This window comes from Pistacia vera, unplaced genomic scaffold (assembly GCF_008641045.1).
Source record: "Pistacia vera cultivar Batoury unplaced genomic scaffold, PisVer_v2 Contig1132, whole genome shotgun sequence".
NCBI classification, from domain to species: domain Eukaryota; kingdom Viridiplantae; phylum Streptophyta; class Magnoliopsida; order Sapindales; family Anacardiaceae; genus Pistacia; species Pistacia vera.
Window position 1 is genome coordinate 75,081 of NW_022195174.1, and position 70,801 is coordinate 145,881.

The 70,801-nt window shown below is 35.7% G+C and overlaps 8 protein-coding genes across 10 annotated transcripts; 5 read left to right on the forward strand and 3 right to left on the reverse strand.

Moving 5' to 3' along the window:
* Positions 1–5,740: 5,740 nt before the first annotated feature.
* LOC116142994 (xyloglucan glycosyltransferase 4) lies at positions 5,741–8,475 on the forward strand. Its single transcript, XM_031428417.1, has 4 exons — positions 5,741–6,647; positions 6,734–7,042; positions 7,126–7,530; positions 7,616–8,475. Exons 1-4 carry the CDS (start codon positions 6,006–6,008, stop codon positions 8,255–8,257), a joined length of 1,998 nt encoding a protein of 665 aa, XP_031284277.1. The 5' UTR covers positions 5,741–6,005; the 3' UTR covers positions 8,258–8,475.
* An 887-nt stretch (positions 8,476–9,362) lies between these two features.
* LOC116143297 lies at positions 9,363–11,782 on the forward strand. 2 transcript variants are annotated; one of them, XM_031428762.1, is made up of 4 exons: positions 9,363–9,546; positions 9,647–9,713; positions 10,624–11,094; positions 11,176–11,782. In XM_031428762.1, the coding sequence occupies exons 1-4, from the start codon at positions 9,478–9,480 to the stop codon at positions 11,472–11,474; spliced, it is 906 nt and encodes a 301-aa protein (XP_031284622.1). In that variant the 5' UTR covers positions 9,363–9,477; the 3' UTR covers positions 11,475–11,782. The 2 variants fall into 2 exon arrangements, with proteins under 2 accessions (XP_031284622.1, XP_031284617.1); XM_031428757.1 differs by having other exon boundaries at positions 10,624–11,781.
* Positions 11,783–13,735: 1,953 nt separating this feature from the next.
* On the forward strand, positions 13,736–15,133 carry LOC116142878 (probable galacturonosyltransferase-like 10). Its single transcript, XM_031428295.1, has one exon. The coding sequence runs from the start codon at positions 13,859–13,861 to the stop codon at positions 14,960–14,962; it is 1,104 nt and encodes a 367-aa protein (XP_031284155.1). The 5' UTR covers positions 13,736–13,858; the 3' UTR covers positions 14,963–15,133.
* A 348-nt stretch (positions 15,134–15,481) lies between these two features.
* LOC116142890 lies at positions 15,482–20,948 on the reverse strand. 2 transcript variants are annotated; one of them, XM_031428312.1, is made up of 6 exons: positions 20,363–20,948; positions 19,764–20,019; positions 16,992–17,090; positions 16,625–16,839; positions 16,231–16,314; positions 15,482–15,890 (listed from the first exon to the last, which is right to left on the reverse strand). In XM_031428312.1, exons 1-5 carry the CDS (start codon positions 20,794–20,796, stop codon positions 16,239–16,241), a joined length of 1,080 nt encoding a protein of 359 aa, XP_031284172.1. In that variant the 5' UTR covers positions 20,797–20,948; the 3' UTR covers positions 15,482–15,890; positions 16,231–16,238. The 2 variants fall into 2 exon arrangements, with proteins under 2 accessions (XP_031284172.1, XP_031284164.1); XM_031428304.1 differs by lacking the exon at positions 15,482–15,890 and having other exon boundaries at positions 16,057–16,314; positions 20,363–20,947.
* A 1,463-nt stretch (positions 20,949–22,411) lies between these two features.
* LOC116142958 (alpha-mannosidase 2) lies at positions 22,412–27,959 on the forward strand. Its single transcript, XM_031428375.1, has 4 exons — positions 22,412–23,168; positions 23,535–23,684; positions 23,809–23,841; positions 24,774–27,959. Exons 1-4 carry the CDS (start codon positions 22,608–22,610, stop codon positions 27,507–27,509), a joined length of 3,480 nt encoding a protein of 1,159 aa, XP_031284235.1. The 5' UTR covers positions 22,412–22,607; the 3' UTR covers positions 27,510–27,959.
* Positions 27,960–28,376: 417 nt separating this feature from the next.
* LOC116143339 (mannose-1-phosphate guanyltransferase alpha-like) lies at positions 28,377–33,710 on the reverse strand. The gene is made up of 15 exons (XM_031428792.1): positions 33,572–33,710; positions 33,363–33,460; positions 33,162–33,262; positions 32,985–33,063; positions 32,672–32,732; positions 32,457–32,503; positions 32,236–32,328; positions 32,003–32,093; positions 30,721–30,769; positions 30,381–30,497; positions 30,151–30,298; positions 29,621–29,713; positions 29,473–29,541; positions 28,801–28,843; positions 28,377–28,680 (listed from the first exon to the last, which is right to left on the reverse strand). Exons 1-15 carry the CDS (start codon positions 33,615–33,617, stop codon positions 28,580–28,582), a joined length of 1,236 nt encoding a protein of 411 aa, XP_031284652.1. The 5' UTR covers positions 33,618–33,710; the 3' UTR covers positions 28,377–28,579.
* Positions 33,711–35,073: 1,363 nt separating this feature from the next.
* Positions 35,074–37,794, reverse strand: LOC116143331 (probable zinc transporter protein DDB_G0291141). Its single transcript, XM_031428786.1, has one exon. The coding sequence runs from the start codon at positions 37,710–37,712 to the stop codon at positions 35,112–35,114; it is 2,601 nt and encodes an 866-aa protein (XP_031284646.1). The 5' UTR covers positions 37,713–37,794; the 3' UTR covers positions 35,074–35,111.
* A 25,398-nt stretch (positions 37,795–63,192) lies between these two features.
* Positions 63,193–64,658, forward strand: LOC116143377 (protein FAR1-RELATED SEQUENCE 5-like). The gene is made up of 2 exons (XM_031428830.1): positions 63,193–63,897; positions 64,017–64,658. Exons 1-2 carry the CDS (start codon positions 63,193–63,195, stop codon positions 64,656–64,658), a joined length of 1,347 nt encoding a protein of 448 aa, XP_031284690.1.
* Positions 64,659–70,801: the final 6,143 nt, after the last annotated feature.

Sequence of the window (70,801 nt, forward strand, 5' to 3'; positions counted from 1 at the left end):
ATCTCCATCCCCTATCCTTCTTTTTCACCAACAAAACTGGGCTTGAGAATGGACTGATGCTGGGCTTCATAATTCCCGAAGCTAGCATTTCTTTGACAATACGCTCTATTTCATTTTTCTGGTAGTAAGGGTACCTATAAGGTCAGAGATTTGGTGGTTGAGTCCCTGACACTAACTAAATGGCATGGTCTCTGGTCCTGGCAGGTGGTAATCCAGGGAGTGGATCAAAAACTCTACTAAATTTCTACAACACCTTCAGCAACCGATCATCAACATCCCCACTATTATCACACTGTTTTTGAATCTACCCAAACTCTATCAAACACCCTTGTCCCTCATTCTGCAACACCTTGATCATAGCCTTGAGTGAAACCATGGTTTTATTGAGAGATGGGTCCCTACGCAAACACACAATCTGGTCTCCCAGTTTAAACCTCATGGTTTGCTTCCTCCAGTCAGTGGTCGTCTCACCTAAAGTTTCCAGCCATGTAATTCCCAGAACTATGTCAGCACTACTCATATCAAATGGAAAGAAAATTTGAATAATCGTTACCCCCTGTAGCTCCATGCAAACATCTCTGTATTCTCCCTCACATCTCACACTATACCCATCACCCACTCTAACCCCAAAGGACTGAGTTCTTATCACGGAAATACCCAAACACTCCACCACCTTTGAACTAATAAAATTGTGGGAAGCCCCACTATCAATCAACACAATCAGCTCCTTACCTCGGATTCTGCCCTTGAGCTTCATGGTCTTTGGACCATGAATCCCCACCACTGATCTAAGAGAAAGCTCAACCTGTTCCTGCGGTGGCTCCATTCCAGATTCGACGGACTCTCCACCACCAATCGGGTCTGGATCATCTTCCTCTTCATCGATTAAAATAATCTGAAACTGTTTTTCCCCACATTTGTGACCAAACGAAAACTTACCATCACATTTGAAGCAAAGACCCTTCTCCCTTTTTTTCTGGATTTCTGCATCTGTCATTCGACGAAATGGGAACTCGCGTCATTAGAAGTCTGGTCGTTCATAGGGCCGAAAAGATGACAGTGGTTGGTCGCGACTGGAGGAGTTGGTCGACGAGCCGTGAATTGAAGATTCTGGTGATCATCGATTGAAATGGGAAGTAGAATGTGATTTTAGGGATTCTATTGAATTTGGGAATTTTGGGTTTGTGTTATTATCGAATCGGGTCAAGGGATTATCAAACCGGGTCGAGTCTCTAGATCCATATGAAAACCCAGGCCCATTAACACGTGAAGGTATAATTGCCCCCACTTGGGCTTTTTTAATCACGTGATTTCTCTCCTCAATGCGTTGGGCCAGATCAATTACTTGAGTTAAATATGTGGGTTGGGCTAAATGGACTTCAGCTCTCACTTCAACCTTCAGCCCATTGATAAATGCTGCTTGTAAAATCTCCTTCTTCTCCCCTACCAGAAGTGCAGCGACGACTTCAAATTGATGTCGAAACTCCATTATTGACCCAGTCTGCTTCATGGCCATTAACGACTCATAGGGGTTGAGCTCTTGGGATCCACTAAACCTTTGAAGGAGTGCCAGCTTAAACATGGCCCACGAACTCGCCAGAGCTCTGGATTTCGTCCACTGGAACCAATTTATGGCTTCACCTTCCATACGACAGTTGCCGCTGTCAATTTCCCTTCCTCAGTTATTCCATTGAGGTGAAAGTAGCGCTCCACTCTAAAGATCTACCCATAAGGGTCTTCGTCGAAAAATATCGGCATCTCCAATTTTCTTCCACTCATTTCACTGCGACTCTGGCTACTGTTGCCAGATCCACTTGCCCCATCGGGATTTTCTTCCTGGTGAGATCGGACATTCTCAGATGAACGCATCTCGGTTCTACCAGCTTCTTCTTCGTCCTTTCTTCGCACCCAGGACTGTAATTCAACCAGACACTCTCGAATAGTACCCATCTCAACTCCCAACTTCGTAACTTCTCTTTCCACGTTATTCAGTCTAGAGTCCATTCTCGTCAATACCATAACCCAGAACTCAATGCTCTAATACCGCTTGATGAGAACCTAACCTGCAATTTACTCAATACACCAACAATCTATCCACAGTTCACAATCAAACCCACAATCAAAACAAAATTAAATCTCTATATTAATATCAGTAGAACAGTACATCCAGAATAATACATCCAGACCATGTTCAATCAACAATTCAACAAACAAGAGTCACAGCAATTATAACTAAGTACAGACAAAGAAACAGATTGATAAGACTGAACTTCGAGGGTCAGTCACCTCCCTTCTCAAATCCTTAATCAACTTTTCTGAATATCCTCTCCTTCGTTCCTGCCCTTTTTATTCCCTCCTGACATCTTTTTATTTCTAACAGAATTTCTCTTCTCTCCAATCCTATCAAGCCACCTGTCCCCTCATAACAAATTCTAGCAAATATTCTCCTGCTTTCTTACCACTGTGCTTCCTACGGTAGACATCTCCCCTTAGTTGCTCATCATAAACATTTGGACCTTTATAGATGTTGATGCTGATGAGATTGTTTAGAGCTATATCTGTGAATCCAATTGGGTAGCCAAGGAAATTCCAATGTAAGCCTAAAAGTCAAGATGCGTAAATAGATGACTTTGTTAGAAAAAAAGGGAAACTTGGATCATATACCAAGATTCAAATGTTTTAAAATGCTCAACTATTCATTCTGGTCCAGTGGTATTGTCTCTCTCAAGAATATAATCTGATTAGAGTCTCCCATGTTATTAATTGATATGCCAAATAGCCTACAATTCTATACAATCTTCATCTCACGTTACAGGTCACAACTTAATAAATGGGCAGATAAAATGAGCAACAAAATATAAGTATTGGCAGGTTTTGCAATTGATTTCATAGCAGACTATTCATGAACATATCACCAATCATTCAAGCATGAAGTTATGGCCATATAAACTATCTTCTTCTGCAATCACTGCACATATGGATCACAATGGCTACTTGTGAAAATTGACATCTGACCGAACAGACAAGTGTTAGAAAATAGACAAACATTTCAGACACTCTCACATTCTCCTTATCTTCCTGATGGTAACCATTACTATGCCTGTAATATTCTCTAGCTGGTAAAAGCGATGAGGAGCGTCAACTGTATCTTAGGTGAGGAAGTACTAGAATTAATGTTAACTGTTTAGTTGATTGCAAGCATGCTTTTAATTTGTGTCGGCAATTCACAACACATATTTGGCCACTTTGTTCTTAAATTTCGACTGTCATTTCCTTTGTCCACTCTACCGATCAGATTGGTCCACTATTTTAAGTGAGAAACCCACGTATATTATTACAAGCTTGATCTTATTATTAAATGACTATCAATTGTTCAATCAACTTTCATTATCATAATCTAAATTTAATTTTGGACAAGCATTGATGGTTGGCTGGGTACATTTATATGGATGGTGAGGCCCATTAATGGTACCTTCTCTTTGTATATTTATACGAGGTTTTTGTATATTGTTATTGTGTTACTCATATAAACATAATACTATAATACAACATTTTTTATACAATAAGATGTGATAAATAATGATTGATTAATTTTAAATTAAAAACAAATTTTCATCAAACCGTTTTTTATTACATTATGTTGTATGTATAGTACTACTCCATATTAAAATTGCGAAACTTGAGAGTTTGTTATATATTCTGTTTGAAGAAGACGAACTAGAGAATTAACATGCACAAAATGCTGAATATTTCGGAAAGTGTAATGGAAAAAAAACCAACTATAGAAGCAGTATTTATGGCAAACCAAGCATTGAGAATTATTTTTTTAACCCAAAATTTTGGTTAATTCATTAATAACCCTAAAAGAATCGTGTAGAGATTAACATTTAATTTTGGACAGATTAGATAGTTACATCTCTCTAGATGGTGAACTGAGGCCCCCATTATTTCATTACACCGCTCAGTTAGACAACAGACAAGATATTATAAAACCAAACACGTGTTATGCAAAATGTCGGCGTCATATAATTTTATTTTCATTGAAACTAAACATTTGACATTCATATTTAGTTAAATTTTTAGTAATATAATTGTAATAAAAATGAAAAACAAACTATTTGAGTGCAAAGAAACAGAACACATGATAATACTCACAACAGGATATTCTGAGTATCAAACTCTTAGATTAAAAATACCCAAATAAATAGTAATAATAATAAGAGACTGATTAATTAAATGATTATATTCAGAAGATCCATAATTTGTGATACACAGTAACCACAATCAGTGGGTCAAATTACACAAGCCTGATATGATATTTTTTTTTTTTTAAATGCATGTCCAGAGTAGCTTATCACATGGGAGTTGAAGCAGAAACAGTGTCCTCACATGTGATGTGATCCTGCCAATAACCCAAAGAGAAAATCGTTTTGAGATGCAAATTTATCAGCTGACATGTTCAACTTGCCATGTTTAGTTGCTAGGATACATCTATAGCCTCACACACAAAACTCCAGTTTTCTGAAAATGACAAAATTTATCCATCTTCTTCTTCTCTCTTTGACTGCTTTTTAATCCTTTTCTAACTTTTATAAATATCATCCAAACACACATTTGTTCGATTTACTATTATACAGTTATTTTTCAGCAGAGAATTGTACTGAAAATCTGAGTTATTAATTGCGTTTCAGATATATCAAAAAATTTACGAGAGAATATAGTCACAGTCTTGAACTATTAAAAAAACTGGATGCTTCACATACAGTTGTCCCAGGTTGGCTTCCGCTACCTCACATGGGCTAACCAAAATTTCTAAAAATCCAGTCCCCACTTCACTAAATACTGCCTTTTTGTTTTCAGTCTATTTTCATTTCCATTTTATTTATTTTGGTAAACAAATCAAATAAAAGGAGGAGATTTGGTCACATGCAGAGAAGACGACTTATTGTATAATTTGGTCCACATAAATTTTAAAAAAAAAAATACAAAGTTAATATAAGATTTTAAGTAAAATTCTGGAATTTGGATGAAAACAGAGAGCAAGAATGAGAATGATGAGCTTTGTTTGACTTTGCCCTGGAATTGGGGAATTCAGCATTTAATAACTTAACAGCTGATCAGAAACCTTCAGGTTTTTATAATAAAATGATGATCACGAGCTAGTTAATTAATTGTCTTAATTTACACACTCTAATGAAATACTTATTTAGAAAGAGCAATTTTTATTAAGAGTGACTATTACACATTCACACTCTGTTTTTTTTAATTCTTCTCTAAAGACTAGAATAGTGAGGCAGAGACTGTACCAACATGGCTAATGTACAGCCAATCCCTCAATTAATTATAATTATTTTTTGGGTTGATCTTAATTGCACCATGTAGCATCATTAAGATTTAACAAAGTCAATTAATTAGTCTAATTATAATCCCCCCCGAAAAAAGGAAGAAACTTCTTTGAAGTTTGTTAATTCATATGTAGTTTGAATTAAAGCACAGATTTTCATCATTTTCTACAGTAATTCAGCTGCCCAGTTCACATACAGGATGAAATTAATCATATTTAATTTGGCTGTACTTTAGCTGTCACTCTTCTAATTTCCACCATATTTTATCTTTCAACCTCTAATTTCCACAGGAGTATTGAATAATTAAATATTTATGAATCAATGAATATTTTAGCTGGAGTTGTCATTTCCCATTTGGAGAAACAGAAATTAGACACTTCTTTCCCTTTATTAATACTTCACTGAAATCAATTGTATGAAAACAAGTTCATGTTTTTCCTCTTCCTCTCTCATGTCTACATTATATTTTGACTACCCAATCTCATTTGTCAACCTCCAAGCTTAACTGTTTCCATTCTGATTTCAAAGATCCGGATGTCAGTGGATAACAGATGAACCCTTGACTGTCATTCGTTTTGGTTTTAGTGGTATACAAATCTCATCAGTGAGTTTTAAGTTCAATTCATTGCTTCTCTTCTTAAAAACTCGATCTGGGTATCAATGGCTCCAAACTCAGTTGTGGTGACTATGGAGAAGCCTAGCAACTTCTCTTTAGTGGAACTCAATGGCTCAGATTCATCGTTGTTTCCCGAGAAACAAAAGGGTGTGAGTCCTAAGCAATTCACATGGTTTCTTTTTCTCAAAGCTCATAGAGTCTTTAGTTCTCTTTCATGGCTTGCCATGGCTGTTCAAACCATGTTTGTTTCAGCTAAGAAACGTATTTCATTGTCTGAGGTCAGTGAAGAAGAGCCTAAATACAGAGGAAGATTGTATAGGTTTATCAAAGCGTTTTTGGTTTTATCAATAGTGGCTTTGGTCATTGAAGTTGTGGCTCATTTCAAGAAATGGAACTTGAATCTGATGCAGCCATGGGAGGTTCAGGGTCTTGTGCAGTGGTCCTATATGGCTTGGTTGTCATTTAGAGTTGATTATATCGCTCCCTTGGTCATAACACTTTCTAAATTCTGCACTGTACTCTTCTTGATTCAATCTCTTGATCGCCTAGTTCTATGTCTCGGTTGTTTCTGGCTTAGGTACAAGAATTTGAAGCCCAAGATTGAAGCTGAAGCTGATGACATTGAAGATTCTTCTTCATTTTTCCCAATGGTTCTTGTCCAGATTCCAATGTGCAATGAGAGAGAGGTAACTCATAATAATTCTTTTTTAAGTCTTTCTTCCATTGCTACTCTCTTTTTGGGTCTGACTTTGAAGTGATGTTCGTTATTTAGGTGTATGCACAATCCATTTCTGCAGCCTGTCAGCTTGATTGGCCAAAGGACCGGATTCTAATTCAAGTTCTAGATGATTCTGATGATACAAGTTTGCAGCTATTGATTCAAGATGAGGTCTCATCTTGGCGTGAGAAAGGAGTTAACATAGTCTACCGACATCGATTAATCAGAACCGGTTACAAAGCCGGCAATCTTAAATCAGCCATGGGCTGTGACTATGTCAAGGACTCTGAATTTGTTGCCATATTTGATGCAGACTTCCAGCCAAATTCTGACTTCCTCAAACAAACTATTCCTCACTTCAAGGTATCATTTAAAGACTAATTGGAATTTTGTTGTTGTTTCATATCAATTGTTTTGTGGTAAAGCAAATTTGTGATCTTTTGCAGGACAACCCTGAACTTGGTCTTGTTCAGGCTCGTTGGTCTTTTGTGAACAAGGATGAGAATTTGCTCACAAGGCTCCAAAACATCAATTTGTGCTTCCATTTCGAGGTGGAACAACAAGTCAACGGCCTTTTTCTCAATTTCTTCGGATTTAACGGGACTGCAGGAGTTTGGAGAATCAAAGCCCTAGAAGAATCAGGAGGCTGGCTTGAAAGAACAACAGTTGAAGACATGGATATTGCAGTCCGAGCGCACTTGAACGGCTGGAAATTCATCTTCCTTAACGATGTCAAAGTCCTCTGTGAGTTGCCGGAATCCTATGAAGCTTACAAGAAACAACAACACCGCTGGCATTCGGGTCCAATGCAGCTCTTCCGTTTATGCCTTCCTGCAATTATTACTTCCAAGGTATACTTACACTTAAAACTCCATTTTTGATATCTTCATAGCTTCCTAAACAATCTCTGACCAATTGTTTTTATGTTGTATGCAGATATCAGTATGGAAGAAGGCGAACTTGATATTTCTTTTCTTTCTTCTAAGGAAACTCATCCTTCCCTTTTACTCATTCACACTGTTTTGTATCATACTGCCGTTAACCATGTTCATACCAGAGGCAGAGCTCCCCATTTGGGTGATTTGTTACGTCCCCATTTTCATGTCTCTTCTAAACATTCTCCCAGCTCCAAAATCCTTCCCTTTCTTGGTCCCATATCTCCTCTTCGAGAACACAATGTCCGTCACAAAATTCAACGCCATGGTCTCCGGGCTGTTCCAGCTCGGAAGCGCATACGAATGGGTGGTGACAAAGAAGACAGGAAGATCGTCAGAATCCGATTTAATAGCCTTCGCGGAAAGGGAATCAAAATCTTCAACCGAAGAAAAAATCCTCAGAAGACACTCAGAATCCGGCTTGGAACTCTTAAGTAAACTCAAGGAAGAAGAAAAAGTCCCCCCATTAAAGAAGATGAAAAACAGACTCTACAGAAAGGAACTGGCACTTGCATTTCTCCTTCTCACAGCAGCAGGAAGAAGTTTGTTATCCGCACATGGAGTCCATTTTTACTTCTTGCTTTTCCAGGGGCTGTCGTTTCTTGTTGTGGGATTGGATTTGATCGGTGAGCAGATGAGCTGAAAATTAAAAAAAAAAACATATAGAAATCCAAGTTTATACAGATGAAGAACAAAGTTTCAGTGCAGTTGAAAATTGAACTGGGGCTGGAATTGAAGTTGATTATAGGAAGAAATTAAAAATTAATTAAAATTTGGTGTATGAATTAGTAAGGCATATATAAGAGATTAAAGTTAAGCTTGTTGTACACCCAAATATGTTTTTACTGTATCAATAATGAGAATGCAATATAAAAAATTCCTTTTTTTTTTTTTTTTTAATTTGTGATTTATATTCATAAATTTCATTTGTTAAATTAAGGGATATTGAAATTTCAATTTTCACATATGTTTTTACTGTTTCCATAATGAGAATGCAATATTTTGTCTCTTTTTAAGTTATTTTAAAACTTATGTATCTTTTCTTATAATTTAATAAAACTTTGTGATAATATCTTTTAAATTAAATTCATAAAAAATTTAGATAATACAAGCTTCCCAACAACAATTACTCAATTAGTATCAAAAGGTATAGCCCAAATGGAACAAAGGGTCGGTGGTAATTAGCTTAAACTTGAAGGGAAAGAAAGCAATATGATATTTTCTTCTTCTTTACTAATCCAAATTAGTTGCTAAATTTAATGTTAGATATTCATATTATTGAAAAAAAAAAAAAAACAATTCTCAAAATGTCTATTAATATTCTTTAAAAAGGAATAAAATACTATTATACTTTTGAAAAATAAAAAATAATAAAATATCTGTTTTTATATATTATATAAATCGGTTAGTCAAATGAGTATAAAGCACTATACTAATTTATATATTTTATAATATCATTTATTCTTTTTAGAAAATTTAAAATTTAATTTTAAAAAATCAAAAGAGATTCTTACTCATTTTTAAATTTATACTATTTAAGTCAACAATTTAAAATTTTTTGTAGTTACGAAAATGTCCTCCCTTTTCCTTTTTTAATTACGAGTACACCAAACATTTCCTTGTCATTACAATACTAATATAAATAAATCAGATCTCAGGGCTATAATAGTAACTAGACACCTATAGAAAACAAACAAGATTTCGTAAACCTTAAAATTTGTGGCGGTCGAATCCAAGGAGCAAAAAGCGCAGGAAAAAAAGAGGCTATTTAAATTTCTTTTGCTATCCCCACCCGGTTCTGTTTTATCCTATTCCGGTTTTTCTCTATCCTGGAATTACAACAGTTCTGCACAATCAGCGAGAATGGGTTCTGATTCAATGCTGAACGCTCCCGTTCGTTCCCTCTCCAAAGATTTGGGCAAGAAAAAGAGGGTAAGAGGATAATTAAATTAGTTTAAGCTTATTTGTTTTGTTTTGTTGATAGTATAATTTTTGAGATTATTGTTCTTTTGATTATGATATTGTAATGTAGGCGAATAGATTGGCGAAATTGAAGCAATGCAAGCTCGATGTTCGACGCGAACAGTGGCTTTCACTAGGTAAGCTTTTGATTTTTCTTTTAAAATAATCTCTCGCGTTCTTTTGTTTAAATTCAAGTTATGTTTGTGAAGTTTCTTCTTTGGCGGTACATGTTTGTTTTTGTCATTCCTTATATTGATTATCATAAAATACGAAGACGAACAAATTGTTATAAACTTTTTTATTTTGAAAATTATAAAAGGTTATTGAGCATGGAATTGAGGGATTGAACATAATAAATAAATATACAAACCGCTTGTTATCAATCAAACGATAAATGATTGCTATGAAACATTTTCCTTATTTTGTGAGAACCTGTGGGAAAAAGAGAACAGACTAATTGATAACGAGGATGTACCAAAGAAAGTGAAATCTGATGAAAGGATTGGTTTCAGATTTTGTTGGCTGATGAATTATTTCTACTGTTTTTATTTTCTATATGTTATTGGAGAAAATAAATATTTGTAGTTGTCGATGACGTAAAGTGTCTAATAAGGTCCAAAGTCTCTTTTCAAGTTCCTAAGCGAGTGTTTGATTATTGTCATCTCAACAATTGTTGGAGACGCTAAATGTATAAAGGAGAATTCTGCTACAATTTCTGCAAAAAGAGTTACAATTTGATTTTCGGCTGCTTTTTGCTATAGGAAATCAGGTTAGAGTCTATAAACAACTTGCTCTGCAGTTTTAATTGTTGGAGAGAAGACTGCCAAAGTCCTGCACTTAATATCTATGCATTATACTTGTTCTTGGTAACAACCTGAAATTCTAGATTTAAAAGGAATAGTGATTTGTTTATATAGTTAGTTTGCTTAGAAAGAAAAGGAAAAGTCATTGTAGAATGGCTTTTTTGAGTAGGCTTGGAAATATTTATAAGCTTACTGCATTTTCATAATTTCATTTGTTCATAATGGAGTTGGGGTGGTAATGCAGTTGAGAACAAAGGATGCAAGGATGATTCTAACTTGAGGGTTGGGTCTCCTCCATTATCTATGCAAATAGCCAGTGAAGAAAACAAATCATTGGACAGCTTTGAATCAAGGTCAAGAGGGATAGAGAGTGAGGGCCTGAGCATTGATAAGAGAAATTTAGAGCCCTTGGTGAAAAGCCCAACTAGCACTTTGGATAATAATGATTTGAGGAAAGGTCTAAGTATGAGCAATAGTATTACCAGCAGTGATAGTTGTTCTGGAAGTGTCAACAAGGAAGAAGAAGATGGGTGCTTGGATGACTGGGAGGCTGTTGCTGATGCTTTAAATGCAGATGACAATCAGGATAGCCCAGTCTTAAACTCCACTTCCAAATTGGACACCAATGTTGTATCAGCTGATCGTGAACAGGGTAATAAGAATTCAGGATTGAACTTACCAAAGCTAGAGAGCGGGGGAGTAGTTATTGGGTCATGTATGAATCCTCAAGCATGGATGCCTAATGATGCTTTTCGTCCTCAGAATCTTCCCAGTCTCTCACATCAGTTTTTTTCAGCAAGGTCTGATTGGCATTGTGGACACAGAGCCATCACTTGGGCATGGAAAAATATTATGTCTCAGCCTTCTTCTTGCCCTATCTGCTGTGAGGATTTGGATATCACAGATTCAAGCTTTCTCCCTTGTTCATGTGGGTTTCGGCTTTGCCTTTTTTGTCACAAAAGGATTCTTGAGGCAGATGGCCGATGTCCAGGGTGCAGGAAGCAATATGATCTAAAAAATAGGGACATGGGCTTTAATGGAGGGACCTCACCTTTCAAAGTAGCTTATTCTTGTAGCATGAGTACTAGATTTTAGGAAGAGAGTTACTTTTTCCTCTAAATATAATGTATATGGGTCTCTGTCTTTTGCTCCGCCTTTGCTTCATGTGTCAACTCTGTTCTCTCAATTCTAGAACTCTGGTATCCATTGACAAAGATCTGAATATGGATAGATATAGAGCTTGGAAGCGTTTATAATCTGAACTGGACCTTTGATGAGTTCACCTATTTACTTGTATGTTGCTTTGCATATGTTGGTGTCAAAATTTGATATCTTGTTAATTATGGTCTCCTCATGTTTGTTCTATTGTGACGTTGATGTTTTTGGAATTGGAAATAAAATTACTTGATTAGTTTTTTTCTTTCATCCAGTACAAGTGAAGAAGTTCATCTGGATCCTCTAATTAGTTGTTTAAGACCTAATTGACAACAGTGTTAGGACATGGAAATCATCCTGGGTGCATATACTCTTCCTCAGTCAAGTGGCAGTTGCATTTCTCAGTTCCCTTCTTGAGGTACAATTTTCACGACCACCATATGTGATATCATGTAGTGTCTGGTAATTATAATGTTAAATCAGGGTGCAATCTCATGGCAGGTAAATTATGAAGCATGAGCAGATCGAAGGTCAAGTCAGCAACAATATCAACATCATGTCCCAGCTGTATTTGTAATCTGGTATGGAACTTGATGCTTCCTACTAAAAATGGTTGTTTCTATATATTCCATGCATGGTCTTTCAAGTTTCAACCTGGATCTAGTTGGTATAATAAAGTATAACTTGTCAATAACAATCCCTCTCTTTCTGAATCCAAGAACAGTAATTCACTAATTTCCGATTATGGTTTTTCACATGGTATTCTTGGTTTTACAAAGTTAGAAATTACTTGCAAATTAACTCCTGAAAATGATTAACAATTTCTGGTCCATCTGACTGCATAGAGAATCATATGGGAGCCAGAAAAAAAAGGCCAAGAATTTCTTATCAATTGCATGGCATTTAAAAATGCTGTTGGATGGAGGGACCTCTCATTTATTGTCATGAGACATCAGGTGTCCTTTAGTGTGTGTGTATATATATATATATATATATTCATTTTGCCATACTCAGCACCTTTTTTTGCTTGAGAGAAGTGAGCTGGAGTGGAGTTTGTCTTCTTTAACACAAGGGAAACAGGACGGTGCCATGGCTTTCGAGGGCCAAAGCTGTCGCCGTTTCAAACACTGCAATCCTCATTAACTGGTACAGCCCTTTGTTTGTCAAGTAGTCTTCTTTTGGGTCTAGACTTGAATATGGACTTTTTGTAAATTAGACACTCCTTATGTAAAATAAAAACACTTAATCAAACTGTAAAATGTCGTGTGTAACAAGATGGACAGAAAATTGTGTTACTGTTACATCAGATTGTGATGCTTCAGATATTCTCTGAAACCACCTCACCTCACGTAACTCTCTTTTTCATAGCTTGCCGCGTTTTCTTAAGGGTCACGCATGCTAATAATGCCCACAAAATTTTAATATAAAACATATTTCAATATAATACGTAATTCCTTTGTAAGTGTTGGAATGGCTTTTAATTCTGTTGGAAGTTGGGATTTATTTAACTATTGACGTAGGAAATATTGGGATTTGACCATGACTTGGAAATATACCACTTTAATCAAAGGGATTTGTTCCTGCAAGCGCAAGGACGATGAGATATCTCATCTTTCTTCTACAAGATTTAGAATATACAAATTCATCTTATAAATGTTACATAAAAAACCTCCTTTATAAACTAATGAGAAGGTTTTCTTTCAGCTGTTTTATTTTATTTTATTTTTTATACCAAAGTCACTACCCACCGCCATGCATGCCTCTGGCTCTGGAAGATTTGAATATTATTGCCTTGAACAGAGAGATTACGTATTATCTTAAAACCGGAAAAAAATTAAAAACTGCATTAAATATGTAGAATCCAATATAATGACATAATCCAACCATAGCACAATAATTACACTCAGCCCATGATTAAAATGCCAAAAACAAATAAAATTATGGTCAGAGAAAGTGGTCTGCTACATAATAATTGAAGAAAGACAGCAGATGGTCACATGTTCTGAAATTAACTGAATTGATGTAGATTCTAGGAAGCCAGCAATAATATATTTTAAATAGATTGAAAATTAATTTAAAAAAGAATATATGGAAAGAAAGTTCCAAAGGCACCAACATTCAAACCTCGAAAGTTTGACAATCACATTCATTCATAATTAAACGCGTTATTTCCTTTCATATAATTATTTGACGTGTTTGTGTTTCTCTTGACCATTTCTATTCCACTTCCTATTCTTCCTTCCTTCCATAAACTCATTTTTTCTCTCTTCTCTTTCTTATTTCGATCTCAACAGCTTCTCTTCTACCACACGATTTAGTTTTCAATGAGAACAAACTTTGCAGCAATCTTCTTAGTCTCCTTCTTTGTCTTTCCAGCTGTTATTTTTGCTGTCAGATCCTTTCCAGACAAAGCTGATTGTAATGGAGATAAAACCCGGATTGAATTTGATACGTCTATGCAGTTTTCGGAGGCACCCGTGTATCAAAATGGTCTTGAATGTCCAGTTTTGGCCTCAAATTCTTTGTTATTGGTGTGTGATCCTTTGGTTGTTCATGTTGCAATGACACTTGATCCAGAATATTTAAGAGGCACTCTAGCTGCAATTCATTCAGTTCTCAAGCACGCTTCTTGCCCGGAAAATATTTTCTTTCACTTCATTGCTTCCGATTCGAGCTCTCTTCATTCTGAAGAACTTTCTCATATTGTTCGGGTCGCTTTTCCTTCTTTGACGTTCAAGGTTTATGAGTTTAAAGAATCTGTTGTTGTTGATCTTATCTCTTCCTCCATCCGTCAAGCTCTTGAGAATCCACTGAATTATGCGAGAAGTTACTTGGCCGACATGCTTGAAAATTGTGTTGAGCGGGTGATTTATCTGGATTCTGATACAATAGTTGTTGATGATATTCAGAAACTTTGGAGGGTTTCTTTATCTGGGTCAAGAACAATTGGAGCTCCAGAGTATTGTCATGCAAATTTCACCAAGTATTTCACGTATGAGTTCTGGTTTAACAGTGATTTCTCCAGGGTTTTTGAAGGGAAAAATCCTTGTTACTTTAACACAGGAGTGATGATAATGGATTTAAAGAGATGGAGGGAGAATAATTATACAGGAAAGATTGAGAAGTGGATGAAAATTCAGAAGGAGAAGAGGATTTATGAGCTGGGTTCTCTTCCACCATTTTTATTAGTATTTGGTGGAGATGTGGAAGCCATTGATCATAGATGGAATCAACATGGACTTGGAGGAGATAATGTGGTGAATAGTTGCAGAAGATTGCACCCAGGGCCGGTGAGTTTGCTCCATTGGAGTGGGAAAGGGAAGCCCTGGGCGAGGCTTGACGCGAAGAAGCCTTGTCCAGTTGATTATTTGTGGGCACCTTATGATCTCTATAAGTTTGGTAAACATTCTGGGAACCAAGAACAGTGACAGCAAAAATATTGATTCATTCTTTTGGTTTTTGATGAGTCTAAATTTTTTTTTTGTATAGACAGAGACACAGAGTTCATGTAGAAATACATTTTTTCATTATTAATTTTTTTCTGTATTGTTATATTATTGTAAATGATTTTGGTGGGAAGAAAGTAGAAGATTTTGTTATTTTTGTCTGTGTGATTTGTGATCAATCAGCATCATAGTATGGCAAAGTTATAAGAAAAATCGCGATCTGGTGCTTATAACCATACTCTGCTTTGCACCAACTCAAACCGAACCAAAATTGCAAGGCCATGATGATCAAAACAATGGAAAAACCTATATATGTAACAGATCCAAGCTTCTCTTACAAGACTCAAAACTGCCAATATCTTTTAATTCATTGATTTTATTATTCTTTTTCTAGATACTTTAACCAAATTCTTAGTCAATTGATTGATTTCTCATCACTGAACTATGAAGCTTAACTGCTTTAAAAACATTATACTGCACTAAAAGCCATGCATTAAACCCAATATCTATGAAGCTCTTGTAAACACAAAGGAAACCAAATGATCTCCTGACTCAACAGTTCCCAGAAGCCGTGGAACATTTCTTCAGTCTCCATCCCAATTGTGAACAGAAGCATCAAAAGTCTGTTATGCAAATTATTGGAAAGTTTCACAATGGACTTTTGGATAGCCAGAGACTTGGAAAGTGGTTGGGGTCAAACATCAGCACCAACCCAATATCATCACAACACATTGCAATGTAATTTACTTGAAGCTTCGGTTGAGTAGTGCGGTGGGCGACGATGAATCGTCCAAGCCTTGGATATATAAATTTCAAGGGCAAACATAAATCTTGTATTTGGAATTGGACCAAGTCAGGTCTTGAGCAGCTTATTTACATTAGATTATTTATTGCAAAACATGACGATAACCTGGCAAAGCCATTGATTAAAAAAAATTCAAGAAAATATGGGCATTTCCATAATAACAATAATAAATCTGACCATCTAATGCATTGAACCAAAAGAACAAGCACAAAGAATTGGACAAATACTAATGTATATCACGAGCAGACATCGCAACGACTAAACCCAATGATAGGCATGGAAATAGTAATTTTGTTTTATGGAAGATTGAATGTTTCTCGGGAAAATGCTCAAAGCAACAATGCGTGGTAACTATGAACTGTTTTGCTTTTAACTTGAAAATTGTAAGTTAAACATATGAACCAAAGAAAAAGAAAACCAGAAAGAATATACATGCCCCTCTTACCCTTCACTTTACAACAATCCAACAACACAGGTTAGATGTAGTCTATTCTCCAACCCTCTCAAATGATGACCCAGTAGCATACACCTGCCAACAAAAAATACTCTTTAATATGTGATCCATGGATTTATTCGTAAGGCAAACACAAATTTTATGATAATTCAAGAGAAATTATAACAGTAAGTAATTATCTAATGTAACCAAAGCAAGGGGAGGTACTTTGTAATTATAACTCCTATGGCATTATTACGAATTTGAGTGTTGTTAAGTTCATAAACTTCTTTCTTGTGTGCATGTGCACAGTAGAAGAATAAGGTAAATGCAGTAATGAACAATTCAAATGATAAACTTTTATAAGAGCAGGTTGATGAAAATTTAAGAAGAAAGGTCACATTACCAGAAAAGCAACTTTGCAAGATAGTCTCGGGATGTGCCTACTGTGTGACAATTTTCATCAACGGCATCTTGTTCATTTTCCATGTTTGCAACGACAGAATCTACCATAAATTTTGATGTGGCATCATCTTTAAAAAATCTTTGCAAAATGTTTTGAACAAGTTGGTGAATAATTTCTTCCACCTCTACTGATGACGGTTGGGATAATTCATTCACCTGTTGGAAAGAATTAGTACAATAAGACATTCCAAACCAAATAAAGGCTTACACTACAGAACTTACCCTTATTTTTTCAGGTTATGAAAATTTTGAATTCTAACATCAATGAGAAGTAACCATATATCAAACAAAAGGTGTTAGAACTTTACCATATCAGGATCCAAGGATCGCAAATACTCTAATAAATCGTTCCTATTTCCCCTGTCATATTCCATCTTCCTATTTTTCTGCTTGAAAGTATCCAATTCCTGAACAAAAGAAACTGATCAGTTCCAAAGGGAAATACCAATCTACATGTCTTCTGAATATGAATGGAAGCACCACAAAGCATTCAAATAATTGTGGATATGCATACACATATAACCCTAAACGAGAAAATAAAATGACACTGCAAGAATTTTTTTTCCATCCAAACAGGCCATGCATACGTCTTCACTTTGTGCTTTTAAGAGATTGTTTGGGTAGTTATATATCTCTATATAATACATACATTTCAAGAACCACAAAGGCATTAAAAGAAAAAGACGAAGATGTCTATTTGTTTTTGTAATGAGTATTGTCATTTGAACAATATGTTTGAGTGTTCCAATCACTTTGTATTGGATCTCTGCTACTGTTATTGGTTTGTGGTCATTGAAAAACATGTATGACACACATCAAAGCTACTATTTAATATATCATGCCATTATGTATTGTATGTGATAAATATTACAAGCTTAGGACATCCAAATCTGTTTCTTTTTTAAGAATAGAGAAGAAATTTGTTTGAATTTGTGCCATGAGGGAATAGTATGAAAATATTTCCTTTTAATCTAATTTACAAAAATTTTGGTTCTTATTAAAGGCAAATCAGTCAATGAAACACGGTCCTAGAGTTATATAAACTATGACACATGCACTTGGAGCTGTGGTTTACCATTTGACTGATACACAATAGGTTTAGGTCGTCATTTGGTCTCTTGGGAGCACATGAAGCAAAACATGACAATACAATGAAAGTGATAAGACTTTGAAAATCATGTCATTTACCGAAACTAAGCAGATAGAGACTGCTAAAACAAATGGTTACACTTGTTCTAATCTTGCTCATACAAGACATGCTTTCAAACACAACAAGGTCAAGTGTGCTCCAAGGAAGGATTTAATGGGGCACCAAAACTTTAAAAAGTTAGTTTCAAGCACAAGAGAAGCAAAAGGGGAGGTCATAAGAAAGAAAAAAACCAATATGAGTTGCTATAACTGTGAAAAGTAGTTAGGGTAAGTGCATTGAGGCAAAACAAGTACTCCCTAATTTTTACTTCTCTCACTGATTGTTTTGTATACATAGTCCAGGTTTAGTAGTTCATTCTCATCATTTATAAGTTACAGACTTTATAGCAACCAACCATACATCAAAGTTCCAAAAAGAAGCAAAAAAAGTGTGTATGGCAATGACACCCACTTTTCAGCTCATTATGTGATTGATTGCTCCAAAGCCTGTATCTTAGGATGTAGAGAATGAGCGTCTAAAGGTTCACTAGATACAAGAAAGTCAATGCAAGAAATAGAATCATTAAGTAACTTCTTTGGCTCGATACACACATGAGCAAAGTGTCCTAATCAGTAACACTTATAACAAATCATTTTGTCTTTATGCTTCTTACCACCTTTTAGTCTCTCCTGCACTCAAAGCTAACTCCCTTGGACTATGGTGCAAAATCACCAAATCCCTTGGATGAACTTTTGCCTTATGTTCACAACAATCTTGAGCTATGTTGCCCACTTCAAGTGCATCCATGATGTTATCAAGTGTTTCCAAGACCTTTTTTTTTTGTTTTTTTTTTGTTTTTTTTTTTTTTCCCATTTAGGAAAAAGTGGATCTTTTGCCGCATAAGTATCATAACTGCCACCATCCAATCTCTAGCACTTGTTTAGATCATAAATAATTTTCTTAGCAACAACTTTCAATTCCATAAGGTATACATGGAATGTTAACAAAAATAGGTCAACATGTATAAAACAATTTCTCACCACAAATTAGAAAATAATGGGTATCTTTTACAATCACTTACCAAAACCAAATGAAGTTCCAATCAAACAATAAATCATCTAATCACAAGAAAAAAGGTCAATATCACACTTAGAGCAAAACCGGGAGATCTCATGATTTTATATGTGTAGTTCTTGAAATGTAAGTGACGTTCTATAGAGATGCAATTATAACTATCAAAATCATCTGTTATCTCTAAAAACTAGGGCCACGGGATAATGAAAACCTCATATTAACAATTAAACATACATATTGGACTTAGTACAAAACCCAAATGGGCACACCAATGAGTTCTTACTTGGGTCCAAGGGAAAATAAACTAACACATCAGGTTTTTGTTGATACTGCACATTTAATTCTTAGACACAGCAATTATAGTTAATGTAAAAGGCCCTAAAACCCCCACCTTCCAAGTCTTAGAAGAAAAAGATATACATGGTAAAATATTCTGAAAACTTCCTTACAAAATAAAATAAAATAAAATATAAACATTTCCTATTAAATTTATATTAAAAGTCATCCTATTAGACCATGAAGCAAATTTCAATAATTTAACAGATTTGCTCTGGGCAGATAAAAAATACAAAAATGTTTTCAACCATTAACAATTTGACAAAGAAATCAAAATTCAAATAGATAGAAATCCAGATACAAATCTGTCTTCACATGCTAGACAATGAATTCTGTTACTGTTTCTATGACTAACATATCCCTAAAACATTATCATAACCATAACTGCATCATTCATCTTGATGACCTGATATCTTCCATTAATTTCCAAATACTCATTGATTATCCAATTGTTTTTTCCCCATAAAGTCACGTAACAAGATGAATGTTTAAATTGAAAACTAAAAAGCATCAAGCGAAATATAAAATATTCACTACTCACCTCCTTTACATCAGATAACTCGGATTGCAGCCGCTGTACATAATTCAAAGCCTCTTGAGACAAACCCCCAAAAACTTGTGGACTTATTTCCTCCAACTTTTCAACGCCGATCTGACCACTCTTACTCGCTGTCTTTTCACATTTCTTGTCAGAAACCTCACTTTCTCTTGAAACACTCAACCTCTTTAAACCATCCACCGATATATCAAAATTCCTCATCAGCGAAATCCTATACTCGGCATTCCATAACGTATACCTACCAAAAGAACAAATATCAATTCAGAATTCTACTCAACTTTCAACGTTTACAAACTCAAAAACTTAAATAATAATAAAGATAAATTCAATCACCTAAACAAGTATGCCATGCCTCCCGCACCAAAAACCAATCCATTAAGTATTAATCCATTATAAAATCAACTTAATTTCAATACTCAAGAACTCGAAAACTGAAATTCCATAGAAGTTAAAACCTAGAGAACTCGGAAATAAAAGTATGCAATTAAAGATTAGAAAGTAAAATATTGAGCTCCAAAACTATAAAATCAGAGAAGAATTAACTAATTATAAAATAATATATAAATTTAAGAAATAATTACCCTGTGATGATGGAAGACACAAGAAGCCAATCGAGAGGTTGCTTAGAAACCCTAACGTTGATAGAGAACTGATCGGAAGGGAGAAGGCCAAGCATAGTAGAGATGGTCTGCTTCATGGAGTCCTTGGCAGCATGAGAAACTCCCTTGGAGATAACGGAAGTATCTAGAGGCTCAATTCTCTTGAGCAAATTCGCAATCACGAGAAAGCCGCGGTCAAAATTCGACATCCGAGTAGAAACAAAGTCGTCGTTGAAGACACCGCCGCCGCTGATGCAGCTGACCGTGGCGGAAAAGGAGGCGGAGAAGCGGCGGTGGACGGGGAAGCAGCGGAGTAGGTGGTGATGGTGGCGGCAAAACGAGTGGCGAGAGTGGAGACGGTCAGGTGACAGGGCGGTGACGCGAGAAAGAGTGAAAGGTCGAGCTGCGGTTGCCATGTAAAGAGGTGAGGTGAGCTTCGACGAGCTCTTCTCCGCCTCGTGTTGATGTGGAAGAATCTTTTCGCTTTTACCCTTTTATATTTTCGTGTCTGTTGTCTTGCACTTATCTTAGCCCACCAACGCCAAGTATTTTCTTCTTAGGGTCCGGTTAGCAATTTCATGATATCCGAGGATAAACGATTATAACGGTTATGAGCTTAGGAAGGGGTTTTAGTAGCAATTTTTAAAATATATTCGAGAGTTTATTTCTTAACAGTTTTAACATAATTTTAAAATGTTAAATTTACATATATATTTATAAAAGTATCTAATTTTAATTAGTATTTGAAAGTTTTATTTTTTTAATTATAAAGTAAAAGTTTTTTATTTATTTTTACTTATTAGTATTTTATAACTTCAAATGATAAAGTTTTCTTATTATTTTTCGTCATTCTTTGCAACATTTATAATAATTGAAAAATTGTAATTCCATTTCTCCAAGAAAGTATATAGAAATGAGATTTTAATAATTTTTTTATAATTACTTAAAATTATTTTATATTTAATATGGTTGAAGACGTGCATTATATGGGTAAATTTTTTTTGGATATAATTAGGATAGTTTTATAGTGGATAGGGTATTTGTGGAATAAAATTTTATAATTAAAACACCCTGGTTTAGGGTATTTTATAAACCGCTCAAAAATACACTATACTAGTTCCAAAGGATTTTTGAGCCAGTCAAACCCGTATAAAAAATCTAATAAGTAATGATTTTAAAACACCTCAAAACCAGTTTAATTAAAAGTCCTTAAAAAAAAAAAAAAAAAAAAACTGTTAGACAGAACCTTAGGGTTCTGAGCGAGAGAATGCCACTAGAATTTTCGTTTATTACCATTTTGCCATAAAACCTCTGTTAATTCATTTTGGGAGGTTTTTACATGGTACCCCCTATAGTTTAGTAAAAGTAAAAAGGATTCACACATTTCAGACTGAAACGCTTACAACCCATGTAGAATCTGTAGATTCGTAATGGACACTTACCTTAGTAATTGATTGAATTTTATGAAAAGTAACTATCTAATATTTTGATCATGCGACAAATATGAGATATTAACTTTCTTTTATTATAGAAAAAAAAAATCAAAATAAGGGTATTTTAAGCATTATACCAAGATTTTGGGCACAAAAAATTTATCAATTAACAGTGTTAAGTATTCCATCCGAAATCAGTGGGTTTCTTTGTTGTTTCATTAAACCTCAGGACTGTCCATGGACAAACCTCTTCATTTGGGTCTTGCTTATATTAACGAAAGCCGGCCGCTGTCCCTCTTGCGCCTTCCAAACTAAGCTTCACGCAATTATTTTGCCATTTGTTTTTTGCTTCTCAAAAGCCGTTCGGAACAAATTATGGTTAGATAGAGAATTTTCTTCTTGGGTAAAAACTCTAAAATACTATCAATTTGATATAATAATAAAATTAAAAAAAAAATAGCCTTCTGTACCCCATTGTCATAATGGGAATTCATAAATAAGCCATAGATGTAAAAGCCAAAAAAAAAAAAATCCAAAAAGAATTCCTCAAATAAAAATCAAACAGCATTAATATCTCTCGACTGCCTCTCACATCAATTGGAAAACATTTCATGATCAAACTTGAAATGTCCCAAAAATCAAAATTTTGATAATTGACTCAAGACTTGGAAAAAAAAAAAAACCACTAACCAAACCAAATTATACTTACAAGTTTTGAGAGCTTTACATACATAGATCCGATCACTCCATCTTCTTCTCCAACCATCCAAACAAACTCACACAGCAACTCAACCATGCCCATCTCTTCATACATTTCCAACACTCGCCGTGGAACCTCCACGTGGGCTCGCTCCCTTCTCCCTTCAACCACCACCCCCAAATCTAAAATCTCCTCCAGGAAGTCACGTAAACGGACGGCCTTGATCAACTTCCTCTTAACCCATTTCTTCACCATCGCTCTTTCACTCTCTGTTCTTTTCCTCCTCTTAACCATCTTCTTCTTTGGCGTCCCCAAACCCATTTCTTCCCACTTCAAATCCAAACCTCCTTCTCGTCTTTCCCGGCCCAGAAAACCCTTTTCTCGGAATCTCCACAACGGCTCCGTTTCCGAGCCCAGAGCTGATATAACCACCAAGGGTTTGTATGACAAGATTCAGTTTTTGGACGAAGATGGCGGGCCCTGGAAGCAAGGTTGGGTTGTTAAATACAGAGGTGATGAGTGGGATAGTGAGAAATTGAAAATCTTTGTGGTGCCTCACTCGCATAACGATCCTGGTTGGAAGCTCACTGTTGAAGAGTACTATGAACGCCAATCTAGGCATATACTTGACACCATTGTGCAGACTTTATCAAAGGTGATCCATTTTTTGGCGGGCATTTCTTCAATTCTTTTGTTTACGGTGATTTTGAGGTGTTTGGATTAATCTGGTTGCTGTTGCATTAAAAAAAAAAAAAAAAAAACCTGATTTGTACTCCTAAAAAGTTGTTCATCAAAAGGCAAAAATTTTGCGAAACTCTTTCATGCGAAGTTGATTGGAAATTGCAAAATTTTTTCTTTTAACCTTTCTGAGTTAAGGTCTGGATGTCTTATAAGAGAGAAAAACTTTTGGTTTATAATTATTAACTTTGGGAGAACTAATGCAGTTGGGTTTTGTGTTTATGTTTAGTAGTATTTAATAGCTATGAGAATGATAAGGATTGTTTGGATATGGGATTTGCAGGATGTTCGACGAAAGTTTATATGGGAAGAGATGTCTTATCTGGAGAGATGGTGGCGGGATTCTACAGAGAGCCAAAGAGAATCTTTTACCAATTTAGTGAAGAATGGACAGTTGGAAATTGTTGGAGGTGGTTGGGTCATGAATGATGAGGTAAAATATTCCTGTTGTTTGAATAAAAAAAATCACTTACTACTCTGAGAAAATGGAATTATTTTAGAATAATTTTTCTGTATTGAGGTTTGAATTGACAAATTGTTGGTTCCTCTTGTTGTAGGCCAATTCACATTATTTTGCTATCATCGAGCAGGTATGAACTTAAAGTGTTCCTTAAATAGTTTTTAGAGATTAATATGTTCCTTGGTTATATGATGAGCATGCAGCTTCAATTGATTGGTTGGATGTTTCTATATCATCAATTTTTTGATGTGAGTGGCTATGTAGTGCATTTAGTTCATAACTTATTGAGTTGTTCGTGCTAATATTATTTAATATTGGATGGCTTTTAATTTCCTTATAGCATTTGAGACACTTCTCTTGTGATTTTAATTTTTTGTGAAAGGTCAAAATACAATGATGTTAGAGTTCCAAAGAGAAGAAAGTTGAATGATTTGCATTTGAATTGAAATATCTAAGAAAAGTATTCATGAATTAGATCTAAGTTGAATTTTTTATTTTCTTTCTGGTGCAGTACATTTTTGAAACATTCTTTAGAATGGTTTCAAGCCTCCATTGGTTTAGAAATTTTTTTTTTCAAAATAAGATAACATTCAATCTTGTATTTTTTCTGTATTCCTACCGGCCGTTATTTTGTTTTCTAATCCTCTGTGGTGGCTTATGTAACACAATGATATGTTGATGAGTAGATGATACATACTGGGGTAAATAATGTTCATTCTATCTTGCTCTACTTTTTATTATAATCATGCAGATGTTTTGAAAGGTTCAGGTCTCATTTGATATTTTAGCTCCTTTGCAATATGTTATTGTGAATTGAGATATTTTATAGCCAATCCAGAGATAGATTTATGTTTTTGGCTTATCAATGTAAAAAGGTGCTATTGGACACAATAACATACACATCCACATATACTCACACAGCCATACCGACACCCATAATCACATGTGACAGCTGTCCTTGTGTTTGTATCCATGTTGATGATCAGCTAGTTTTCTAACTTGCGATAACCGTGTCCTCAAATAGATCTAGAATTTTAATGTTTATTTTGATCCATTTATCAGATTGCCGAGGGGAACATGTGGTTGAATGACACCATTGGGTTTATTCCTAAGAATTCTTGGGCAATTGATCCATTTGGTTACTCGGCTACAATGGCATATCTCCTCCGTCGTATGGGTTTTGAGAACATGCTTATTCAAAGGACCCACTATGAACTGAAGAAAGAACTGGCTTTGCACAAAAATTTGGAATATGTATGGCGTCAAACTTGGGATGTTGATGAAACTACTGACATTTTAGTGCACATGATGCCTTTCTATTCATATGATGTTCCACATACTTGTGGACCAGAGCCTGCTATCTGTTGTCAGTTTGATTTTGCTCGAATGTTTGGCTTTTCTTATGAACTGTGTCCATGGGGACAACATCCAGTTGAGATCAAGAAGGAGAATGTGCAGGAGAGGGCACTGAAACTTTTGGATCAATATAGGAAGAAATCAACATTATACCGGACAAATACACTTCTCATCCCTCTTGGAGATGATTTCCGTTACGTCACCATTGACGAAGCTGAAGCACAGTTTAGGAATTACCAATTGTTATTTGATTATATCAACTCAAACCCCAGTTTAAATGCAGAGGCAAAATTTGGTACTTTGGATGACTACTTCCAAACACTTCGTGAGGAGGCTGACAGAATAAATTATTCTGGTCCTGGTGAGGGTGGCTCTAGTCAGATTGTAGGTTTTCCTTCTCTGTCGGGTGACTTCTTTACTTATGCTGATAGACAACAGGACTACTGGAGTGGCTATTATGTTTCAAGACCTTTCTTCAAGGCTGTTGATCGGGTGCTAGAGCAAACTCTTCGTGCAACAGAAATGATGATTGCGTTGTTGCTTGGTTATTGTCAAAGGCCACAATGTGAGAAGTTCCCCACAAGTTTTGCTTACAAGCTGACAGCAGCAAGGAGGAATTTAGCTCTTTTCCAACATCATGATGGGGTAACCGGTACTGCAAAAGATCATGTTGTTCAGGACTATGGAACCCGGATGCATACTTCTTTACAGGATTTGCAGATTTTCATGTCTAAAGCTATTGAAGTCCTGATTGGAATGCGTGAAAAATTTGATCAGACTGTATCCCAGTTTGAGCCAATACAATTGAGATCTAAATATGATGTTCAGCCAATGTACAAAGCAATCAGTGCTCATGAAGGTACATCACAATCCGTGGTCTTTTTTAATCCTTCGGAGCAAACAAGGGAAGAGGTTGTAATGATTATTGTTAATAGGCCAGATGTTACTGTTTTGGACTCAAATTGGACCTGTGTACAAAGCCAGATTTCTCCTGAAGTGCAGCATGATAGGAGCAAAATCTTTACTGGGAAGCACCGTCTTCACTGGAAAGCTTCTATTCCCGCCATGGGGTTGCAAATATATTACATTGCTAATGGTTTTGCTGGGTGTGAAATAGCAAAACCGTCAAAACTAAAATACTTATCAAAGTCCAATTCTTTCTCTTGCCCTACTCCTTATGCTTGCTCAAAAGTAGAAGGTGATGTGGCTGAAATCCGGAATAGACATCACATTCTCACCTTTGATGTCCAGCGTGGGCTATTGCAGAAAGTAAGCCATATAAATGGCTCCCTAAATGTTGTGCATGAAGAAATAGGTATGTATTCTACTCGGGAAAGTGGGGCCTACCTATTCAAACCCATCGGTGATGCTCAGCCTATTATCGAAACTGGTGGCTTGATGATTATTTCTGAAGGACCTTTGATGCGGGAAGTATACTCTTACCCAAGGACTGAATGGGAGAAAAGCCCCATATCCCATAGTACTCGCATTTATAATGGAGATAATACGATACAGGAATTTGTCATTGAGAAAGAATATCATGTTGAGCTTCTTGGCTATGATTTCAATGACAAGGAGCTGATAGTTAGGTACAAAACTGATATTGATAATAGCAGGATATTCTATTCCGACTTAAATGGCTTTCAGATGAGCAGGAGAGAAACCTATGACAAGATCCCGTTGCAGGGAAATTACTACCCTATGCCTTCACTTGCATTCATGCAAGGTTCCAATGGTCAGCGATTTTCTGTTCATTCTCGGCAGTCACTGGGTGTGGCAAGCCCCAAGGATGGATGGTTAGAGATTATGCTTGACCGACGTTTGGTAAGAGATGATGGCCGTGGTCTTGGGCAAGGAGTGTTGGATAACCGTGCAATGAATGTAATCTTTCACATCCTTGTGGAATCCAACATTTCTTCTACTTCAAATCATGTTTCCAACCCACTTCCCTTAAGCCCCTCTCTTCTATCACATCTTGTTGGTGCTCACTTGAACTATCCATTACATGGATTTGTTGCCAAGAAGCCACAGCAGTTATCTGTGCGGCCCCCACCTAGATCCTTCTGTCCTCTAGCCGCTTCCTTGCCATGTGACTTGCATATTGTGAATTTTAAGGTTCCCCGGCCATCAAAGTATTCTCAGCAGGCACCTGGAGATTCTAGGTTTGTTTTAATCTTTCAGAGGCGACATTGGGATTCTTCGTACTGTCGGAAGGGCAGATCACAGTGCATTAGTGTTGCTGATGAGCCTGTAAATTTGTTTTTCATGTTCAAGGAACTTACAGTATCAAATGTAAGGGCAACTTCTTTAAATCTCATGCATGAAGACACAGGAATGCTTGGGTACCCTGAGCAGTTAGGTGATAATACTCACGAGGGACATGTAATGATTTCGCCCATGGAAATACAAGCATACAAGCTGGAGTTGCGACCAAACGAGTGAATGACAATTAGGGATTTAGTGACCTTGTTCTCATTGATGCTGATGAAGTGTGGTTAGCAAAAAGCAAAGAAGAGCAACATTCATATCCCACATGGACATTTCAGGATTTACACATCTATCTGTTTCTATTTCTTGAAATCTCTGATCAAGTATTACATGGCAAATACTATCGGAAAAGTGGTAAAAGGGGAGTCAGTCAATGAAACAGTCCGGTGGTACCTAGCTGAGGAAGTAATCTGAAATATGTGGCCCGGATTTTCCATTTAGTCAGCAATTGATATTATTAATTAGATAATAGAAGGAAAATTCATCTGCTACACTTTTGTCTGAGTTTGCCTGGGAAACAACCTTTTGATTTTGTGTCTTCCAGACTAAGAGTCAAAATCAGGTTGAGGTTCAATTTTTACTCTCTTATAGATTTTGCTGTGAACAGAATGTTTCTGTAGTCGACTTATACTTGTGTACTAAGATAGTTTTTTTGTGATGTATTTGTTGCTTTTAAGATACATATCAAGAAAAATTTTGGATAAAAAGTTTCAGATTGTGATCAATTTGCTCCTGTATCCCATCCTTCATTGACTGTTAACTGTTTACAGATCTCAATGTATGTTTTAGAGAACTCTTTAAACCTCTAGAGAAGTTTTTTCGTTGAAATTTTGGAAGATTCTTTGCGGCTGGAGGTTATTTTTTTGAACTGGTGTAAAGTAGGATTTTAGGAAATAAAAAAATAATATTTTTTTTTAATTTTATACAGATTCATAATATGTTTCATATTCATAAAGCAATATTGTTCTCACAGTGACAATACAGTATTGTGCCACATATCTATTCCAGAACTTCGTAAAGCATCAAAAAGGCTCAGCCAAATGAACAAAATCATTAAATCAGAAACCTTTTCATTCTCACTTGAACAATTTTAGAATACAGATGAAAGTCAAAATGGGAGATTACATCAAAAGCCTGTGATTGGAAAAATTTTCCTGCAATTGAATTCCAACTCAACCTTACAATTTTGCTTTCTGGGATTAAGTTAAAACGCTGACCAGGAGGCTTAATAATATCTCTTTTTGTTACAAAATGATCTCCTCCTGTACACTGACGTTAAGAGTCTTGTTTGGAAGAACAATGCTGTTGATCACCACAACCTCATCTTCTACAGTACCTGCTTCTCCTGCACAATTATAAACCAGGACTCAACCATTTGTTCAAGCGCAATGAAGTTCTACTTTTAAGCATAGCATAAATGATACTGGATCATTGAATGGAGAAACGAAAAAGGAATGATAGATACCGAGGATGGTGATTCCAAGCTTCTCATTGTAGTCCCCACTTCCCTGAACCAGTCAATTGGAATATCAATCAGTCACAATAACCAGCAATAGCATGCGTTTTAATTTACATTCACAAGGGTAACAATGAGATCCTAAATTTAAGGTAAATCTAGAAGCTGGTTTTACAAGCATCCTCAGAAAATATTGTCAAGTAAATCATTTTCTACATATAAACTTGAAAAAAAATTTGACTAGAATGTGATGGTAATTGATTAAAGAAAATACATAATTGCAAAGAAAGTCTTCTGAATAACAAATTTTTTGATTTTAAAGTTACATGTTTCAGTAGAATTACTGAAATTATTTTCACAAATAAGCAACTAATACTAGAATTGATGCATTCCAATCACTAACTTGTTAATGTACCAAAAAGCACTGTCATAAGTTTGGATGTACAACATATAATGATCATATGAATTTCGAACACTCACTTTTAACCACTTATAAGCATATCATATGTTAAACTTTCAACCCCATCAAAAACTGAAAGTGATCTGCTACTGATTCTTAAACTATTTTCTTCATCCTATGATCTGTAAGCTTTCATTTTAATAAAATTAACTACATCAGGAAAATCCTTAAAGAATCTGTAAAGTTGATTGGCAAATGTTGATCTGCAATAGTGCACTTGCCTGAACACGGGACCATTTCCCAAGTGAAGATTTCCATCCAACGATAGAATTTATTACAACAGCATTTTCCTGTCAGGAGAAAAATTGCGTTACAATTTTTACCCTTTTCTAGGAATATAGATACAATTCTAGTGTATGCATTACATACCTTAATGTCTACATCATCCAAGATGATGCAACTTATAAGCCTCACACCTGCTCCTACACGAACATTCGCTGAAATTGAGACATTTGGCCCAATCTGTTCAGAAAGAAACTAAGAAGTTAGCAAAAATATGGCAGAAGAAGACTACAAAAAATTAAAAATTAAAAACTGCATCAGAATATATGCAGATGAATCCCAAAAGGGCAGGGGAATGGAAATGAGGGAAAAAGAAAACTCGGCACTACATTTTAACATTGTACCATTGTCTCTCAAGGGCAGGTTTCACGGTTCTAAGGGGAAAATAATAGATAGGAGCTATAGTTACCAAAAATGTGTGAGGACAGGTCTGGCATTTAAGAGTACATTCTTACAAGGAAGAATAATTTTGTTTGGTGAAATGTCCTAATTGAAACAAGAGAAAAGCAACAATGGTTCAACCCTTTAAATACTATTTTAAAATTGTAGAAGTACAAAACACTAAAAACAGTTACTAGAAAGCATACATATGTTGGCAGGAGATGAGATGGAACTACCTTTGCAGTTGGATGTACTTTAGCAGATGGGTGGATGAACACATCACCAGTTACTGAAGCATTCATTATTCCATCTCCCCTGGCCAAAAGATGGGGAGAGTTCATTTTAAATTGTGCTAGATACAAAGCTGAACATTTCAGAGACATCCTGTAATGTTAAGCAGATTTAGTAAAGGCAGATTATTGTATAGGAGTAGCAAAAGGAAAAAGTTACAGCAGGATAACTTTACCCTGGAGTCTTGATCTGTTCCCAGAAATCCGTGGTCTCATATGTATAAAGTTGCTTCTTCCCAGCAAGAGGAGATAAAATATCCTGATCCAACCTTACAAAATCTACAGGAAGGGCCCTGATGAAGAAAAGAGTATATAATAAACATTGGAGAACAAATTTTAGCTTATAGATTACTATTTGAGCATATATATGAACAACATCAATACTATCGTAAAAGTAAAATCATGATATTCTCAGCTTGTTAAAATGCAACAGTTAACATTTTTTTCTCATATGTTTCCTAAAATTTCAGAAGCAAGAGTAGTAAGAAGATACAAGAACTGAAAAATATGATGCACCTTGTAGCAGCCTGGAGGGCTTCAAAGCTGGACACCCGGCGTATATTAGCTGCAATTGACAAATCCCATGGTAGGTACCAAAGAGAATAGAAAACATTTCTCCAGATATAGAAAATCAAATGAAACAACCAACACTTTGTTAGATGTGACATGATAATGAATACAGAGTTACAGATAAGCATTACATAGCTTATTCAGTAATGATTGTTTGATTGTAGCATAGAGAATGTTTTTGAACATAAAAACTTTTGTCACATGGAAGAAAAACATAATCATTGTTGAGGACGATTTTGTCATTATAAGAAGCCATAAAACACTCAATAAGTGAAAACTTATATTTTTTATATTGAAGATGATTCTTTCAACACTTTTTGGCCCATAATGACACAGGCCAAGAAAAGAGAAGGCCAAAAAAGGGAGGCAGGTTTGCACATTCAAATATGAAATCATTTTTTCCTCTGAAAACAAAAATGAATATATATTAGGATTTGCAATGGAAACAGGGCATTTGCCCACTGGCTGCTGCAACCCTTTATTTTCACCTAGAACACGAATGTATAAAGAACAAATACAGTTATAAATGGTCACAATTGCCAATTTTAAGTAAGCAAGAAAGATGTGTTCCAGTATCAAATCGAAGAGCATAGGTATCAAACTCTAGCCCTCTCCTTTGTGACTTCCCAATCATGTTCAATCAGTCAGCCAAAACAAAACAGAGCGAAACGAAATTGATAGGGACTCTCAACCCATAGATGCCACTGTGAGCATGTTTAAGTTTGTATTACATCCTCTTCGCTTAATAAGGTCTGATGTTGGCTTCTTAGTATCAAGCCCAGGTTTGATTGAAACTTTGAGCATAATCTACTTACAAATGAACATTTAACACAATAATTAGCAGTCACATGATTTCAATTACTCTTCTCATGTGTGACGCTGATACAAACTAAAGGCAAAGCATCTTAGTAGATCAAACAATATACATAAATAGAGGTGCTAAATCTATAATAAGTATGCAGGACACCAAGAAACAATGAAGTACATCCTACAAAGATGAGAAATGATAGTTAAGGAAGCCACGAAAACTTCGACTGACTTGTGGAATAGCATATTTTTGCTAAAATCCATACATTTTTTCTCATGCAAATACACACAAGAAAATTATAAATGTTTGTTGCAAGGTGATCCATGTTCAAATGTATGAAATAATAAAAATATCTTCTAGCTATTTGCTAACCAGGAAGAACAAGAATCTTCAACTAATCAGCAATGGATAAAGGCCAACCTCTATCCTCCCGATGAGTAAAGACATCATGAATGGCAGTAAAGATATCTGGGGTAAAGACGTAAACACCACAGTTGATTAAATCACTTACCTGCATTTGATGAATAATGCAAATGTTTAAGGAAACAGAAAAAAAAAATCAAGTAAAAAAAAAAATCAAGTAAATCATCAGGACTACTAAGCATAGAACTACTTTGCAGTTCGCTGATTGAAAAACTGAATCACGTTCTTACAAAAGTCTCAGGTTTCTCTGTGTAATGCAACAGTTCTTTGGTGATTGGATCAGCGACCAACTCACCAAACTGGTGGGCAGACTCAGCAGAAACCTGCAGATGGAGGGGAAAATCATATTATGATGACAATCAGAGTGCTTGCAACAAAGAATGACGCTGTAATGTAAATCTGAAAATTTTAAATAAATATTCAAACAAAAATAATTAGTAAATGTTCCAACCTTGATTACTAGCATTGTTCCCATCCCACCACTTCTTTTATGGGCCTCTGCCAAAAAAAAAAAAAAAAAAAAGCAATTATATTTTCTAATTACTCATTTATGATTTAACAAGTCACTAAGTCAATACCTCCAACAGAAATACAAGAAAGTTAGGTATAGGTTTTGTATAAGCAAGCACAGATAAGACATTTAACCAATACAAGCAGGAAACTTACCAAGCATGTCAGTGAGCGGAAAATTGCAGCAAACATCACAATTCAGCAGAAATATATGTGACTGCTCAATAAAAGTAAATGCAATGTATCTGTGAGGAGATATATACAAATGGATACAAACAGAATATATATGATAGTATAAACAATTTTTGGAATAAAAGCAATTGCAGCCACTTACTTTATCAGAGAAACAGACATTTAATGAAAATGATTAACAATTAAAAACAAAAAGGATCTTTTTTTCTAAACATTGAGACAAAGAGACAAAGCAAATTAAAAAAGAATTAAAATTGAACAAGTTCAAAGTTCGAACCGGGCTGTCTTCCATGATCATGTCTCTGAAGTAATAAAGGCCACCAGCTGAACCATGTGGTTTATCCTCTTTTAAGTATCTAAAGCAACAGAATTAACACGAACAAAATTAAACTCCATCCATGTTACTTAAAAGCTTATAATCATGATCAAACCTGACAATCATTTCAGTAATCACCTCACTGGCAGTTTCAACTCATTAGAGATGGAAGAAACATATAATGCAAATTCCCTTTCCTCATAGAACCCAATTAGAAATATTTGAGCCAAGTTTGGAATCTACAAAAAAGATCAAAACCTCTCCAAATCATTCCATAAAAACATCACAATTTTTTTCTACTTACATAAAGGGAAAGAAAAAAAAAAAAAAACCACAAACCCTTTTGCAAGCTGAAATTGGATGATGAACCATTGGCTGACCAGCTAATGGAAATAATGGTTTTGGTGTATTGAAAGATAAGGGTCGAAATCGAGTCCCTTCAAACCAAAAAATAAAATAAATAAATAAAAATAAAAATTATCAACTTCCAATTCTAAGAACAAGATTTCCACAAAGTACAAACTTTTATGAGAAATTAAAATCAAAACCTTTGGTGGGTCCGCCAACCATGATCACAGCAACCACTTTCTCCATATTTAGAAACCCTAGATCCCTACTTCACAAACTGAAACTTTTTCAAGCCCTTGTTCTCGTTAAGATGAAGCAGAAATAGCAGTTTCAGTGAAGTAAAAAGAAAGAGCAACTTGTTTCAAGTGACGTTAAGACAACAGAGAAACGTTTTGGAACAAGCTTGAGCAGCACACTTTCTCTGTGACTGCTGGGAGTTGTTTCCGGGAGCAAGAGTTTGTTATGAAAACGAACTGTCAAAACGATTGTTGTCTGGTCGAATATTCCTCTTCTTAACTGCGTTGTACCGTTGGCTGAAGCGTTGCTGATCCCATGTGGTCGATCTATCGTAATAACCACGGACGAATAAACAACGATGTGGACGCCGTTGGCTGTATGATCGTTGACCTCTATTATTAGAGTTTAAAAAATTGATTACAAGGGTTTTTTTCAAAGAGCATCCCAAGTTTTAAGAACTAACCAACTACTCCCATTTCTTTACATTTTCCTTTGTCAAGTATTCCATTTATTTCTCTTGAAAGTTGAAACAGTTTTCTTTGGTTCTTAGTTACATTGATCATGCAAATTTGTGTCAACTAATAAGATTAATGCATTATGGGAAAATCCTTCATTGATTAAAGAGAAAATGTGAATGAAAAAAATGAATGCTTCTAGACGTTTAAGTTGTCAAAACTTGTGAAAATCAAGTACTACATAACCGTAGAAACTTCAAATTTCTTTGGCTTAAGTTTGAATAACTAATACCAAGCTGATGGTAACCCGTCTGCATTTTGCCGTACCAATACATAAACTATGTTAAACGAGCTTAAAATGCTGTTCTATTCAATTATATTTTGTTCTTCCTTTCCCATATCAAATATATTGCCTTCTCTCTGTGTCTTCAGCATCTCGGATTAGAACCCTGCTCTGACTTTTGTATCCTGCACCAAATGAAACTTTAACGAAGCAGTTCTTTTTCTGCTTAATTGGAAAGCATAAACAAAATCACAATATCGAGCGTACTATACTAAATTTATTGTTTAATACCAGGAAATTTAAACATGTAAAATTGTCTTCAAACTGACATATCAAGCCACAGTCCAGATATCAAAAGAACCACAGACATAAATCATACCAGTATACCTAATGAAATTAGTAAGTTTCATACCCCAAGTAATTTAGTATCCTTTGCATGCTTCTTTACATGTCTACTGTCTGCACAAGTACCTTGTGCCTACAGCCAAATAATCTGTCATCGTATGATCCAAACGGCGAACAACTGTCCTCCCTGACTGGTTACTGCATGCTGAACTTCCATGCGAAGATAATCAACAGAATCCCACTAGTGCTTGCAAAAGCCATTTCAAGTTATCTGAAACTGTGTAATTTAGTGAACTTATGAGACTGCTGAGAAGGGAGCATCTATAATCTGCAGTCAAATTCAGTCCTCAAGCTCAATGAACTAGGCTCTCTTCAAGTACTCTCTAAAGGCGGACACTACTTCAGAAGTTACTACATAAATTACTTGACATATTCCACCTGCAAAGTCAAGTCCTTGATTCCAGCATCATGTAATATGTGAGACACTTGGGCCTTCGTAAAAGCCTTGTCAGTTTCCTTTGAGATATGAAGATGAAGTGTCCCAACCACATCCGTGTTTGTTAAGCTCCATACATGCAGGTTCTGAATGCCGCATACCCCCTTTACCTTCACAACATCATTGAGAGCTTCTTTCAAATCCAGCTCATGAGCCCTAGGAACTCTCTGAAGCAAAAGTTCTGCAGAGTTTCTAAGCAAGGGGATAACTGAGGATACAATCAAAACGGATATAAATATTGAGCAGGCAGGATCAGCAACAAGCCATCCCTTGTACTTAATTAGAAGAGTTGATATAACAACTCCAACACTTCCCATGGTGTCTGCCAGGACATGCAAGAAGATTCCTTCCATATTGTGGTCAATGTGTTGATGGCGATGCTTCTGTGGTTCCTCATTAGAGTGATTTTGCAAACTTCTGGAAGAAATATGGAGCAAGCTTTGATAGTCATGGTGGTCACGTCCGTGAGAATGGTCTTGGTGGTCATGTTCGTGAGAATGGTCGTGGTGGTCATGTTCGTGAGAATGGTCGTGGTGGTCATGTCCGTGAGAATGGTCGTGGTGGTCATGTCCATGAGCATGTTCTTTGTGGTTATGTTGATGAGAAAGGTCTTCATGTGCATGTCCACGAGGCAGCTCTTGCTTATGAGTACCTTCATGATGGTCATGCTGGTAAGTGGCATGAAAGTTGCCATGATGATCATCTTTGAGAGAACAACATTTTTCAGAACTTCCATGGGAGATAGAGATACATTCCTGATGCTTGCTATGACCTTCATGGTCATGTGAATGCTGGTGATCGTGATGGGAGTGGGAATGGGAATGGGAGTGGGAGTGAGAATGAGAGCATGAGCCACCACCATGGGCATGATGGTGCTCCTCATGAAAGAAAATCAAACCAATTACATTCACAACAAGCCCTCCAATTGAAACAGTCAACAAACTATTAGTTGATATCTCCTGAGGATCCAATATCCTCTCTAACGACTCCAAGACAATTAATGCCCCAACCAAAACAAGGAAGACAGCATTAACATACCCCGATAGAACTTCAAATCTCCCCCGACCATAATTAAACTGATTATTTGCAGGCAAACGTGATATATATGAAGCATATAACCCAATTGCCAATGCACCACAATCAAACAGCATATGACATGCATCCGATATCAATCCAAGACTATTACTCATGAACCCGGCAACAAATTCAACAACCATGTAACCAGTATTAATCAAAAGGAAAAGTGCAATCTTACGAGATTTCCTCTCACTCAAAATGTGGTGGATAGGCTTCATAATCGAAGAACTAAATGACTCCGAAGATTCAAACCCCAACTGAAGATAATTCCAATGAAGAGGATCCAATTCTCTAATAGCAAAATACAATAACAAAAGACATATCACCAATCCAAAAAGCGAGAGCTCAGGGTAATAAAACAACTCCAAGACAATAGTACAAACAGAGGTAACCAGAAACTCTCTTTGAAAATCCGTAGAACTCACTAGCTTCTCATCACTATAATTCTCACTCAAAAGCACTCCAAACACAACAGTATTGGCCAAAGGCCAAGCCAAATTTGCAATGGAAACACCTTCACCATCCTTCTCAAAAACAATCCAACTCACAACAGCAGGAATAAAAAGAAAAATTGTTGTATAAAACAAACAAATTAACCTAACCTGTTTACGATTCAGTTGCCTAATTGTTCCCCAATTCATTGAAACTCTCTCATAACACCCTAAAAACCCAGCTAAAAACGGCAACAACATTGGCCAAACTCTAACACAATTCTCTCCGTAAATCATAGATGAACCCCGTAAAGAACTCGAAAACGGGAAACATTCAATCCGATCCCAACTAATTGATAACAAAAATAACCCAAGAAACAAACACAAAAACCCACGTAATCTAGAGAACTTACTCCAATCATTTAAACTCTGATTTTTCCTAGCCTCAGCTAGAAACCGTCCGGTAACATTACCGGACAATTCAGCCAAGATCATCGCCGCAGTGCCACAGTATCTAAGAGCCTGAAATCTGAGCAGAAACACAAGCGCCAAAACAAATGATTTAGTAAATAAAAATTTATTCTCAGCAGGGGAGATTAGCGAAAAAGACAGAACGGATTGGTGCTGTTTTAAATTAAGACTAAACCGTTGCTGTTTCGAGGAGGGGTAAGAGAAGATTGTGAAAGAAAGAGAGAGAAGGAAGGAGAGAAGAGAGACGAGGAAAGTGAAAGGGAAGAGAGAGAAAGAAGGGGAAGAGCGGAGAAAAGGGAGGAGAGAATAGAGAGAACGAAGGGAAAAGAGAATGAGAAAGAGAAAGGAGAGAGAAGATTTGTTGGAGGGTTTGGAGGGAAACGAAAGGGACCGGAGTTTCGACGGCGTTGACGTTGGGGTCGACGAAGGGTATGGAAACGGAGGGTACCGGGCGGTGGGAGTGGTGGTGTTGAAGGTGGCGGAGGGGCGAAGAGGGACGGAAAGGCGGTGGGGACGGTGGTGGCGATGGTGGTTGTGATCGGCCATGGTGAATGAGAGATCAAGAGAGTGTGGAGTCAGCTGTGTGCTGGGTGGGTTTTAGTTTAATAATCGCTGCGTGCAGAGACTGCCGAGTCACCAATGGTCACCGCAGACTTTTCGTCGGCTGAGCTGGACCGTTGAAGTCAAGCAATTTATGAAATTTGGACCGTCTGATGTCTCCCTTGTGGAAAAATCTTGATTCTTGACTGGTCGTCTACGTTAACGTAGGGTCAGTTTTTAAACGGTTAAAAATATATATTTAGGTGTTTTTTTTTCTTTTTTTTTTTTTTCCAATGAAGATTGAATAATAACTTTTAATATGATTTTATCAGTAATTTTTCTGATTTAAAAATATCTTAATTAGGGGTGAACACGAGTAGCGGGGAGAACCGGAACCGGGGGGTAGAATCGGAACCAGAACCGGAACCTACCTGGAACTGGTACTGTGCGGGTAGGTTCCGATTCCAATTTTTTGGAACCGGTACTGTGCGGTTCCGGTTCTTGTGTATGGAGGAACCGGAACCTGTAAAAAGGGTACCCTGTTTGGAACCTGTAGGGGTTATCCGGTTTGAAACCGATTTTTGGAACCTGTTTGGAACCTGTTTTGGAACCTGTTTTGGAACCTGTTTGTAACCTGTTTTGGAACCTGAACTACAATAAAATATTTGTGAAATGTGAATAATGGAGGGTTTTTATTATTTTACATATAAAAAAATTTAAAATAGAAAAAGTTAAATTTTTAGAATAACCTAGTTAAGTAAATATACGAATACAATTATACTTATTACAATAAATTACACCAATTAAAAGCTTTAATATTCATAATATTATTTAAAATTTTGATTAATTAAGTGAATAATTAGAATTATGAACCAATTAAAAGTGTTTTACATTTTTATGTTTTAAAAAATTATTTTTTAATAAAATAGTATATTTGATTGAGTAATAATATATTTAGTTATTTATTTCAATTATCAAGTTCTAAGTATATCTATAATAAATTAGTAATTAATTAATTATTATAATAATTGATAAACATTAATAAATTTAATTACTAGTTAAATATCATACTTAATCAATTATAACATTACATTATAATTAAATGATTACTTAATTAATTATAATTTTATAACATTACTTAATTGATTTATATTATAATAATTATAGTATTACATTTTTGATTACTACTTAATTAATTGACTTAAAGTTATAACATTTAGTATATTACTTAATTAATAATTAAAATTTAATTAATTATAGCATTACATTATAGATTTATAGTATAATTACTTAGTCAATTATAACATTTTATTATAAACATTAATACAACTTAATTAAATGATTAAAAATTTAATTATTATAATATACATTAAAAATTTATAGTATGATTACTTAATAGTTAATTCCACTATAACATTACATTATAATATGATTATATAATTTATAACATACATAATTAAATGATTACTTAATTGATTATGACATTATATTATAAATATTATAATTACTAATTTACTACAAACATTACATAATACTTAATTAATGATTAGATTAATTAATTACAACATTACATTATAAATTTTAGTACGATTATGTATTAATTGTAACATTACATTATAATTAAATGATTACTTAATTAATTATATATATTTATAAATAAATAAATTATAATTTATATTAAAGACTTATAGTATAATTACTTATTCATTGTAACATTCACTATTTCATTATAGTATGATTAGTTGATTACATAATTAATTAGTTGATTACATAATTAGATGATTATTTAATTGATTATGACATTATATTATAAACATTAATATAACATTACTTATAAACAATGATTAATTAAGTAATTATACATATAGTTAAATAATTACTTAATTAAATTATACATTATATATTACATTAATTATGATCACTTATTAATTATATATACATAATTAAATGATTAATTAATTAATTATAAATTTATAACATCACATTATAAACTTAGTAATTTACTACTTTTATTTATTACATTACTTAAAATGATTAAAATTTTTAATTATAATATAACACTAAATATCTATAATCTGATTACTTAATTCACTATAACATTACATTTAGTATAATCACATAATTAATTATAACATTACATAATTAAATGTTACTTAATTGATTATGAGTTATGATATTATGTTTTAAACATTAGTAATTACTAATTTACTACATAAACATTAGCACAATACTTAATTAAATGATTAGAAATTTATTAATTATAATATTACCTTATAAACATTCATTGTAAACATTAATTAACATTACATTATAGTTAAATAATTACTCAATTAAATTATACCATATTATATTAATATCACTTACTTAATTTAACATTACATAGTTAAATGATTACATAATTAGTTATGAATTTATAACATTACATTATAAATATAGTAATTTACTATTATATTACATTATTTAATTAAACGATTAAAAATTTAATTAATTATAACTTACCTTATATTTATAATATGATTACTTAATCATATAACATTCCATTATAACTTAGTAAATTAATTAAATGATTTGAAATTTAATTAATTATAATATTTATAGATTTATAGTGTGATTACTTAATTCATTATAACATTACATTTACTATTATAGTATGATCATATAATTAATATAACATTACATAATTAAAGATTACTTAATTGATTATGACATATATTATAAACATTAGTAATTTACAATTTACACAATACTTAATTAAATGATTAGAATTTTATAATTATAACATTACATATAAATTTATGGTATATTATTTAATTAATTATAACATTCTATTATAAATAATATTACAATACTTAATTAAATGATTAACAATTTAATTAATTATAATATTACATTAGAATTAAACCCTAAACCCAAAGTATTTTTTTAGGGGTGTATTTGTAAACTTTTAAGGTATTTTTGTCATTTTTAAACTAATAGGGGGTAATTGATTTTTTATAGGGTACCCCGGAAAGGAACCGGAACCACATTTTAGGTTCCGGTTCCTATTGAAGAACCTGCACTGTGCAGTTCCGTTCCGGTTCCTTTTTTTGGAAACCTGCACTGTTCGGTTCTGGTTTCGGTTCCGGTTTCGGTTCCGGTTTCGGTTTCGGTTCCGGTTCCGGTTCCCCAAAAATGGAGGGTACCCGAACTGCTCACCACTTCTTAATGGCTTCGTTAGATGCTATTAAAAAAAAAAAAACTTCCTATTTAATACATGTATTTATGTCTTAAAAAGAAATATTTTGTTAAGTAAATTTTAACCATCTCAAAGTCTCAATCAAACATTCTTACCTCTTGAATTGGCACCCTCCGATTTTTTTCATATTAATTTTATAATGTATCCTCATTCCTTCATTTTTTGACCATCCATCCATGATCTTTGGTCATATTATGTTGTACTCCATAGGTACTACATTAACTCATTGATTGATATAAAAAAGAAATTTTATTTATTTGACCCTTTCTTAGGAAGGTGCACAGCGTAGCATATAATTTCCATTATTATTATTATTATTATTATTATTATTTTAACCGAGGTATTCAGGCCAGTTTACGTGCACCTCAATTAATCTACATGGTCCGTTAAACACCTTACAAGCATTAAGGATCAGGTAAGTCAAAATATCATTATGATAGGTGACCTCAAGGTTTGGACCCAAAAACTCAATAAATGGAGCAAACCTCTTTGACCACCATACCAACCCCTTAGAGTTTAATTTCCACTATCTTGCTTATTTAGTATTTATGATAGAGATGATAGAAAAATTTGGGATTGGATACTTGGAAAAATCGGTTTCATTGAACAGGGAACTCCTCAAAAAGTTCAGGGTTGAGGTCGGATGGGATAATTATACCCCGGAACCAAAGACAGGGGCAAAAAGGTGAAAACTTGTAAAATAAAGCCTTGTCCCAAATAAAAATACATAATATATTAAATATATAATTAATTGATATATTAAATTAATTATAACTAATATTTTATGTAATAAAAGCAATTCAAAGATTTTCATGTATGAGGTCGGGAAAAAATGGCCATTACGGTCCCTTCCTCGAAAATTGTCAAACTTTTGTGTACGATAATAAAAATAAGGTTAAAAGATGGATTCCACACAATTATCACCATGGGTGTGTTTGGTTCGGGGAATGTTTTATTGCTAATAATATAGGATTATTAGTGAGATGGATTACCTTGAAGATTATGGGGGAATGTTATATCAATATTTTTGGTTAGATTGGTGGGTATAAATAATTAAAATGTTTGGTTGGAAGGAATATAATATTATCAATTGAGGCTTTTACTGAATTGTCCTTCCTTTTTAATAATAATACTATTATAATTATTATTTAGATAGATTACTTTTAACCCCCCATATTTAAGAATTTAGCTAAAACACACCAACAACAAAAGTTTAAATTTTTACAAAATACCCCTAGCTACTACAAACGACTATTGACCACCACCACCAGTCGTCCTCGATAGTCGCCGAAATGAAGTATGATTGGTCGGATCTGGCCAGCCGTGCGTTGGTCTAGCCGTTGCTGGCCAAATCGAAGGTCGAAAACGGCTAGATGGTCGTGGATCTGATCAAAAACGGCCAGATAAATGGCATGTTGAGCCCTTATGTGTTTTGATGTGCCAAAACTAATCAAAGAGTTGATCAATTTCTAACAAACATGCTTAAGTATGAACAAAAATTAAAACCAAAAACAAAATGCAATTTTTCCTTTTGGATCGATCGTGCAGGATAAAGGAACGATCGTTCCTTTGAATTAAAATTGCCCAGGTGCACATTTCTCTTAGCACGACAATGTTTCGTGCGATCGTGCATGCTTCTATCCAAAATGGAGCGAAGTCGCTCACACCAGCACGACCAAACACGCCTGTTCCATTCTAGTCAAAAGTCAAAGCTCTTAGAAATCAAACTCTTCGTGCCTTTAACGAATCTTGGAAGACAAGCCTTAAAGATCAAGTTGAAGATTCAAGTATCAAAAGTAGAATGACTATTCTCCATGGTAGAACGATCGTTCACACTCAAAGATCATTCTTGGCTGAACGTCAACGTTCCAGGTAGTCGTTCATGCTAATGGATTTTTTTATGGATTTTAATGAGCCAATGGTTAGACCATTCCTCATGGTGGAACAACCATACCAGAAACCCTAAAGTTGTATGAATTGACCATTGGTGTTAGGAACAACCGTTGCAATAATGGAATAGTCGTTCCTATGTGTTTGCAGACTTTTCAGACATGCATTAAATACAGCAACGACTCTTTGCAACCAAGGGAGAAGCCAAGCTTAAATAGAGCACTTTAATGCTTAGAAAAGTAGAGAGAATATTAGAGATTCAAGTCATATCAAAACATTCTCACATAATCCTTTGAGCTAAAAATCCAAATCAAAGCATCACTCTCTTGTATTCATTTGTTATCCTTTGAGAGTATTGTTCTTATTGTGTGTTCAAGCCTAAGTTAAGAGGCAATCTTTCTCACACCTTTTATCAAACACTTTGTGGGCGAAATCCTGTAAATCTAGAGGTGAAATCATGTCAAACTATTGTAAAGGCGAAATCCCGTGAAAACTATTATAAAAGCGAAATTCGATTTTAGTGGAACTTTAAAGAGGTTGCCTTGAAGAAGTTGACGTAGGAGACTTGTGGATAGAGCTCCAAACCACTATAAATCTCTAAGCATTTCTTCTCTCTCAACTCATTTATTACTCATCTCATGCTCACTTGAAGCATCATCATCATACTCATATTTATTGCTCATATTCATATTCATCTCCTTCTCATTTATTATTGTTTACCCATATTGGTTGAATCATTATCATTCATTGCTGAACATAATTCATATTTATTTTTCCATATAGGGTTTTACATGACCATATCGGCGCATGATCGGCCAGATTCGACCGATCGTCTGTCGTTCCAACGGAAACTGGCAATCGTCTACAATGGCTAAAAAATTATGGGGTATTCATATAAATAGTGAGGGGCATTTCTATCCAAAAAAATTAATTTATGAGGTTATAGACATCATTTTTCATAGTTGGGCTAATTGTTATTTGGTAGACATATGAGGGCATTTATGTCCAAAGTATTTTTTAATTAAGGGTAAAATTGGTATAAACAATGGATTACTCCGGTAATCTTTTTATAACACCTATTGAGAATGTAATCTGATTACCCACTATATTATCAACAATAACAATTATTGGCAATGAAAGATTACCGTAATCTTTTATTACTTGACAGCCAAACAACGTAATACCCGTAATAAAATATATATTATAAGAGTAATCTTCCCAGATCCCTAAGTCTAAACGCACCTTATTTATTAAGGAATTCCATATATTATGTTATTAAATGAATTTGATAAATATAAAATACACGTTTGTATATATATATAAGTGATCCAATCGACCTTAACGGGATCGGAACTGATGTGTGTGTGTGTGTGTGTGTGTATATATATATATATATATATATATATAAGTGATCCGATCGACCTTAACGGGATCAAAACTGATGTGTGTGTTATTACGGGTAACCAGCAAAGAATAAGCAATTCAAATGCAGTAAAGGAAATGACAAAAAGGTTTTTAAAGTGGTTCGACAAGTTGAACTCTTGAGCCTACTTCCACTGTTCTTGTATTTGCTATGAGAGTTTACAATGACAATCCTAGAATAAATTGGTAACCTCTTTCTCATCGTTGAATGGAGTTTATATACAAAATTTGTACAAAGGAAATAACAAAAATAAAGAGATTACAATTAAGTTTGAACTATAACTCCAATATTCTCGTGATTGGGCATTGTGATTATGTAAAGATTGTTGTCGATTTGATCCCTTCTGAAATCTGGAGTTATCTGTGAGCTGGTTGAACAACCATAAGAATTGGTTGTGACTAGCTTGTGCTAGGTCGAGCTATAACTCTACGAGCTTATGTTGGGTTAGACAATCGATAAAGTCAAGTTAGATCTGGATCGAGCTATAACCTCGCAATTCTCCAAGCTTAATGGAAAAGTCACAAACAACATCTGCCCCCTAGTGTTCGGTACTCGTTTCGAGCTTTGAAGACTATTGATCGACTTGATATCAGGCTCAGTATTCATCGGTAGGGCATTAGATGTAGATTCGGTCGAGCTTCGATAGTCAGACTCATACTCAATCAACATACTCCACACTTGACCTTTTCTCTTCTATGACACTCTTGGCAAACTCGGAATTTGAAAAGAAATGATACTTGTGTAAATTTCATGCAGCCATGTCACATTAAATGCGATAGTCTTTGGCAGCTACTTTTCATCACGTGTGGGTGACTGTAGCTGTCCACAAGCGAAGTTGAGGTGATATGTGACGACAGTTATGATTATGGCAGTCAGATGGTTGATCGCCCTTTGTGGATGATCGACACATGGCCACGTCTAAGGGTCGAGATTGCTCAACAAATGGAAGGTTGAGATTTACTGTAGATCGCGAACCCCGCCTTTTCGTCTCCCATGCAAACCACTATAAAAGTGGGCGAACTCGTCTCAAGCTTTGTTCCTTATTTCGTTGCTACTTCTCCATCTCCACGGTGCTTTTCCAGCGAGTTCATCACATGTTTCAGTTCAGTAAGATTTCTTTTCCTTTCCTTTGCTTGTTTTCTTGATTTTTACGATTTTAGGTGGCCATTGTCGTGGCCACATTGAGTCTTTTAGGGCCTTGTTAGGGTTCTTAAGTGTGTCTCCAACACATCTGAGTTTAAAGAGGGTTTATTATGACGGTCGTTGGAATCCCTAGTAGGTTACGTGCATCTGTTGTCTGACATGAGCTATCTCGAGTGCCTGAATTGAAAGCAAAGTGTGGATAAGTCGCTGAGTTTTTCGAGCTCTAACACATGTTCACTTCTGTTTCAGGTACCTAGAGGCAAGCTATAATCATGTCTTCGTCAAGCAACCACACAATTGATCACATGTTTGATTCCCCTGTAGGCTCGGTAGTCCTTAGAGGTATAATCCCGGAGGTTTGCAAGGATGTTGTTGCATGGAGCTCAAACCCTGACGCGACGGACTCTTTTGAGCATGCCTCTACGGAGGTCGCTCAGCCTCGATCGAGATCAAGGATATGAGGCGCATAACTGAGACTTATGTGCCTCAACTTAATTTGAGGGTTGGGGGAGGCTTCTCCTAGAAGAATCCCCCCACGAGCTACATGGCAGTTTCTAAGTCTCTCCTAAGGTGCGAGCTATCTATCCTCGGTCATCATTTCAATGACAGCGTTTTGAGACAGTTCGACATCGTCCCTCTCTAGCTATCCGCAAACTCATACGTCATAATTATAAGTTTGTACATAGCATATCAAATTGCCGAGCTAGGCAAGCCATTTGTTAAGAAGCTCGTCCATTTGTATAGGTTAAAGAAAGGTTAAGACCAAACATACTACCTCTCCAAGGTGAGGAATGTACATTTTAATGGTCTAGTCGACGTTCCAAAAAAGGTTTCGCATTGGGATTCTCAGTTTTTCTTTTATGAGTCCAGGGAGACTGACGTTTTTTCTTCAAAAGCTAGTAAGACTTTGACCTCCAGTGAGTGCGAGGAGAACTTTCAAGTTCGATGGTCGAACTAACCAAACTTCTTTGTTGTGTAGTAAACGTCGAACAAAATTTTCTCCCCGAGGTGATCTTACAAAGGCTTCAACGATTTCTCTGACAGGAAGCGCAACATCAAAGAGATTATCTCGCTTCCTTGACTGAAGGCATACGGCTTTTTCTCGGATAGAGCAAATTTCATCACCGTCCTTGATAAAGGTAAAGCGTTTATTGTCTCGCACACTTTTTTTTTTTGTGTGTGTGTGTGTGTAGGTTATTGATAGTTTGTCTTTCTTTTCGTAGAAATGTGGGCCAAGAAACCAAAGGGCCTGAAAAAAAAAAAAAAAAAAAAAAGGCAGCTTCCAGAGTTGCCAAGAAGCCGTCAGTTGCGCAGGCGAAGAAGTAGCCTATTGATGCTGCTGGATCAGCCGAGTAGGGTGCCTCACATCTGGCCCTCAATCGAAACAGGGGTGAGCTTGGGGAAAGCCCAAGTGCTAAGAAGCTCGCAATTGCCTCTAAGGCAGTCAGCGAGAAAGGTTCCTTCGAGCCCCAAAAGAGGCTAACAAAGAAAGTATCCAAGCCAACTGAAGGCTCGAAAAAACAGAAAGTGCCCAAGTAACATGATGGCTCTGGCAAGGAAAAATTGATCGAGCCTTAAGGGGGCTCAGGAAAATAAAAGGTTTTCGAGTGGTAGGGTGGCTCAGGCAAAGAGGTTGTAGGCCAGGCTGTTGGCCTGAAGAAGTCAACGGCCAAGGACTTGGCCAAGAAGAAGTCTATTCCCACGGGCGAAGCTGTTACTAACATGGGAAGTAAATCAAGCTCGCCTCAACAGGGAGGCAAAAAGATGGACGAGATAGCTCAAGCTACGGTCAATGCATTAATCGATCAACTCCTTAAACACATCAACATTGGGGCTGCAGCAACCAGGGATGCCGTAACCCCACAAACTTTTGCTAGTGTTAGGGATTCATCTCACTCACAGTAGTTGGCTTGGGTGTGCAACTATGCGGTAAAGGTACCAGTAGTTATCCCCCTTCTCTTTCTTTTACATACATTTTCTTTATTTCTCGCTGACTTTCATTTTCCTTTTTTAGGCTTGCATGGCGAGCAGGCTTCTTTATGATAAGTGTTACCCCACATTAAAGGGCACTCATCAAGGATGACAAGAAGCAAAAACGCTTAAGAAGGACGTCTTGGCTAGGGTCGAGGTAACAGAGAAGGAGAAGGATATGAAGCAGGCCAAGCTCAAGCTGTTAGGGAAGAAATGGTGACCTTCGGGGTAAAGGAGAAGGAGTTCCTTGACAAAATCAAAGTAAGTGAGGTTGGTTAGTCGGGCGATTGCTGAAGCCAAAATGATCGAGGCTGAGAAGAGTTTAGCACAACAGTGAGGTGTCAATAATAAGTTGAACAATGAGCTCACCTCGGCTCAAAGAACTGCCTCGGATTGGGAGGCAAAGTTCAAACAGGTCTCGCTCGACCTTGCCCAGGAAGCGAAAGGTTGACAAAATGTCGTGGTTGAGGCTAAGACTGAGCAGCTTAGGCTTCGAATCGACAAGTTGAATGAGGCCATCACTAACAGAACTTGGGAGACGTCAGTCTTCCTTGTGCAGAAATTGTAAGAAACTCATCCATTGATCAACTTCCCCTTTCTTCCACAAGCTTATTAGAATGAGGTCAATAGGATAAGGACTGAGGCTCAGGGAATGGCCTATGTATACTCGGATCATTCCGAGCCTGATGGTGAGGGCTAGGAGGAAGGCGAGGAGGACACTAGCCCTAAGTAGGAGGTCAAGGGTCCGACTCTTCTGGCCACACTTCCCCTCATTGTTGTCAAACTTCCTTTGGGTGGGGCTCTAAAAGATATCTGAGCTCCTACCCCTAAAGAGGCTGCCAAAACTCATGCTTTCGAGGATTCTTTTGCTCAAATCGGCGACAATCTCTCTGATCCTGATGGCAACGATGCCCCCGCTCCTCCAACTGTTTAGGGAAAAAAAAAATTATTTTTGTATCTTTTTTTTTTCAGTTAAGTTTGTAACCAAACTTTACAATCAATGAAATATATTTTTTGCATATATCTTGTCGAGCAATTTTTTTTTTCTGCAGAGTCGTTTTGATCATCCTAATTGGACTTGTCATAAAAAAATTCGAATTCGCTCCAAGTTATGCGTAACTCGCTTTTTGAGAAACTTTTCGAATATAGGCAAGGAAATCTTATGTGACAATTCTTACCTCAAACTCATTGTCTATCTCAAGTTTTGGTCGCCGCCTTATGACTGATTTCCTTTGACGTGTTTTACTTGGATTTTTCCAAGTGTAACTTTGTCGATATGGGGAATTCCACCACTAATGAGTTGGATTTTGGACTGGCTTGTCGAGCTAAGCGTCCTTTTTCTAAAATCTTGACTCTGAGTTTTTGGACGCGATCTCGTAATTGAAGCGATAGATGATAAATGATAACCATTAAGTAAATAAAAAAGAAAAATGGCAAACAAAGAAAAGTTGACGAATAATACCTTTTTATTGATAGAACTTTTTGGCCATAAACGACTTTACAATGAAACATGCCTGGAACTCAAGCTACTCATTGATAATACATTCACAGATGCTCGGCGTTCTAGGCTTGCAGAACGGCTTCACCATTGAGGTGTTTCAGGTGGAAAGTTCTTGGTGCGAGCTTCTTAAAGATCCTAAATGGACCTTCCTATCTGGGCCCGAATGATCCTAAGTTCAGGTTTTTTGTATGTTGGATAGCCTTTTTGAGGACTAGGTCACCCACTTCAAAGTCCCTGTTCTTTACTTTGGTATTGAAGTATCGTTTGGCTCGCTACTGATACGAAGTGAGTCGTAATTGAGACTTGGCCTGATATTCTTTGATTAGGTCTAGCCCCAGGCAGAGAAGATCTTCATTTATTTCTTCATTGAAAACTTTCCTCCGAAATGAACTAATCCCCATTTCAACTAGGGCCATCACTTCACACCCGTATGATAGAGAGAATAAGGTTTCTCTTGTCGAGTTTCTGATTGTCGTTCTATAAGACCACAAGGCCTTGGGCAATTCTTCAACCCATATTCCCTTTAAGGCTTCGAGCTTCTTCTTAATGGTGTGATTGATCACTTTGTTTACTACCTCTACTTGACTATTAGCTTAAGGCCGATAAACAGCGATGAAACTCTTCTTAATGTTGGTTCACAGAAAGATCTAAAATTCTCACTATCAAACTGTTTTCCCTTATCGGTTATTATTGTGTGGGGGATTCTAAATCTACAAATGATGTTTTTGTAGATGAAATCCTTCATCTTGTTCGACGTGATGGTAGCTAAAGGCTTGGCTTTTACCCACTCAGTGAAGTAGTCCACAGCGACCACTACGAACTTAACACCCTCTTTTTCATGAGGCAAATGGCCTATCATGTCGATCTCCCAAATTGCGAATGGCCAGAGGCTTGTCAAAGTAGTTAACTCTTGGGGTGGAGCTTGCGGAACATCCGCAAAACTCTGGCATTTGTTGCATCTGGCATTGTCAAAAACTATAGGCCAATAATAGCCCTAACAAAGCATTTTGTTTGCTAGAGATATGTCCCCTGCATGGTTCCCACATATGCCTTCATGAATCTCCCTTAGAACGTAGTCTGCGTCCTCATGGTCAACACGCCGCAAGAGCGATGAATTGAACCCATGCTTATACAGTTTGTCATTGATGAGTGTGTATCGAGAAGATTTTGCACAGAGCATTCTGGCTTCATTTCTTCCTTCGGGCACTATTCCATCTCTCAAGTAGGCAATTATTACATCCATCCAATTGTATCTTTGACTTGTCATTAAGACTGGTTCTTGTGGAGCGGAGATGCTTGGACTTGGCAAGAACTTAATGAAAGATGGAATACATGGAGAATGATGCATGTGATACTATAACATGTATATTCATAGTTTGAAAAAAAAAAAATTCAATCAAATTGAAAATAAGTAAGGTATAACATGTTACCTTAAGTCCTTAGCAACCTTGGAGACTTTTAATTTCAAGAGAAATTAAATAAAAGAGTATCCACACTAAGGTAAAATAAGAATTAGGCCAAGAGAGACATTTAAGGTTCTTAGAAATTTTGATCTCTACCCTAAAATTGATATATCATTTTCTTTATCTATGTAGCCTTATAAATAATTCAATAATTGTTTTAGACTTCCTTAAACAATTCCTTAATTGTTTTTGCAGTTGTAAATAATTTCATAATTATCATGAAGTTGTTAAACTTCTTTAAATAATAACATTGGATTAATATTTAATCACAATTAACAATTTAACTCTTAAATTGTTTACATAACAATTAAACCCTTAAATTATTCATATGTTTATAATTACAACCCATTATTAAATCCAATTTAATATAAAGAAAATGATTAATTATGAATTAGAATTCCATTTAATTCCAATTAGCAATATAACTCTTAAATTATTCATAATAACTAATATAACCCTCAATTGAATCTAATTCAATAATAATAATATAAATAACTTTATTACCCTTTGTAGATGCTAGCCAACCTTGGATAATCAACTCTCTTTGGCTATCTCTCTATTCTCTTTAATTTTTATATGTGACCTCTTAGGTTCACTGTGGCCAAGCCGTTTGCCCAATATCATAGTATATTTCGATATATTTTGTCATAAATCTTTATGAACAAAACTCCCACCGATTATGGTAGGTATCTAGCAATGCTCCATAACCCCTAAGTCACAATGAAGATATACTCCAACGAACCCTTTTATAATCATACGCGATGTATAATCAAATCCTTCTGTTGTCTAATCTCAATTAAGAATGGATTCATGGTATGTCAAAATCCTTATCTTAATTTTATATCAAATTGACAATCAGTACATATGGAACATGTCACTATGAAACAACCTTTCAAGTAACATTTTATATACCTTGGCCAGAGATTTCTTTTTTCCAATGTATCTTGACATTTGTCTAGGAACTTGATATCAATCTATACCAAGCCAACAAATCCCATCTTGACTATCACTTGTCCTCACACATAAACAACACATAGCTAAATCAGCTTATTAACACATGACATGATTAGCCTCGTGTATATACACCATATGAACCATAAGTGTTTATGCAGAATCCAACTGTGATATCTCAGGTCTAAGGATTAATAATACACTAGTACGATCTTATGATAATTCATTAACTACATTTTAAATGTCCATGTGATTCATCATAAATGGTCATATTCGATAAACAATTTACTAACCGCTTATCCATGCTAATGCCCTAGTGATATAACTTTTATAATCACCCACACCAATACCATCACATGATATTCTACGGAGGCCTTGAGCATGCCTACTATGTAATATTATTGCCCATTTAATATTATCTATGTAGGGAATACTTTGATGATTTTGATCTTCTAAAGATTTGTATCATCTGGACATTTCACATGTAATACATATATATAAATGAAGCAATAAATCGCATGTGAAATAAGAACACTTTCTTCTATTGATAAGATAAAATATATATACAAAATATATATATTAACATATATATACAAAACATAATGCCTTGGAACCAACGACACGATTGGTTCCTAGGGCACACAATAACACTTAACAGGTATTGAATCAGTTTTCTCTCGGCTCATTGCAAAGGCTAGGCTAGGCAAGCTAGAGTGTTAGCCACTGAATTCCTCTCCCTTGGGATCTGAAGAATAGTGAAGGATTTGAACTACTCAAACTCAGATTTCTCCAACTGGAGGTAGGATGTCATTCTATCCTCCTTCACCTAATATTCCCTGATAGTCCGGTGGAGTACGAGTTGGGAGTCGCTGTAAATCTTGATGGACTCTGCCCCCATTTCCTTGGCAAGACGGAACCCCGCGATCAATGCCTCGTACTCAGCTTTGTTGTTGAAAGTGGTGAACCCGAATCTTATTACGACTCTGATCGGGCTTCCTTCAGGACTTGCGAGCAAGATCCCAACTCTTGCCCCTTCTCATTTGAGGACCCGTCTACCTACAGAGTCCACTGCCATAGATCGTCTAACTTTGGCTTATACTATTTGCGTTCTTCTGAGGTGCTTACCCCTAATGGGCTTACTTCTCCTTCTAGTTGATGAGAGAATTTTGAAATGAAGTCTGCCACAGTTTGACCTTTGATTGTTGTTCTTGGGATGTATTTGATATCATGCCGACTCATTTTCATTATCCACTGGATCAATCTGCCCAATGCCTCGGGCTTCTACATTATCTTTCTCAACGAAAACTTTATCAGCACATGTATGGAGTGCACCTAGAAGTAAGATCGTAACTTCCCAACGGTGATGACAAGGGCATAAGTGAGCTTCTCTATCTTGGGGGATCTTGTCTCCGCATCGAGCAATCTCTTGCTCACATAATATACTGGTCACTATACTCCCCTTTCTTTGCATACCAAAGCCGCGCAAATCGCGGACTTGGATACCAATAAATATAGCAGTAGTGACTCATCCCAGATGGGCTTTGATAACAAAGGAAGTTGTCCCAGATGTTTCTTCAATTCTTGGAAGGCTTTCTTACACTCCTCTGTCCATTAAAACTCTTTTTCCCTTTCAGAGTTTCAAAAAATGTTAAGCACATGTCTGTGGCTCGGGAAACAAACCTGCTAAGTATGGCCACACGCCTCATCAAGCTTTGTACCTACCTTATGCTGGTCAGACTTTTCATGTCCAGGAGAGCTTGAATCTTCTCTGGGTTTGTTTTGACACCTCGTTGATTTATTAGGAATCCTAGAAACTTTCCCGAGCTTACTCCGAAAGCACACTTCAAAGAGTTGAGTTTCATTTTATATTTTATGAGGATGTCAAACATTTCCCCTAGGTGCTCAACATGGCTTTCGATGACTAATTTGACAAGTATGTCATCGATGTACACCTCCAGTGTCTTGCTGATTTTTTTGATAAACATCTTGTTCACCAAACGCTGGTAGGTCGCCCCAGTGTTCTTCAGGCCAAACAGTATAACCCTGTAACAATAAATACCTCGGTCAGTAATAAATGAAGTATGTTCTTCATCGGGCTGATACATCAGGATTTGATTATATCCCGAGTACATATTCATAAAGCTGAGTAGTGCATTCTCGGCTGTTGCATCTACTAATTTGTTGATCTGGAGTAATAGAAAGCTATCTTTGGGACAAGCTTTATTCAAATCTGTGAAGTTAATGCAAGTCTACCACTTGTCGTTTGACTTCTTCACCAGGACTAGATTGGCAAGCTAGTCCGGGTACTTCACTTCTCTAATGAAGTTGATGTTCAGGAGTTTGTCAACTTCATTTTTGAGCGCTTTAGAGTATTCTGCATCCATAGATCTTCTCTTTTGCACTATTAGTTGAGCTTTTGGGTCGATGTTCAATCTGTGACTCATTATCTCGAGGCTGACCCCTACCATATCCGCATGCACCCATGCAAACACATCAAGGTTTTTCTTTAGAAACCCTACCAGACCATCAACCATTTCTATGCTCAGACTACTACGGATCTTTAATATGCGAGTTAGGCTTTCTTTGCTGATAGATATTTCTCACAGCTCTTCTGTTAGCCCTGCTGCTAGCTTTTTCCTATGGATGTGAGGATCTATGGTATCCTAAAAAGGTTCGGGGTGTGGCTCAGACTATGCAATGACCATGGTTCTTGGAAGCGGCTATTTTAGTGCAGCATTAATGTCCCAACTATAACATTCTTGAGATTCTTTTCTGTAGCTTCTGATCGTCACAACCCCGCATAGAGTTGAGAACCTCATTGCTTGGTAGCGTACTAAAGTGACTACACTCAGATTATCTAGGATCGACCTTTTGAGGATAACATTGTATTGGTTGGGCAATCCACTATTAAGAATTTTGTCATCACCGTCCTAATTTTGGGTTCTACCCCTATAGTCATGGGTAGGTTAATCATTCCCTTGGGGATCAGGTTGTCCTTGGTAAATCCATAAAGCGACGATGGGCATGCCTTCAAATCTCTCTCTATGAACCTCATTTTCTTGAAAGGCTCCTAAGAAAATGATGTTCGCTGCACTCTCATTATTGACCATCACCCTGTAGTACTCTAGTATTGTCGATCCTGGCTGCAATTATGATCACGTCATGATTGTGGCGAGGAGATTCTTCACACTCGTCTACTATGAATCCTATCACCTCGCTCTCTTGCTTGGGCCGTTTCGACAGCTTCTATTCACAACTCATTACTCAGGAGACAAAATATGTTTGGGCCTCTTGATCATATTGATCACTAGAGCGCCTTGAGATCCCTATAATGTCAGGTCCCCCGTAGACCATACCTATCAGAACATCATTGTTGGCATTGGCCGAGACTTGCTGGATTTGGTTATTCTACTCGCCAGTATTTTCGCAAGTCGGTGCCTCTATACAAATTCTTTTAAGTGGGCCCTTCTAATCAGATCTTCAATAGAATCCTTTAAAGCCCAACACTCGTTGGTATTATGCCTGATGTCCCAATGGTATCGAAAATATTTCTGCTGATCTCTTGATTCTCTTCTGCCTAGAGCCCCCCTCATTCTTTCTAGAGCGACCAGTCTCTTAGCCTCAGAGGAGACTTCATAAATATGAGCTATATCTTACATGAGAGGGGTGTATTCTGCATATCGCGAGAAAGGCTACTTGTCTCTATGGTTATTTATTCTCTGTCTCTTTTGGGACCTATTCCAGTCCCTATCATTATGGTCTTGGCCCCTTCGCTTGTTTGATAGGTGATCTTGTCACCTATCCAGGGCTCTTCGTGGCGAGCTTCTAGCTAAGGCTTCTAGCGAGCTTTCTACTCGCTGATGCTTAGCAGCCATCTAGTAAAACCTAGCCAGGCTTACATGGTCTTCGCTTTGGAGCTTTTTCCACAACTTTGTTTGTGGCTTGATGCTTGCAATTAGCAAAGTCCAGATTGATTCTTCAGGTGCATCCATGACCTTTGCTTGCTCGTTCTGGAATCCCGTTAAATATGAGGTCAGTGTTTCGTCTCTCTCCTAATAAATGTTGCTCAAATAGCTAAGCGGCATTGCGAACTGTCTCCTCGTTTGAAATTGTTGTAGGTACAATGAGGAGAATTGTTGCCAAGAACTGACGGAGTTCACCTTGAGTCTTTTGTACCACCTTTTGGCATCCCCTACTAATGTGACCGTGAAGCAGCGGCACTTCGCTAAATCACAGACCTGATGCAGCTCCATCAAATCATTGAAAGTGTTGAGGTGGTCTCTAGAATCTCTTTTCCCATCGAACCTACTTTCTGGCATCCTAAATCCTCGGGGAAGCGGGGCCTGGGGAACTTCCTCTATGAAAGGAGAGCTCACTATTTCTTCTACTGCATTGTTCTTACGAGCTCTTAGATTGTCAAACATTTTTTGTACCAATCTAAGTCTTCGATATAAGGATGCCCTAGCTGGCTTTATTTAGCCTTACCTCGAGCAAGTGAGTTCGCAAATCAATTACTTACAAGCCCCCTCCATTATGCACATTGATGTGTGAGGTTGAGTCATGATGGTTGTGCTAGTAGGTGTTATCATGCTCGTCTGTGCGTTGCTCCCGATGTCGATTATAACCCGAATGTCGGTCATTGCCAGATTGGCGCACATGACTCTCTTTGCAAGCTTGCGTGGTTTGAGCCTGCCTTGGGCATGGGTTAAAATTGGCACACTGATGATGGGGATACCGCCGAGCAGGCTAAGCGTCTTGTGGGAGACCATTACCTTCGTTTTCCCCCATTGGCTCTTTTCCTGGTCGCTTCCCAAGGTTAGTTTGCCCGCGGGACTCACGCTCGTGAGCAGAGTGTACTCTGTGACGTCAAGGGTGTCAACGCCCCTTGGTGCCAATGAACCAGACTAATCATTAGCTGAATTCTGACTTGTTAAGGTGGTATCGGTGAAGTGTGCTTGGTCAAGGTTCTGTGCGGTTGGTCAGCTCAACCACATGTTGTTGCTTTCTGAACTCAACCACATGTTGTTACACCGCCTGTGCAACCATTGTTCTGATCATATTTACCAGTTGGTCGTTCTCAGGATTTGATGTCCCTGCTCCCTGGTTATTTGCGGCCTGTTGAATTGGTGGCACTAGTGGTCGATGTTAGCGGCGTCTTGTTGCACCTCCTGATGGGTGGTTTCCACATTGTCATGGTTTTCGGTTGTGGTTTTTGATCTTGTACACACCATTGTGGGCTTGGAGTGATCGGGTCACTGTGATTGCTTGTCAGAAATTCTGCGATTTTGGCGGAGGCCCTCCTTCTAGCACCAAAATGTTGATGCAAAAATACACCAACTAGAGTGATTTGATCGACCTTGACAGAATCAAAACTGATGTGTGCGTGATTACAGGTAACTAGCAAAGAATAAGCAATTAAAATGCAATAAAGGAAATGACAAAAAGGTTTTTAAAGTGGTTTGACAAGTTGAACTGTTGAGCCTATGTCCACTGTTCTTGTATTTGCTGTGAGAGCTTACAATAACAATCCTAGAATGAATTGCTAACCTTTTCTCATCATTGGAGGGAGTTTATATACAGAACTTGTCAAAGGAAAGAGTGAAAATAAAGGGATTACAATTCAGTTTGAACTGCAACTCTGATATTCTCGCGATTAGGCGTTATGATTGAGCAAAGATTGCTGTCGATCTGATCCCTTCCAAGATATCCGAGATCTGGAGTTATTTGTGAGCTGGTTGAACATTCGTAAGGATTGGTCGCGACTAGTTTGTGCTAGGTCGAGCTATACTCGACGAGCTTATGCTGGGTTGGACAATCAGTAAAATCGAGCTGGTTCTGGATCGAGCTATAACCTCGCAATTCTCCGAGCTTGATAGAAAAGTCACACAATATATATATTTGTTGCTACATTGAAAGGTCTCATTTAAAAAGGGTAATTAGTTTTATGATATATATGATAATTTAAGATATAAATCATTTTTATATAAATTTTAGAACCTAAGATATTTTACTAATATATGATTTTATTTCCTATATTGAAGGATATCTCTAAGATATTTTATTTTATGGGCAAGTAATATCAAATATAAATTTATTGTTTTGCTGATAAGGAAATTCAAATACCACATTGTTTAACTTTTTTCTTGTTTTTTGTTTTGTTTGTTTTTTTGAGATTTGGACATTTAAAAATGGAGAAACGATTCAAAAATATTTCTCATTTCTTTGATAAAATTAATGAAAAAATAATTGTTTGAACAACGTTATTTATTGAAAATGATAAGAGAATAAGAAACAAAGAAAATAAGGATATTTTGTTTTAGCATTTATTCATGTTCGGGCCTAGAAAATAAGGCTGGTGGTATACTTGGACTGGGGCAAGCCTACAATAGACTCTGTCCGTGCTTTGATAAGCCTGATCTATGTCTAGGTATATTATAAAAATTCTATGAAAATATATACTCCCTTTGTTTTTTTATAAATGTCATTTTGAGGGTATTAATTTTTTTCAAAATAAATGACGCTGTCTTTTCTCTTTCAATGTTTCTCTTACCCACACCTCCATTATCTACTTTGCCCCTCATCTCCGCTCTCCACTTTTTTCTATGGCCCACATCTTCTCTCTCTCTCTTTATCTATCTCTTCCCCTCATCTCCTCTCTTCCACATTTTCCATTGCCCACATCTCCTTTCTCTACTCTGCCTCTCATCTCCTCTCTCCACTTTTTTCTATGGCCCATGTCTCCTCCCTCTTTTTCACTATCTCTTCCCTATCTCCTCTCTTCCACATTTTCTATCACCGATGTCCCCTTTGTCTCTTTCTCTATTCCGCCCCTTATCTCCTTTCTCTCTGTATGTACTAAGGTTGTAGAACCTGCAAAAGGGAAGGAAACACCTTTCAATTAAAAGCATGTATGTTATGATCTCTTGTGTACTCTATAGCCTCTCCTTTTTTTTCTTTTTTCTTTTTTAAAGATAAAGTTGCATTTTTGTTTAGGTTATTGAGATTCTCAAACGTGAAGTGGCTGCCCTTGCTCAATTTGGTCAAACCTTGATGTTGTGACTTCGGCATTACTCAATCTAGCAGTCTGGAAGACGGTTGAGTGGCAGGTATGTCTTCCTTGCTTTGATAGCATTTAATTGCATTGCCGCCACTGTTTTGTGCTTTCTTTGTTTATGAAGTAAAATGTGTGCGATAAAGAAAAAAATGTTATGGTTGATGTTGTTGCATTATTGTGTTCTACAAATTGAGGTTCTGTAAATACATCAGGCTGTAAATGCAGTGGAGATTATGAGTCATAAACTTTTGAATGAAGAATTAGAACAAAAGAGGATATGGGTGCCTTTATCATGTAAGTGGCTTTTTTTGTGTTTTCTTAAGGTTATTTATTCTTAAAAGTGATAATGGTACATTGTTGCATAACTCATTTAACTCTTTAATTTATGAATGATTAGGTTTTGAAGATAATCATAGCATCAACAATGAGGCCAAATTAATTGACACTGAAGGCAGTACAAGCATTGCAAATCAATCTAGAATGGTGGATGTCAACAGTGGAGGTTTTATTTGATTTTTTCTTTGGTTGATGTCAATACACTTTTTTTTTTTTTGCTTTCATCAATTCAGTTAATTAGTTACAAAATTTTCTCTTATATAGTACATGTTGCAAAAAACAATGTAGAAGGTGCATCAAGACCGATTGTCAAAATTGAAATTTCTAGAGTTTGGAATAACCAGGAAAAATCAGTAGTGGGCATTGTAATGCATGATACGCGCTGTGGAAATTTGACTTTACTAGAATAGTATGTGTCAGCTTCTAACACACTACATAAAAAATATCTTGCCTTATATCATGGACTGTGTGTTGCTCATGAAAATGGTGTTAAAGAAGTCCAATGTTTGTCCTACTCTCAAGAACTAATTGACAACCTTAATAGGAATGATGAAAAAAATGTGTATTGGGTGATTTGCTTGATTCCTTTACATATGTCGAAGTTTATAAATTGCCTGTTAGTGTGGATATGTTCGCTGATGTTATGGCTCGCATGGCCGCCAGGAGATGATCGGGCCTTGTACTTCTTGGTGAGAGTGATTGTTGGGTGTTTCAGGTGTTTCAATTTTTCTCAGTCGGTTGCTACTTTTTATTTGGGTTTTGGCTCAATTTTTGTGACTTTTGCCTATGTTTTGTTTTAGCCTATGCTACGGGGCCTTTGGTGTTGAGAAGGGCATGTGGCTGCCCCAAGTTGCAGGTCATGGATTTGTTTACAAAACCTTCTTTGTTGGAGTTTCCATTCTTGCCAGGAGGTGCTGCTTTTTTTCTTCTTTCCTTGGGTTTGTGCTTTGTAGGAGTTTTGTTTTGTTTAGTCTTGGTTTTTCTTTTAGTTGGGGATTGAAGCTTTTACTGGATTTCCTTGAGGGTGGTTGGAGTTTTAAGACTTTTTGGCTGTGAACCTTTATATATAGATTGTGCAGTTTGCTTTGTGCCTAGATGGCCTGCTTTTTTAACTGCTGACCTTTTTTGTCTAGTATTTCTTAGACTAACTACATGTTTTGTTAGGACTTTAATCCTTTTTTTTTTTTTTTTCTTGGGCTTGTTCAAGGACCGTGACTTTGTAGGGTCCTTTGGTTTGGACTTATTCTTATATATTACCATAATAAAAGCTTATATTACAAAATAGAACAAGTTCTTTTCTTGTACGTTGGAATAGAATTTCTTTATAGCAAAAAAAAAAAAAAAAAAATCAAAATGAAACACAAACTACTCCTAAAAGACAATATCTTATCATAACCATATGAACATCATAGACAAAACAAAAATAGTCTACAATACTAGATAGGTCAATTGTAACACTTATTGACATTGAGTAATTGCTTCTCCAATTAACGCGGGGTCAACATTTAATTGCCTAGGAAGGTAATTTTGTCTCTCCAACCTATGTTTTTTCATGTGTGGAACCTTATATTTGTTCGAACCTCTGGCTTTCAAAATTGAAATCATACATGACTGTAAAGTTAAAAACGTATGATTCAATTTTGTTGGCAAGTATTCATCAAATGACTTCTGAACAGCCTCTATGAGCGCATCTAAAGAGTTGGGTGCCTGTTGGTATTGTAGTCCCTGTATCGCATTAAAAAAACAAAGGTCTAGAACATTCATATCTGGAGAATTCGGAGGCTGACAGATCAAACATATGTCGAAGCCATCCTTAGTAGCATTACTTTGAAAATACTCATCATCCAAACCAGTATGAGGTTTCGCATTGTCTTGTTAGATAAATATTGGACTTCCTGCATCAATTCTTGGCCACTTATCTCTGATAGCCGGCAAGAGTTTCTCAACTATGTAAGATCGATAAATTTCTTTATTGATAGAATTGATTGTTTTAGTCTCCATGGTTACGGCAGAATGATTTTTACTACTCCTCATTGCAGGTTCTTTATTTATGAAAGGAAATATCCCGATTTTTCCAGAAAATAATTCATTCCTTGATTCACCAAACCTTGGGCGTGTCACTGCAACCATAAACATGACGTTTGCGCCCGCAATTGAGTGCCTTTCTACTAGACACATTAGTGTTAGAATCCAATACTTCATTTTCTTTTCCTCGTTGCCAAATGCGTTGGATTGTATGCATACTAACTGAAAATAATTGAGCCACCTCAGATGTAATGTTTTTCTTCAATTGTCCATTAACACTTCGCTTCAACAGAGATTCAAAAATTGCTTGCCTTTGTTCATTTGTGAGGTTTTTTCAGCTCACATGTGTATTAACTTCCTTAGTTATGTCATCAACTTCATTTGTAGCTTCTAATGTTGGAAGAACATTCAAATCAATTTCCCCAAGCACACCTCTAATATTACATTGTTCAGCCATGGTGAGTGACGAACAGAATCAAAGAGATGAAAGTCAGTAAAAAGAGATAGTCATGGTGAGGGACAAACAGAATAAAAGAAATGGAAATGAGTGACTAAAAGAGTAAAAGAAAAGTAAGTGATGAAGACGAACAGAATAAAAGAACTGGAAGTAAGTCAATAGAAGAGAGAAAATGATAATATATATGCAGTAATGCTACATCAACTAATTCTCTCATTAACCCTCCCATACCAATTGACATGGTAGCTGATGTGGATGATGTCACATCATCAACCAAATCACCACCTTACCACGTCAGTTCCCTTAAAAACCAAAACAGAAAATTTCTTCCATTGCACGCCAAAACCATTGTTCTCCACGCCTCACCAAAACAACCCGAACCTAGTTTCCTCGCCGGACACCACCACGCCTGGTTTCCAAAACTTAGCAGATGCCGCCACGTCTCGCCAGAACCGTATAGGGATGTTATGAGGTTGTGCTACATTTATGCTCTTTGCTCATATGTTGCGAAAATATTTGGCAAAAAATCAATATTTGGGTTAGATTTCTATAGTATATTAAATATGTGTTTATCTCAGGTTAGCTTTGTCGATATATGTATCCAAAGTTATAGTGTCATAGTGATTCATGTCTTTGACTACAGTGGTTGAAGTTGCACTTGCAGTTAAACTGATTGTGTAAGTATTTGTTTAAAAGATGTACTTGACAAATGTTCTCAGAAAACATGATTTTAGTGTGTTTGTAGATTATTTCAGTCCTATGTTTTTATCATTGTGTCATAGCGTTTCTTTTGTATGTAAATGGTTGAGAATGCCCGAGGTCATTAAAACCTGCTTTTTGATCCATAGCCAAAGCAAATTCACGAGATAAAATGGGTGTTCCTTCTTACTGCAAGAAGGAAGGATGCTCGTTCTATTAAAATCTAGAGGAGCAGGGGTGTGGTTAAGTTTAAGGTTCGCTGCTCCAAGTAACTTTACACAGTTTGTGTGTTTGATGTAACTAAAGCCTGACAAGTTGAAGCAGTCTCTTCCTCCAGGTATAAGCTAATTTACCATGAAAGGTGATTAAACAAAAAGGACCCATCAAGACTTAAAAAAAAATGTCCTCTCTCTCTTTTCTCATAAAGCCCTCATGCTCCATCTTTCATTTTTCAATTATATATTTGCTGTCATTTTGTAGCATGTGAGATTATGAGATAAACCAGTTTTCATGTAAAAGATAATGAACCGCAAGTTGAGTTAAAAACTTTTCATAAAGGTTAGTTTGATTCCTTAATGAATAATAAGATAATTAACTCAAGAATAGACTGTAATTAATTAATATAACACAAAGTACTTATTGACATAATTAAGTTAATTTTTTAAGTCAAATTGATAGGACAAGCAAGTCTAATGTATAATTATGCTTTGGTTCTTTTCAGCATATTGCGGCACATATGATTTTTTCCAAGGTGGTGGTGAACAATTTTGTTTCTGGATCTACGTTTTCCATAATACATTATATTGTGTTTGTTTAACTTATGTTGCAGCTGTTGTTGTTATCATAACAATATTCTGGAAGTTATTTCTGAAATTTTACTTTTGTTTGTTTGAAAGTAATAATGGTTCATTATCTGGTCATTGTGGATATTAACCATTCCTATTTGACTGGTCCCCTTACAGCAATAGTAATCGTGTTGCATCATAGTACCAAACATGGAAGAGTTCAATCTTAAAGAATCAGATAACTCTTCTTCCCAATTTGTGGAGGTAAATATTTGTTTGAAATCTCTTTTTATGCAATAATATGATTTAAAATTTTGTTATGGTATTGTTTCTACACTTTTTTGTTGCATTATTATATTCTAATTCTAGCTATTATAAATTAGGACAATCATTTCGAAGTAGAAAATAGAAACAGTGCTGAAGAGGAAGGGGAACCTAAGCCTGGAATTTTTTTTTATTCATTTGATATTCTTCTACAACACTATAAAAGCTATGCAAATAAAATGGGTTTTGAAGCTTTTAAAGATCTTCAAAGAAAGGAGATGATGGAGAGATGAAAAACGCAACACTAGCTTGTTCTTGTAGTGGAAAGTCAAGCAGTATGTCCAGAAATGCCTTTAAAATGCCTGCAGTGACAAAAACGAATTGTAAGGCTCGGGTTAATGCATCCGTACGTTCTGATGGAAAATGGCAAATATGTTCAATTGTATTTGATCATAACCATGAACTGAGTAGCCCTGACAAAACTAGATTTTTCAAGAGTAATCGAATACTACAACCATGCGTGAAAAGGAAGCTTGAAGTGAATGATAGGGCTGGGCTTAGACCTAATAAAAATTTCAACTCCTTGTTAATAGAAGCTGGCGGTGGTGAGAATTTGTCTTTCCTACAAAAAGATTGTAGGAACTATATTGAAAAAGTTAGAAGGCTACGACTTAGTGCTAGAGATGCTTCCACAATGCAAAAATATTTTTTGAAAATGCAAAATGAGAATTCAAATTTCTTCTACACAATGGATTTAGATGAAGAGGATCGATTGAAAAATGTTTTATGGGTAGATGCAAGAAGTAGGGCCGCATTTCAAGAATTCGGTGATGTTGTGACATTTGACACTACATATTTGACCAACAAGTATGATATGCCGTTTGGTGAATTTGTTGGTGTTGATCATCATGGTCATTCAACACTATTTGGTTATGGGTTAATCTCCAATGAGGACACAAAGACATTTGTATGGCTTTTCAATCTTGGCTTGCATGTATGTTGAATTGTGCTCCTAAGGCAGTAATCACTGATTAAGATAAGGAAATGCAAAATGCAATCGAGATTGTGTTCCCTAATACACATCATGGATGGTGTTTGTGGCATATAATGAAGAAATTGCCTGAAAAGTTAAGAAGATATAGTGGATATGAATATATTAAGTTTTCCTTGCAAAATATTGTGTATGATTCATTGACACATGAAGATTTTGAAGAACGTTGGAATAGGTTCATTGATAAACAAAACCTTCATGACAATCAGTGGTTACTTGGATTGTATAATGAAAGACAACGTTGGGTGCCAGCATTTGTGAGAGATACTTTTTGGGCAGGTATGTCTACTACTCAACGCAGTAAAAGTATGCATGCATTCTTCGATGGATATGTTAATTCAAAAACCACTTTAAAACAGTTTGTTGAACAATATGAGAATGCATTGCGTGATAAAGTGGAAAAAGAAAAGGAGGCTGATTTTAAATCTTTCAGATCATGGATCCCTTGCATAAGCACTTATGCTATTGAGAAACAATTTCAAGATGCCTATAACATTGCAAAATTCAAAGAGTTTCAACAAGAGCTTGCTGCTAAGCTCTATTGTGAATTATCGTCTTCCAAAGAGATTGATTCCTATATGGAGTTTATAGTAGAAGAAAAGATGATGGTTGGAGAGACTCACCATAGTGTTCCTTTTGTGGTTTGCTTTAATGAAGCAAATTGTGATGTTCGTTGCTATTGTCGACTATTTGAGTTTAGATGAATTTTATGTCGACATGCAATTACAGGGTTGATTCATAAGAAAATTTCTCATGCACCAAAAAAATACATTTTAAGGCAATGGAGGAAGAATATAAATAGATGTCATACAAAGGTTAAGATTAATTATAATAGTTGGAGCACTAATGTTCAAAGACAACGATTTGATAAGTTATCTAATTTATTCAGCACTATAGTAGATTTGGCATCAAACACTGAGGATGATTGTAATATGGTGATAGAAATGATCAATGATATGAAGAACAAGACTAAATATGTCAGCCAATAATAGAACGAACAGTGAAGTTGTTGCTGGTACTTCTAGAGAGGGGAGTAGTAATATTCTTACTCCACGGGTTGTTTGCAGCAAGGGTCATCCTCCATTCAAACGAAAGCAATCAAAATTTGAACAAATTGTGCGTAAAGTAAAAGAGAAAAAATTGCAAAAACAAGCAATTGCTATGACTTCGAATCCTCGTCGTAGAATTGGATTTAATCAAGCAACTCAGGTAAGTAATTTATTTTTGTTTCTTTATTTAAGTTGATGTTTACATGTGAATTCTACGAAAGTGGGGTTGAGTTGTTGTATCTTGCATAGGAATCAAACAAACTTGACTTACAGGAAGTTGGATGCTCGTCTTCAACAACTGAAGGGCAACAACTCCAGGTGCTTACGATTCTTTAGGTTTCTTTCATTTTACACCCTATTTTTTTTCCCATGAAACTCATTTTGTAATATAAAAATCATGTATCAAAATGATTGAGGAGTTGGCTTTGGGGTAAATAATTATAGAAAAAACTAAATAATTATTTGCTCATTTGATTTCATAATCTTTATTGTTGTAGGCTTTGGCACTGGACTAGGTGCTTTCAACTATTAAGACGAATGATGTTAATCTAAAAGGCTTATCAAAAGGCTGCACTCCAAGAAGCAGTGAAGAAACGAGAGATGAGATATTTAAATCTTAAAATAATTGATAAGAAGGTTAAAGTTTGTAAAATTTGTTATATGTAACTCTGATTGCCATAGATTCAATGTAGTATTGTGAATGGTTATATGATCTCATTAATTGCTTCTAGTTCTTGCCTCTAAACACTTTATTTGTGTTTTATGCTTTTCTACGAAATTCAGGAAATGAGAGTAAAAAACATGGAAAACACTGCAGCCTATGTAATGTATCTTGGTACACTTTGATTTGGAGAGTCATTATTGATTAGTGGTTCCATAAACAAGCATTTCCAATTCTTACAAACATCTCTAATGTTTTAGAAGCAAGTATGGATCACTGTATCTTTAAACTAGGTGAAATGACAGCAAATATGTGCTTCTTATCTGTTTCATGCTGAGTCATGTGGATAACAGGGCAATGCCATCATATAATACTATTATCTCAATCAATTAAAATGAAAAACAACAATTGGATATTGTGGAATGATGCCGAATTTTACTAATTATCATCATATTACACATGCTGGTTCAATCAGTTACATTTAAGCATGTACGTGTACAAAGCATCTAACAAGAAGTAAGAGCACTAAAGATAAATGCCACAATCATAACAAAAATTCCAAGCCTCCCTAAGAAGTTGCGGGTGCTACCGTAGACTGTGATCGTCATATCCTACAGAATGCAGACCGATTTAGAGTATTCCCGCAATTCAGAGATTGGTAGTTTTGATAACAAGGAAGCCTATTAAAAAGTTTGACCTGTCATTCCCCGGGGACAAATTTCTTTTTGATGATTGGACGAAAATATTTGGAGAACAGAGCAGAAACTTTAGCTTCAGAAACATTCTTTGTCAGCATACCTACAAAGAGTTTGTGTTCTAGATTGCAAAGACAGCAGCCAAAAAAAAAAGGAAAGATCATAATACATGGTATGACTATTAGACATCGCCGTTCCTGTTGGTAGTATGAATATAAGCAAGTACTCAAGCTTATCATACAATAACACACAAATTTTCAGGAGATTATAACAATAATGAGCCTGACTCTAGCACATCCATGAATATAACTATCATGATCAAGTACTTAGCCCAAGCATGTTCTTACAAATGCAGAAAGATATTTGATATGCTAGTTGCAAATTCATGTAAGAATATTGACAGAAGTGCATGCAATGAGTCCATGGATAAAAACAAAAGGAGTCACAAATCCTAAAGGTTTTAATAATTGAACGTGCTTCACTATTTTATATCAAAAAGCACCAACACTCAACTTCTCAAAAGTTAATACATTTTCTAAAAAATTAAGCTCTCAAGTAGTTTGATTATTCATTCAATAATCATTCCCAATTCACTACTGGTCTTCACATGATAATTGGAAGACAAAAACATATCTTAAATAGTTAAAGTTGCACAGTCGTTCCTCCGTTAAACTAGAAAAATGGCAGCACATGAACATTAAGACTATAACACATGGATTTGTGCTCCTCATAATTCACTAGAAGAAACTGCAAATCTGGGTTCATCTCTGCCACAAGACAAAACCCATTCACAATAACAATTAATACTTTACAAAATCATTAACATCAAAGCATAGACACCAAAGTTTCATACACAACATATGTATATTAATCACCTTACAATAACCACAAAGGCATTTCACCACTATCTAATATAACAACTTTACTTGTAGGCTCCCTACTCTGTCTTCGTTCAGCTTCAATCTTGCAGACAACATGCATCCCCGAAAGCACCTTGCCAAAGACTACGTGGTGGCCATTTAACCTGTGAAGAAAAGAAAAAGCATAGATATGAGTTTGAGAAATCCCAAAGAAATGTAGACAAAACCAGTCAATGCACATTGGTGTTTGGTCTAGCATTTGCCATTAACAACAGCCCTGTTCTCAAGGAGAAAATAAAAAGGAAAAGGCAGAAGGAGAAGAAACTTGTGGTTTTGTAAAGGATAGAGTGGTGGTGGGGGAAGACGATAGACGACGATGGTGGTAGAGGACTGACGGCGTTGGGGGTGGAAGAGAACAAATTGGTGGTGGTCGTTTCGGCTTGTTATTTTGAAATAAAATTTGGGTTCGAATTTGATTTTGGGAAAGAGATTTGATTCAGGGGAAGGAGTGAAATTTGAATTTTATGGTTTAAATTTTAGGACAGATTTTTATTTACGGGAAGGAGGGAGCTTGAAATTTTGTTTCGGTTTTTGAGGGAACTGACGTGGTAAGGTGGTGATTTGGTTGATGATGTGACATCATCCATATCAGCTGCCATGTCAATTGGTATGTAAGGGTTAGTGAGAAAATTAGTTGATGTAGCATTACTATATATATAAAGTTATTTCAATATTTTGCTTATTTGTGCAGCCGGAAAAACAAAATTTTCTCACCTGCAATATCAATGGTAAAAGTCAAATTGAAAAGAGATAAAATTGATTCATTAAAAACTGTGCAGAAGCTTAAAACGACAATTATATCGAAACGGAGTGAGTATTTTATTAGTATTATACATCTTAAAACTCTCATGCTGCACTTACACTATTTTTTTACACTATTTTGTAAATATCATGATGTGGCATATGCTACAACCATACAAATTCTATTATAATATTAAAAATTTAAAATAATTAAAAATTTATGTGGTTGTTACATATGCCACATCATGATGTAATGAAAATTGTGTAAAAGAATGATGTAAGTATAGCATTACTCATCTTATTTAGTCTCTTATATAGTATGTCATATCATTTAGCAAATCTTTTTTTTATTTACATTACAATACCACATAAAATTGTACATTACTTAGCTTGAGAATTTTAAAATAACTTTTGGAGTGTATATGTGTTTGATAATCCTATTTTTCCCTATGATTTTGCATTGAATTTCAATAGGATTTAGGATACTTTTAATACAATTTGGGCCATAATTGCTACCTAATTCTATTAATTCTTCTTTGCAGGCCTAAACTATGATTTTGAGCATAAATGACAGTTTTGAACGTAAATTGCGTAACTTGAGCTTGGAAACTTGGAATGACCTAAATTTAGAAGCTTTGGAAAGCTAAGAAGCAGAGCTACAACTTTCATGTTTTGGGTTTTTCCTAATTCTGACTGGACGAGGGTGAAAACTTGGCTTGAAGTCATGAATAGTGTGTTAGGATATGAAGAAAAATGTCTTTGGATGTGATTCAGTAGTTTGGCCATAACATTCGATTTAGACCTTTGATCTAGTTGATTCTTGAACGAACAGAAAGATAATTGAAAGGGCTACAATTCATATGTTTACCACTTTTCCAGATTCAGAATCTAGCATGCTCAAATTTAGCTCGAAAGATCCTTACTGCGGCAAAGAATAATATTCACCGCGGCGAAACTGCGTCAGATGTGAAAAATAAAATGACACATTTTGGCTTGCTAGGGCTTCGTTCTTAAGTGAAAGAGGTATAAATTAGCACGAAAAGGAAGGAAAAAAGGTTTTGGTTCGTCATTTGGAAAGCAGCTCTTGGAAGAAGAAGATTATTGAAAATGTGGGCTTCAAATTAGAGAAGATTTCTCCATCATTTGCTTGTTTTTCAATGACAACCTTGATTCAGTTTGTTTTTGTTATTTTATTTTGTTTTTGAGTATGAACTGAGTTGTTTAGCTAGGGTTTGATGTAAACTTGATTCAATGATTCAAATTTATATATTTTGAATTACTTTGAGTTTTAATTTCATAATTAAGTGTTTATCTCTTTGCTTAATGACTTTTGGATGTTTGATCACCATTCAAATATATGTTGTTCACAATGAGACTGAGAAGTGATTTGTGATTGTGCCTCTTGGGATAAATACTATAGATTGAGCGAAAACTAGAGATAGATAAACGCGATCTATGAAATCTAGATAGAATTCCATAAAGCTTAAAAAACTTTGAACTATTAATCTTTATTTTGTTGGATGCGGAAGCTTAATAGGGATACATAGGAAAATATAGCCTGAGAAAGTATGTTTTACAACTTAGGGAATTCGATTTTCAATCAAAGAATTAGAACTTGGGTAATAGATTCTATGATTTGAGTTAGCGTATCTAGGTGCAATCAACACCCTAGCATTTTTTTAGCATTGTTTAATTAGTTAAGTTGTTGGGTTTTGCTTTAATTTCATTATCATTCATTTATATTTTGTTAATTTGTATTTAGTTGTTAATTTTCCATCAATCCAATTTATTGTTGCTTCAGTTAGGACTTAAACTAGAGAAATTGATACTTAGTAACACTATCTTCGTGAGAATGATATTATACTTATCACTTTATTACTTTTTGTAACTAGTGCACTTGCTACGTATTACATGTTACAGAACCAACACATCAATGTTGTATTAATGAAATTATATATAACCTCCTACAAAATTTTATGGCCTCGATTTGGATACTGAAGAATGAACTTTCTAAATGATATCCCAGGCCCTCTATTTGATGGCTTTCTAAGGAATTAGCATCCAAAAATTAACCCTGAGATACTTATTTTAATGTAAATAAATATATTTTTATTTTATTTGTAGCATTATTTTGTAAATTTAATTAAAAAATAAAAGCTAAAATATTGTTAATTCATAATAATTAACTATAAAAATTCAATTATAAGTCAATTTATATTCAAATAAAAAAAAATATGATAAATTGTTAATATATATTCATAGTTAGTCCTATACTAACATTTTATAGCACAACAACAAACAAGAAACAGTTTTATAGATAATCTAAAACAATCCAAATCCAAAACTATTCTCACTTTATTCTATGGAATTCACTCTCCTTATACAATATTCTCGCTTTACTTATTGGGAATTAATTCTTGGAATTATAATCCAAAGAATAAACTCGGAATTATAACCCAAAGATTACACTGACCTAATCCGAATGCATCTAAAAAATTGTTCTACCTTCACAATGTTCACATCATTCGCGCTCCCATTTTTGTTCGTTATGTTTTGTGGCTCGTAAAGGAGATTCAGATTCCAGCATACCACCATTATAGGAAGGCAGAAGCAATTAAAGCGCCAAATTTCTTTTAAAAGAAAATAAAAATATAATTACTTTTTGAAAATGATACGAATTCATATTAAACCGTAAGTTTGAAACTTTCCAAAACGCAATCGTCTTGCTAATGCTAAATAAAGGTACTCCACAAAATTCTGTTATTCCAACTTCAGATCCCG

Excerpts from the sequence above, each read along its gene's own strand:
- LOC116142890 (XM_031428312.1), bottom strand. The coding sequence starts at position 20,796 with ATGGCAACCGCAGCTCGACCTTTCACTCTTTCTCGCGTCACCGCCCTG. Across the intron at positions 20,020-20,362 it reads GTGTCTTCCATCATCACAGG|GTATACGTTATGGAATGCCG; the intron begins GTAATTATTTCT and ends TTCTTTTGGTAG. Across the intron at positions 16,315-16,624 it reads CTTGCAAAGTTGCTTTTCTG|GTGTATGCTACTGGGTCATC; the intron begins GTAATGTGACCT and ends TTTTGTTGGCAG.
- LOC116143339 (XM_031428792.1), bottom strand. The coding sequence starts at position 33,617 with ATGGAGAAAGTGGTTGCTGTGATCATGGTTGGCGGACCCACCAAAG. Across the intron at positions 33,263-33,362 it reads CAATTTCAGCTTGCAAAAGG|ATTCCAAACTTGGCTCAAAT; the intron begins GTTTGTGGTTTT and ends TCTTTTTTGTAG. Across the intron at positions 29,714-30,150 it reads AAGTACATCCAACTGCAAAG|ATTGGGCCAAATGTCTCAAT; the intron begins GTAGTTCCATCT and ends CTTTCTGAACAG.
- LOC116142994 (XM_031428417.1), top strand. The coding sequence starts at position 6,006 with ATGGCTCCAAACTCAGTTGTGGTGACTATGGAGAAGCCTAGCAACTTC. Across the intron at positions 6,648-6,733 it reads CAATGTGCAATGAGAGAGAG|GTGTATGCACAATCCATTTC; the intron begins GTAACTCATAAT and ends TTCGTTATTTAG. Across the intron at positions 7,531-7,615 it reads CTGCAATTATTACTTCCAAG|ATATCAGTATGGAAGAAGGC; the intron begins GTATACTTACAC and ends TGTTGTATGCAG.
- LOC116143377 (XM_031428830.1), top strand. The coding sequence starts at position 63,193 with ATGAAAAACGCAACACTAGCTTGTTCTTGTAGTGGAAAGTCAAGCAGT. Across the intron at positions 63,898-64,016 it reads TTTTCAATCTTGGCTTGCAT|AAATTGCCTGAAAAGTTAAG; the intron begins GTATGTTGAATT and ends CATATAATGAAG.
- LOC116143297 (XM_031428757.1), top strand. The coding sequence starts at position 9,478 with ATGGGTTCTGATTCAATGCTGAACGCTCCCGTTCGTTCCCTCTCCAAA. Across the intron at positions 9,547-9,646 it reads ATTTGGGCAAGAAAAAGAGG|GCGAATAGATTGGCGAAATT; the intron begins GTAAGAGGATAA and ends ATTGTAATGTAG. Across the intron at positions 9,714-10,623 it reads CGAACAGTGGCTTTCACTAG|TTGAGAACAAAGGATGCAAG; the intron begins GTAAGCTTTTGA and ends GTGGTAATGCAG.
- LOC116143331 (XM_031428786.1), bottom strand. The coding sequence starts at position 37,712 with ATGGCCGATCACAACCACCATCGCCACCACCGTCCCCACCGCCTTTCC.
- LOC116142958 (XM_031428375.1), top strand. The coding sequence starts at position 22,608 with ATGCCCATCTCTTCATACATTTCCAACACTCGCCGTGGAACCTCCACG. Across the intron at positions 23,169-23,534 it reads TTGTGCAGACTTTATCAAAG|GATGTTCGACGAAAGTTTAT; the intron begins GTGATCCATTTT and ends TGGGATTTGCAG. Across the intron at positions 23,685-23,808 it reads GTTGGGTCATGAATGATGAG|GCCAATTCACATTATTTTGC; the intron begins GTAAAATATTCC and ends CTCTTGTTGTAG.
- LOC116142878 (XM_031428295.1), top strand. The coding sequence starts at position 13,859 with ATGAGAACAAACTTTGCAGCAATCTTCTTAGTCTCCTTCTTTGTCTTT.